Raw genomic sequence first — 60,948 nt, 5'->3', positions numbered from 1 at the left:
ATAAAATCCCATTAGGGGAAATAAATACTGTAGCAAAGTTTCCAGATTCCACTTTTAACTCTCCATAATACACATAGGAATCCATCTGTGAATGCTAAATTCATTTACACATTCAAATTGTATAACTGGTTGAACAGTTACCAGACTTGTGTGCTCAGGTGGGGGATTATTTTAACATCTATCTCAAATTGTGTGGATGCAGTGTAGGTGTTCCGCTGAGTTTATGACTAATACCCCTCAGGGGAGACCTATGAAAGAGGGAACATAATCTGTCAAGAACATACTTAATTTGATTAGTTTGAGCTTAAACATTTGAGCAGCCTTTGAACCTGACCTGAGATGGCTCCAGGAACTTTCTTTAAGACAAGCACCTCTGACTGCAGGTTCAGGATTGCAATCTCTTCCTTATTAAAGGAACATATTTTACCTAAACAGATATTATGCTGATCTGGAAAGTATTTTACAGGTATGCACTAAGACTGTATTTAGGTACTTAAATAAAACATACACTATTTTCAGACAGTACTGTCTATCTAGGGCCTGCTCCTGACTCAGGAGGTTACATAAGGCAGGGTTTGTTTGGTTTTCGGTTCCACTGCATTTTGTATTTCTGCTCACCACTGTCTTATCTAATTGTTCCTCTTGCTTTACACATCCACTGACTGTGGGCTTCTTCTAAGAGAGTGTAGACAGTCCATCTCGATGCAAAGAAGTACTAGTTGGTCTGTTGGGTTTCCAGTGCTTTTCTAAAGCTGCTTCTCCCCATATGTTCCTTCTTTCTGTTTTAAAGTTGTTTCTCCCCATATGCTGGACCTTGAGAGAAGAATGTACCTTTGGAAGTAACTAGCGCCCTTCAAATTCTTATCTAAAAGAATCCCACAGGAAACCTTGGAGGTCTTACAAGAACTTGGACTGTCTGTTATTTATCAGATAGTGTCCTTTACAAGGACACTAGTCTTTGGCTATCAAGCCCTCCTGGAGCCACTAACTGTTCTCTTCCCTTGTCCTTGCTTTTAACAGTAAAGGTAAACATTGACTTAAGTTTGCTTTGTGCCACCTATCTGTAATAAACAGGTTAACTATGAATGCTGAATAAATCTTAGCTCAGCATTAGTCCTGAAGCCCTGACATCAGCACCTGGTTATGTCAAGTTACAGGCTTCTCTAGCAACTGACAACAAACACTTAGGCTTTACTGGGTGTGCAAATTGCAAGAGCATCTTTCTCACAGTAACCAGTGGTCTGCCATAATTTCTCTGGTTTGTTAGTCAGAAACTTTAATGGGTGCACATCTTTCAACATTTTCTTAGTTTCAAAGTTCCCAGTTTTAAATTTCTCTCATGTGAAAAGGCCCATACATTACATATATGGCTTGTTCTTTTGACAAGCCAGAAACTGAAGTAACCTTTCTTGAGTAACAACACAGAGACATATTATAAAACTATCTTTTTAAGCATATTTCAATTGTGTCATTGCAATTATATGCACATAAAGCACTGCACAAACATCCAATGCTTGGGAAAATTAAAAGGTATAACTTGACAGATACAGCCTGTTCTAATGTTTGAGGAACAACTGGGTTTAGAAACTGTCTGGGAAGTACAATAATACAGTCTGGGTTTCTCTGTGGGTAGACTTTATTATTCCCCCCTGAGGAAACCTGGTAAGTGGTCAAAAAAGAAATAAATAAAAAATGTGAAAAATAACATTGCATAGAATCATGTGTGTAACTGGATATCATGTTAATCAGATAAATTAGTGAGAATGATGGTGACAGAGAATATTGTCCAGCAGAAATAGGAGGCAAAACATTCATTCCAATCTGGATTGATTCCCTGTCCCTTTTCTTGCTTCCCTGTCCCTGCCTCCTTTTGTTTACTCTTTGATTTTTGCTGTTTTTAAATTTTGTGATTCAGGGTAAATCACAGGACCATATCACAGATGCCCATAAAAACACATTCCCACAACTGAGAGCTGTGGCTAGTGCTAAATAACACTTAAAAATTATTAGGAGACTATTAGGTAGAAGAATTAAAAGCACCAGATTCTATTATTACATTTATTCAAAGAACTTCTGATAGTGTATTTTTGGGCCAAATCCTGCTCTGCACCTCAAAGAGGGCAAAAGCCTTTTCAGTCCATGATTATTCTGTACTACTTCCAACTTCCTGAAATACATCCTGTCCACAGCTGAAGAGTTCCTGATGAATCCATCTAGTTTTAATCTAAGAGTGCTTGAGTTTATGATGTGGTTGTCTGTACAAATGTGCAGACCTGCAAGGTTAAAGTTCAGTATTTTAAGCAGTATATCTTCACATGTGCTTGTCTTCAGCTTTCTTAAGCATATTATTTAAAACATTTTAAACAAAAATTATTACAACCACTGCACTCAGAACTAATTTTTCTACATTTTCACCTAGAATATCTCACACATGCTATTTTGTAATAAACAATCCACAACAACAGAGGATGAGATGTGTCTGCTCCAAAACTCCAGTTCTGAATACATCTGAACTTCAGCAAGTTCAAAGAGAAGCAAGTGCAATGAAACTCAGCCCATTTTAAAATGTGTTTTTTTTTTCCTGACTCCATGGGTTCCATTCATTTTCTTTGATACAAATTAGTTCTTACCTGGGGCATTTGCATTTATTTCTCTGAAAGACAATTTTAAATTGAAGCAGGGAGTGGGCGGAGCATCCTGCTAGCACAAGAATCAGACCTGGTGATTTAGAGAGAGATGGTGGTTCCTCTTTTCCTTGCTGGTTGAAGGGGCTCTCCTCATGTCACTGCTGCTCCTTCCTTCAGCTGGCGCCATGAGACTTCCTCTCCTTTTCCACACTTCTGCAATTGCCGACACCCTTCTGAGAGTACAGAGAGCTGCAGTTTCTGTCCTTGAAGGGAAGCATTTTTTCAGAACTTTGGCTGCAAAACACAGGAACCCAAAGAACTTGTGTATTCTCTGACCTTCTTGATAAATTTTTTTTTTTAGATCCTTAACATATGCTAATGCCTTGATAATTTCAATGTTTTTCTAGAGGAAAGGACATATTTGCTTTGTAAGGAAGCTGTAAGGAGCTTAGTAACCTCTATATAACAGATTCTTTTAACAGAATCTCTTTAATCAAGCATGCACAAAGTTTTCAGCAATAAGATACAAGGCACAGCATTTTTAGGCCTTGATCTAGTAAAAAGAAACTGAAGGCTGACAGGTTACTGCCATTTGGCAAGCCGAATGCTATCCAAGATACACAGAGTTCACTGGATGAAATTTCTCTATTTTTAAAAAGAAGTCAGCCTTGTTCAGTATTTCTGCAGTTATGAAGGCAGTGGCACAATCCTTTGGTAATGCCAAGAGAAGTCCTGCTGAGCCTGAGGCAGTGTGAATGAGATTCCCTCTGCTGCCACTCCTCCACTTCCAATAGCATCCTCCTGCACTCATCCCTGCCAGTAGCACCATAGTCCTGTGCCAGTGGCAGTCCCCAAGGTAGGAGACACCGCTAGCACTGCAGCTGCAAAGAGGAAGCTCTCCAGCCTGGGGCTTGAGCAGGTGGAAGAGAACCTACAGGGGCCAACATTCAAAGCAATCTTGTTAAGCAGCACACACCTGCCAGCAGTGGCATGCCCGGTGCATCTCCTCCATGCGTGATCCAACATGCCCAGTGTCAGACCTGGATTAGGAACTGAGATGTGGGCATGCATTCTCAAGCAATGATTCCCTCTGACCTCCTCCCCTCCCACGTGATGCAATCACTCGAGAGTCTTGCTGCTCCAGGCTTTTGACAGTTCAGAGGTCTGCAAAGTGTTGAGCTGGACTTGTTTAGTATTGCAGTTGAAATATATCTGGGACAACGGTTAAAAGGAGACCTGTCTGTCTGCAAGAGCTGGAGGATTTTAGAGGTATGGAGGGCTTCTATCCATCTCATACATAAATGGAATTTCTGAAATAATAATTGGGCTATCTCTTTTTCAGTCAGAGGCTTTTTGTTTTTTACTTGTCTTACTCCAAGACACTATTTTTTAAAACAATGTATTTGGTTCAGCAAGTGCACCTGGGAGTCTTCACCCATGTCCTCATAGCCCCTGTGCTCAACTGAGCCCTTTCACACCACACCAATGTCCTGTGCCAGGCACCATCTATGTCACAACGATCTATTAACTATCACTACACGAGGCAGACACTCAAGCAGGAATATTTCTGAATGGAAATTGCACTGTCCAAGCATGAACAATGTATGGAGATGGACCACTCAAACAGGACAGACTGGTGGTGTAAAACCTTTCCCTTTCCCCCTATTTAGTTGCAACCTTTATTATTTGTCTTTATAGTTCAGCAGGCAGAAGGGCTTTGACAGTCCTTTACAGAATGAGAAAAAAACCCAAAAAACCAAAACCTCACTCTTCCCAAATAATCTTTCATTGTCTTTAATCAAAATTTGCCTATGTGCAGAAGTGTAACAAGACTTATTTCCCACTTGGAGCCAACCTGAACATTAAGTGGAAGTCAGGTGTTGTAGAAACCATGTGATGGCCATGTACATAGGGTTGAAATACACTCAGTACTGTGCTGTGCACAGTCCTTCAGGGAGAAAGTCAGTACAAGGAATAAAGAATATATAGTATTACTATTGTTATCCTACACATGTATCTGATTCCACTGTCTTCCTTGTTGGCCCAGCAAGTGTTGACATTACAGCAGAGGCAGCTTACCCAGCTGGGGTCCTGGCTGCAGGACTAGCCATAGAGAAGATACTGTGAGAAGAACCAGGGTATGTGAAACTGCCTGAGCTCAATGGGAATAAGTTATATGCCTAAAACTGCCCCCAGAAAAACAATAAATTTTTTCACCTTTCTATTATAGAGGACTTCATAACTCAGCTTTGTGAATGTGACTGTTTCGGTTGAGGGCTTTGCATATCACAGGTGGCCCATGTTGGTTTCAGTGTATTTTTACAGGTGCCCAAAAGAGGATTTGTGAATTCTGACATATTGTCTCCCATATGTGAGACAATACTTAGTGTTACAGAAAAATATGACTTTTTGTGCCATGCATTCCAGTTCATGTGTAATCTCCCACAATCAATTTTACCTATCTTACCAACACGAAATTTGCATAGTTTTAAGAAACAAAAATATACAGGGAGCAGGGCAAGTCCTACTGACTTTTTAACTGTATGGCTGTGTAATATCTGCCTTTCTGTAAGCTGAGTTTAAAAGCTGGATCAGGTGTGCTGCAATCTCTTCTCCTACCCAGTCTGTTTAAAAGCAGGAATAAATGGTGTAAAGTGACTGACCAAAAAAGGCAGAGAACTGGATATGCAGCTTTAAAATTAGTTCAGGAGAATACAAGAGTCATTCTTTCCATTGTTATTTGAATGCACTCATTACTGCACAGTACAGTGTATTCTTTGGAAAAGGAGTGCATATGGGGGAACAAGATTGGACAGTGTTACAGTCTAAAGTTATTTGTTATTCACTCCGCAAGGTACAACTGAAAACATAATTCACTGCAGGGACTAACTGAAAGGCGCATATTGCCTGTGTGTGCATTGGCAAGCTGTCAAGGTGCTGCTGTGAACTCTTCCCTACCCTTGCTCCCTGGTCCTGAAGTGGGTACTAGACTGTCCTGAAAATCCTATACTGAACTGCAAAAGTCACACATGAAAAGACCACAAGGTTGTTTGATCCTTCCCCTTAGCAGTGCTAGATCCCATCTTTTATATTATTCAAGGCCTTTTAACTTTTTCCTTTATTTCTCTCCCTACACTACTGTTTGAAGATATTCAATCCTTCTATCCACATAGGACTTAATTCAAGCTTTATGGCTAAACCATGATCAGTGTAAACTATATTAGATTTCTATTATGGAAAACTGTCAGACTCAGAGGAATTCTCCACACAGTGGGGACCATAAGGAAAGGTTCAGATTTTACCTGGACCTTAAAACTTGTGATCTCTGTTCAAAACCAGATGAGTTTGCATCAAGGTTAAATGAAGAAAAAAACATTTCAGTTTAGCCTCCCCAGACAGAAAAGCCAATTTTTTTTCTGGAAAATAAAAATGATAGTTGGAGTATGTGTTGCTGGAGTATCAGTGTGGCCCTGTTGCTCACAATATCCTCAGCAAGGGCCTCCCATGGCAGCCAGCCTGCACAACTCTTCCTGTAAGCTCCATCCCACCCTTTCTTCCAGTGCCCAGCTTATGGCAATAGCAGTATCCTCACTGTGTCTTCCCAGTGAGGCACCACAGCATCTTCTCCCACTGTTCTGTACTAATGACAGGTATCAAAATCCCCTCTCTTCTTTACCTATGAAATCCCAGTAATGTCCTTCCCACACTGTTCTGTTAAGAGCTGTTAGATTTCCACACATTATCATGATATTCCAATTGTAATCTTCTCACATTTTCCAAGCAGTATGCCCTACAAGGAGTACACGTATAAAGAGAGGCAAAGGAATTTAATCTCTCTAAATGTCATACAAGGTATTTGTATACTCTGATAGCTGCAGAATAACTCATTTCCTGCTACTGAGAAGACATATTTGTTAGTTAATGTATAATTGTGTAACTAGAGCTTTTCTTAGAATTAGAAAGAAATTTGGGAGGCATGTCTTCAGTTGATACACGCAGGATTAATGATCTTGTCCAAAGTGCTTGTAAAAGACTAGTTTTGAGACAAGCCCAGAACAAAATAAGGCCTCCTTTATTAAGCAAGGCCACTGTATTTGCACTAACAGAAGTGAGCACAGCAGAAGAAAGATTTCTCCAACAGCTCATTTATTTATTTGGTTTAGACATTACTTATTTGTCATGTTTGAATGTCAATTATCTCTATGATATTATAATTATAATAGATATATAATATCTATCTATCTATCTATCTATCTATCTATCTATCTAATAGATATATAACAGAGATATTATATATCTCTATTAAGCTCTATGTCAATTATCTGTTCCTTTAGTCAAAATGGAATTTACATTGTCATTTGATTATAATAGACACACATTGAAAAAAACATAAAACATAGTTAATGTCAACTGGCAGGTTCTGGCCACTTCTGGCCAAAGTGAAGCCCTTTCACTTCTGTCTAGTGAAAGCAGCACAGTTTCTTCAACCCAGATATGGAAAATGATGTTTTTGGTGGGGCAGAGACAGATGTTGTGTGATCTGTCATAGACTTAGTACAATAATTTCAGCAAGGCAGTGCAAGCTTGTCCATGTGCTTGTGACACAGTGGCAGTAATGCAAGATTGTAAGCTCCAGACTACTTTTAGACTTATCTTGGAAAAGGGGGACTGAAGGGGTGGGGGAGCGTAGTTTCTGCAGGATACATTTCTGCACTCAGATACGGGCTGCGGAACTCAAATCTCTCTTAGGAAAATTAAGGGCTTCAGGCTTCTTGGTATATTGCCAGGGGAACCTTTACTTGGACAAAATGCTGCTGCTCCTCCTTCCCCTTTGAAAATTTCATCACAAAAGATGATGATGTAAATTGCTTTATAGGATCACAGACACACCTTTATTAATTCTGATTGTCACTGAATTGCAAAAGATTGGGGGTGCGAGTAGGGAGTAGTGAAGCAAGGGTAGAATATGAAGCAGACCTAAGAGCCAGGCTCCCCAGCCTGGAGTCTTTATTGTTACACGTGCCTACAGACAGTGAGAGCTCATGGCTGCTGAGCTGAATTAACATTTTGCAGACTGGTCCCATTATTTGCATACACTTCCTTGTTCCAAATAAATCTTGCAAAAAAACACATGCAGGGAAAGCACTGAATTTTCTGTCTTGACTGAAAAAATGCCACCTGCAGAGTTCACCCATCTGTTTATTGACTTGATCTTATAAAATAAGTGAATTAGCCCATTTAGTTTTTATTTCCTCCTCCTCCTTTTCCTCCCTTTTTTGCCTCTCTTTGGCAAAAGAAATAACTAATATTCAAAGGAAATGACTTGTGAAACCTCTAACAGGCTGCTAGCCATTAGTTTCTATAACCCATGCTGGCAATGCAGTATTGCCTGGGGATGTTCAGCCTCAGATGGTCCTCTTGAATGAACAAAAAAGCTTGGGATGTTCACCTCTGTTTGGACGCCCTTAGAGAGCACCACAGCCCTTTGTCTTGATGGGGTCTGTGTCTCCTCCACCATATTCTTCTTTCTCTCTTGCAAGCGCAATTTCTTCAGAGAATTTTGCAGATGCACAGGTTAGGAGCTGTCAATTCTTATACTCTGGGCCTTTCCTCAACTCTGCTTCTGGCCAGGCCTCCCCCACACCTCATTGTTGGCACCATTGTGAGTCTGACCTGAGTTACCAGGACTTCCCCATGAGCTCCCAAAGAAGAGCAGCAACATGGGTAATTTGAGTCTACTTCCATTCACTCACTGCTCCTTCACTTTCCCTGGACTCTGTTCCAGTTGTGAGACAGAATGATGAACAAAGCACTGCTGAGGTGCTACACAACAGGAGGAAAATATTCAGCATCTGACTTGCTTTTCCACCTCAGTTATGGGTTATCTTGCAATTGACTGTGACCATGCACACACACATCCCTACAAAGTCACTGAGAGTCAAGAGCATGGTCTTCACCATGAAACCTTGAAGTTAGGATTTGCAGGCAGCTTCTACGCTTAGAGCAATGACAACAGTCCTGGTCTTGACCAAAGCACCAGAGCAGGTGGACTTTTTTCTGATGCTCTAATCCAGTCACTTTTGTGCCAAGTTACCTCCCAAGAGTCATATCTGTGAGTCACCTGGATTTACCTGCTGAGTTTTGGCATGTGGGGGGCACCACTGGAAGGCAGTAACACTGAAATCCAAGTTCCTCCAAACTCTCTTAACACCATTCCTGATAATGGTCTAGGAGAGTATAAAGTGTAAGTTAAAAGCCACTAACAGCTTTGCAAGCCCTTCACTTGCAGAACAGCTGTGGGTGTTAGTACTTAGTCTTTGCTGTCTTCTTTCCCAATACCACATGGCAAAAGAGAGATCACAAAGAACCACACGACAGGCTAAGAGGCTGTGGAAGTTGACTATGCCAAGAACTCATCTTCTTCCAAAACTCCTTTAAACACATAAGGCATAGAGACCACATGGGCCATGACCCTTCTTTCATTCCAGGACACCAAGCACAAAAGCAACTCTTGTCCATAGGAAACAAAAATCTTAAAAATCCATACTCCTTTAACTGCAGGAGTAGTTACTACTTTAACTGTAGCCAACTCTATCTCTTTCTTTTCCTAGATAAGACTCAATCTAACCTCACAAGCTGTTGCTGCAGGAACAGGAGAACAGATGATAAAAAATATGATCCTTTTGAATGTTTTTTTTGGTGTATAACTGTCTTTGTTATCCACAAGGCTCTATTCACCCAAGTGGGAAAAAAAATAGCCACCAACCTTCCCTCTGCCAAAATTAATGTGCTGACTTTTTTTCCCTAAAGGGAAGAGTTAGGTGGGAACAGCTCTTCCAGGATGTTGACTAACAAAACGTAAGTGCTACGCACCGTGCATGGAAGAGAGCCCAGTTTGGATTTGGGAGCTGCCCAGTCACATACAAGGCCCTTCACTGCACAGCCTGGCACACAGATACACAATTCTGCAACCCAGCTGGGAGACAGGGGAGGCTAACAGCTCCCTGAATTCCCCCATATCATCCAGCACTGTCACATTCAGGCAGTAACACTGGGGAAGGTATGCGCTTCACGACACCAGATTGATAAAAGTTAAATTAAACTGGTTTGGGAAACAAGTCTCAGGACAATGTGCAAACATTCATCCATATTAGTACACACAAATAAAATTTAATTCCTTTTTAATGACACAAAAATAAGTCTTGACAGTGATGTTTTATGCAGCAAAATAACAAATTGTTGCATATTCACAGTATTTGTTACCATGGTGTTCAGCTATCCTTGAGAATATTATCTAGAAGAGTAATGTTCTCTGGGTATCATGGGGGTAAAAGCCAGTCCAGGACTGACATTGTACAAGTCAGTCTTTTTTTTGTAGAGCTCTATTCTGAAATGCTCAGATCACTGACATGAATGTCAGTATGGACTGCCATAAAGCTTCTGGCACTACCAGTGAGGTCATGGTGGAACAGAAAGAGAAGGCCAGAGTATTTCTTTTTAAACTGTTTTGAAGGAAAAATGTTTCATCATCCAGTGACTGGTATGGATGGCTGAGGAACAAGGCAGTCAAGGAAACAGATGCAGAAAAACTGTTGAAATACCTAGGCTTCTTCCTGATGAAGACATTTCTCTTGAGCACTACAGGTACCTCAGTGAAAAACAGATGATCCAAATGCATATTTTTCATTGAACATACTACAGCCATTCCATACAGGTATTGTACTCATCACCAGTTATTCATTAAGCAACATGACTAACATCTGTCATGTGGTGTTTGTTCAGTCATTATCTGTCCATGGGTGAAGAAGTCTGTTGCAGCGGTATGCAGGTTGCTTCTGTAAGGATTTTTACAATTTTTGTTATGATTTACTATGTGTTACTGTACATTCAGAGCATAAAATATGTTTTTGTAAATACTTAAGCCAAAAGGTATGAACAATCCCACGGATAATTTTTGCACTTTCCAAAAATACCTCATATAAAATTCAGCATCATCTGCAGACCATCCTTACTCTCTCTGTGTGCACTGGACTGCATGAAAGAAGCAAAACTGCTCACAATAGTCATGACCCCTCAGCTTAGTTAAACCATACATGGCTGGATGCCCAACACTTGAAGGCAATGCTGCATGGGTCTAAATTTCTAGAGTTTAAAAAAAAATGGAAGATGCATAGTTGACAGGCATTAGAACAGTCATCAACCAGCCAAAAACAGACTTCTAACTGAAAAATGGCAAAGGCTTGAAGAGAGGCCCATAGTTCATAGTCAGTAGAACATGCAGCCTTTGCCACTACATAACAGATTTCTTTTGCCCAAATGTCATTTACTTGCTCCATCTAAAACATTTTCTGAAATTTATTCATTCATTCCAGGCTGTCCTAGGAAACATCTGTACAGCAAATGTGTCTTAGACATAGCTTGGATGAAAGAGATTTCCTTTTGGACTGGACAGCCTGAAATAACGTCCTATGCAAATAATACAAATGATTGATACTTGTGGTATTGCTCACCACAGTGCTTTCCGCTGTTTCTCCCTTGATTTTTAATGAGATTTAAAAGCCTGTGAGTGAATAACCCCAGCCTTTTGATTAATTTAGCTAGCATGAAAAGCTGTGGGGCCTATGTGGCAGGTGCTGTGGGTTGACAATAGGGGTACTGTTTAATCCAAGGGAAACAAAGAGGAGAAAAGGGCCATGAATATGGGATCTTTTCTGAGGTCAGGTAAAGCTTTTTAGATCAGGAGGTACAAAGAGAGGCCAGCTACACAAAACATTCCTTATTACCACACCACTTGGCATGTGAAAGTATACCTTGTAATTTGTTCTGCAAAAGACTATGGAATCAAAGTGAAATATCTAAGTGCCTGAAGTTTGTTGATGCTCAGTGGATCACTTCTACTTGCAAGAATAGCTGGTTATGGTTCCTTGGGGAATAAACTATTCTTTTGGATGTTCCTCCTTACCAGGCGCACCTCTTTTAAACTCAGAGAAACACAAGGAGACAGTCTAACAACTGCAATAGCATTTCAACACAGGGAAAAATGGTATGTGATTTACAGATCTGTTTGTTTTTAAATACCAACTGACTCAGTCACTAGGAGTACTAATTATGCAATCGGTGATTGGAGTTTAGAGTGGAAAGTAGAAACGTTGAATCAAAATCACAAACTTCCTGTAAAATGCCTGAAAGCGTTTTTGCTCTTATCTGTGCTATATAACTGCAGTGCATTCAGGGTCATTCTTGTCATTCCTTGTACCTTTAAGACACTGTTTCAACATATAAATGGGCCTTTAGAGACTTAAAGACAGGTGGTGGAGAGTACAGTTTCAAAATTTAATCAAATACCTTCCAGTTACCAAGCACAGATGTTCAGGGTCAAGAACACACAAGTGTAGCATTGCTGTTATGTGTCAGCCTACTGCTGTTGCTGTTAAAATAACCTAATCACTTGCAGGTGACTGAAAAAAAGGTGCAAGAGTACCAAAAGGAAAATTATATCATAATTTGCCTACTGAAAGTTCTTCAATACTTTCAGTCACTTGCATTAAGTACTTATATACAATTTTTAACCTTACTTTTAAATCAGTAAGTGAGACAATGACAGATGCTCACATTATTAATGCGGCCAATGGCTTTTCAAGTTTTGTAAAGATCTTGGGCCAAGTGATAACACCTGGGAATAATTTTCATGTGCTAATTGTGCAACATGAAATTCTTCTCCTTTTAATTTAAAAAAAATTACAGCCTTTCAACTTCATGAAGCATTCCCCATTTTTGCTTTAATAAAAGAGAATAGCATAGTTTCTTTATGCATTTTAGAAATGTTTATTATGATGCTTTTTCCTTGCTATTTCCTCTAGTATATGTAATTTCTTTTAACTACTGAAGTTTGAAAATCCTTTTTTCTTTTTAGTGTTTTCTTTAAATAACTGGAAAATCCCATGCAAACACTGACCACTTAATGTGCTTGTGGATTTTGTGGTTTCTCCAGTCCTGCTTTTAGGCTGCGAGGAACCTCTTGCAAATGTATTTTTATTGAGTACTATATACATTAGTAGGAAGGACTGCTTAAGGACCATATGATTTCCTGGGGGCAATCTCACATGAGCATCCATTGGGCTTGATTCAAAGCTTTATATAGGTATCTCCGTATACCTTCTAACCAATGCATGTTCCTCTGCCTTATCTGTGGTCTCCTTTTTGTTTTCTTATACTCTCTTGTATATTTTGTACCTCTCTCTTTTGTCTTTTCCATTCTCCTCCATTCCCCCTCTTCCCATTTCAACTGTATCTGCATGGGCTTATCTTAGCCTCTTAGTCTGTGTACTCCAACTGAGTACCTGTACACCTCAAATCTCTTAGTGTTGATACCGCTGATATGAACTACTCTACTTCTTGAGTGTTTATTTCCTGTTGTGGGGGCTAGAGGAGGAAGAAAACAAGTTACCCCCACAAAAATAATGTTTATAAGATGAACCGTGTTCACACCAGAAGCACTTTTTCAGTGCGCATAACACATTTGCCCCATTTGCACACGGAGGGGCGAGGGCTTGTGCGTGGCTGCAACGCTGCTTCTGGAGGCTTCACAAACAGGGTGAGCTTCAAGATAGCTTCAGCGTGGAGGATGTTTTGAGCATCTTATGGAAAATTGGTGTCTCCCCCTCCCTCCGAAACACACAAACAGTGTACATAGAGATATTTATTGAAGGCATCAAAGGTATTTTGTTTCTTAAGATCTGTAATGCTCACGTGTGGAGGTCTCCGGGAACGAGTGACCTCTGCGGATGGACACCTTTTCTTCTCAGAGCTCCTGCTCACCTTCCCCCCACGCTTCCACGCATCCTGAAAAGCCACAGACCTCGTTTCACAACCTCCCGGCGTCTAAAATGAGGAATTCCCCTAAACCCTGCCGGCAAGAGTAAGAGTAAAACAAAGTAAAATACCACAAGTAAAATAAAATTGAGCGACGCTACCCCTTCTTACCCCGACTCTGGGGAAAACACGGAGAGGAAAGCACGGACAGCTTGCGGGAGCAGGGACCAGCCGCGCTCATGGGAAACAGGACGGGGCCCGGCTGCCTTCTCGGCCCCACACCCACTCCCGCGGGAAGAACGGAGGTCGCAGACCCGCTCCCCTTCCCCAAGACCGCCCCTCAGAGGAGGGCGATGTCGACGGCCGGACCCCATAATCGCCCTCCGGCTCCGAGGGGACCGCTCGTCCCAACCCAGGCCGCGGGGCGCCTCTCCACGGCGGCAGCGCCGCATGCGCGGGCAGGGGTGGATATGAGAGGAAGCGGGAGAGCACCAGATTCAAATCGCTGCTGTGGAGGGAGGGGAGAAAACTGGGGGAAGGAGACAGCCCGGGGGAGTGGTGCGGTGCGGAGGAGGGGGGAGGGGAGGGGAGGGGAAGGGAAGGGAAGGGAAGGGAAGGGAAGGGAAGGGAGGGGAGGGGAGGGGAGGGGAGGGGAGGGGAGGGGAGGGGAGGGGAGGGGAGGGGAGGGGAGGGGAGTTGACCGGACCGGACCGGACCGTGAAAGACGCTAAGGGAACGCGGCAGAAGCCGGGAGAGGAGCCACGGCGGACGGCCGGGATAGGCAGCGGTGCCAGGGGAAGGATAAGGGCGGCTTTGGGCACCGACGGCCGCAGAGCGGGGCACCCGCCCCGGCTCGCTCCCGCCGCGCTTCGCCCGCCCTCTTTGCCTACCGCGGGAACCATGGTGGACAGGGGCCCCTTGCTGACCTCGGCCATCATCTTCTATCTGTCCATTGGGGCGGCGATCTTCGAGGTGCTGGAGGAGCCCCACTGGCGTTCGGCTACCGACAACTATAAGCGGCAGAAGACGGAGCTGCTCAAGCAGTTCCCTTGCCTGGGCCAAGAGGGGCTGGACAGGATCCTGCAGGTACAGCAGGCGCCGGACGCCAGGGTTGGGGCCGGGGGGTGCCGGCGGCAGCAGCAGCAGGTGTTGACGGGCGCCCTGGAGCGGAAAACCCCGCGCCCGTGGGCGGGCGGGCTGAGGAACCATCCGGGATCCGGCACAACCCGACCGTGTCTGTGCCTTCACAAAGCCCGGTGGCGGAGAACTGTGCCTTGAGCGGCAGCGTTGGGAAACCTACGTTCCTAATCGTTCCTAACTACTTAATGATAGAGCCTTTAAATAGGTTTGCGTTGCCTTCTCTTTCTCTCTGAGTCTTAAAGGAGCTGGGGGTTGATTTCAGCTATCTGGCCCGGAGGTGCTGCCCGGGGAGTGCTCCCTCCCGCTGGTCACTCAACCGCTGAATGCGGCTCTTGTTTTAGCACCCCGGGTGATTCCTTCTGCCTCAATGGATGTTGTGTTAAGAGGAAGGGAAGGTGAACTCAAGTGTTTCGATCCTCTTATGTTTGGTCTGATTTTCTTCCCTCTTTTTTTTTAAATTTTTTTAATTTTTTTTTTTTTTATTTCTTCCTTTGCTAAATGCTGGAGAGGTGCCTGGGGGTCCCGGAGGTCAGTCGGGGTAACTGGGGGAAAGGGTTCACGGCTCTCACGGAGGGATGCTCCCAATTCTTGCGCTGTTACACTCTAGGAGACTGACTTTTTTCCAAGCCATAAGGAGTTGATAATCGTCCTATCTCGCTCATCTGACAGAATGCCTCTTCAAAACTAATTATTAATCGATAGCATGTATTAAATTCGAGAGCAATATAAACTTAGTGCCTTCTTATGGACGTGGAATCCGTTAAAATGTCGTTGCAAGCAATAGCGAACTATAAAACACAGTCTGCCCAGATATGTGGGGGTTCAGTGGTGACAATGAGCCATTTGGGACTTTCATTTTAGAAATGCTTATACTGGGTAGATTTTCTGTTCATTATGCTTTGGATTTTTTTAAAAAATTATTTTATTTTCAAATTCACTAAAAGTCTATTAAAATGCTCAAATACAGAAGAATGGCAAAGTGTCTTAGTAGTTTTCGTGGTGTAATCGAGACTGTTCAAGCTTAGAAGAGTATAGGTTCTTTATCCTAAAAGTTTGTGGTTTAAGTTCCCTTTCTTCAGTTGGTGGCTTCCTTATGTCTGCTTCAGATAGAAGAGCTTTTGGTGGCAGTGTCCTTACTGTTACCATCTTAATGCCCTGTTCAGTGTCCTTGTGGTATTTAGTGGAACAGGTGGATGGAGGCTTGAAACTATAAAGAGATGTTGGAAAATGAAAGTACATGCTATGTGTTTGGAATATGTTTTTGTTGTTCTGGAACCTTAATGAAATCTTACTCTGTTTTAATGTTCTCAAGAAAAAAACCTTGTTTGGATTGGGATGTGCCTGGCATGCTTAACTTGCTGCAGACATAATGCAGAGTATACATTCTGCCTCAATTTAGGATGAAAATTATGTTGGTATGAGGGAATCATTAGGGGGTTCTATGTTTGTTTGTTTTCTCCCATGATGCACATCACAGTGAATCCTGAGGTGGCAGAAAGTTAAAGTTTTCTTGTTTTGGGTTTTTTTTTCTTAAAACACAATATGACAGTTAAAAAATATGGAGGCCCTTCCCTCTTCTGTTATGGTGCGTGCCGCAACAAGATCCCGGAGAGCGAGCAGTGTTCTCTGTGCCCAGAGCACACTGTAGAAAATGCTGACAGTTTAAGACAAAGGCATGGGTTCTCGTTTGACAATTCAACAGCTGTTTTACTGAACACAGCCTCTAATAGGCGCAGGGACAAGAACAACAGGGTTTGGGCTAAGGGCACAGGGTTAAATGAAGGGCAGTAGGGGCGGATCTGATGGCCGAGGTCCAATAGGGAGAAGGGAAAGTGGTGCAGCGGAGTGGATAAGGGTTGGGGGAACCAAGGGGATAACAGGGGTGGAACAATGTGGAAAAACCGAGCCAATGAGGGTTAAGGGAAGGGAGAACATTCTAGGAAGGGTACATGAACGGTAAATGCGGGCTGAACAAGGGTGACATCAATCCACACACACTATCAGAATGCCAGCACCTAAACAGCACCAATATATGGCTGCAAAAGCCTGTGGGAACAAGGTTGCCCTAATCTAGAGGGGCATCTCTCCTCTCTTGCCTCTGCCCCTCCAGGGCTGAGGTATGACCACCCTGGTGGCAGATCCATGAGCCTCCACACCCTTCAATGCATTAGCCCCTGGTGATAGTCTCATACATGGTTTGAGGTTTCCCTCTGCACTTCCAGCTACTTTCCACATCTAGTCTTGCTGGTTTGATGATCCCACATAGATATTCTGTTGTCATCCTAAGATCAGGTTAGCTCAAATGTAAATGCCTTTATTTCACTCTTACTGGTAACTGCAAACTTTACTGCCTGCTTTCTTTTAGACTTATAGTTTTGTGCCTGTTCGTATTCTATGTAGGAAGTGATGGGAAAGAGGGGAGTGTGTCACATCTGACAGAGGACAATGGCAGGGTGAAATCAGTTAGCTGAAGCTAACTGTGATGGGGCAATCATGTAAGGACAACAGGATTCTGTTCTGAGTAAGCTGTAAAGTATACCAGAAACAGTCTTTGTAGCTGTCCTTTCTCAGCCACTCAATGCTGCTTCTTTTGGGTTCTGCCAAATCTTTAAAGCATTTAAAGCATCTCTTTCACAAATCCTTATCATCCTCTTGTCTTATTAAACCTCCAGATTTATTCTCTTGTAATAAATCCAGAACGTTGTTGATTTGAAAAATGGGCTTTTAACACTTCCCCACCCATCCTCATCCCCACTTCTGTCTTGTTCCTCTGAATCTCGTCCTTTAGCTTTCTCCATGGACTCCCTAAATTGGTTCTTGGGATTTTGCGTGGTTTAACTCATTTTTCTGCTGTTGTTTCTTTTTTTAAAAGGTGATTTCATCTTGAAGCCTTTATCTTTCACTCTGGTTTTGGTCCCTGCTGATGCTCATGTGACTTTACAGAGCCATGTTGAGCTTTGCCGTTACTTCTCTGTTCTGTTTAAGAACCCCATTTAAAACATACTGGATAAAGTTCTTCGCAAATATCACAAACTGTAGAATTTTAAATGGGTGTTGGTAAAGTGAAAGGATGCCAAGAAATGTTCAAGTTAAACTAACAGTGTTTCCAGAAGGAGCCTGAAAGGTGACAAGGACTGACTTATTCAGAGACTGGTCTCTCTGCTGACCTTGTTCCCCACCCAGGTTAGCTCGTGTGTTCCTTTAAGCCAAATGCTAGCTGTAAGTGCAATGGAAACTGTGTGGAATGACTACAAAGCTAGATCTGTAGCTTGAAAGACAAGTAGGTTATCAGCACAGATTCTCAGCTCACGTACAGACCAGTATCCCTGTACCAACAGTTCAACTGATTATGAAGTGGTCTGTATTTGGTCAAATACTGTCTAAAGTTTATTTTCCTAATAAAAATTTCACAATATATTACAGTAGAAATATACAACAATAAATGTTTATTGAAATCTGTTTAACAGACTTGTGGAAATTTACAAGCTGAGTATTGTAGGATATGCTAAAAAGAAAGCCTTTTCCCTTGACCCTGAGAAATGCTTAAAAATAAATTTGCTTAAAAGCAACTTTAAAGAGTCTCTCATATGAAGAATCCATTTGCATTTTGTACCATAGTACTTATCATAATTCTAAGGGCTAAAGAAAGTAGTTAAACACTTCTTGGAATAATGCTACATAGACCCTGATATTAAAGTTGATTCACCCTAGGCAGTGTATAGGCTGTTTTCTGCCTGTCCGTGTTCTTCTAGGTAGACCTGATTGCTCAAATATAAATGTGGCTGAGATGTCACATTATTCACATTATTTAAGCCTCCAAAGATCCTTAACCACAATTGTGTATTGGCTCAAGGAACTTGTGTAATCTCACATCTCTGTGTACAATTACTTTGGAAGAGAAATGTCTCATAACTCTTTGGAATATGTGCAGAAATTAACATTGTTAGTATTAATGTCACTATACCTTATTTATTATCATTGTAGAATCTTAAAAGTCATGCAACAGCTTTGTCTGTTGATACAAGTCTACGGCTTGTCTTTGCCATTTGTTTCAGTGGCATTTAAGTCCTGGGACTCTTTAGGAAGGGCAGCAAAGCAGGGATCCAGTGATAACACCTTTATCTATGCTTCGGTAGGAGGGAGTTTGGAAGACTGAACCAAATATGAGGTGACTCAGTCATTTCCCTCTTCTCCAGTTCCTTACTTTTACTCTTTATTGCTCCATCCTGGTTGTGAAACATCAGCTTAATGATAAAGGAGCTATTCATGCTAGGAGGTGCCCTCTTGACCCTCATGTCTATTCACATGAACAAAGGTTTGCCTACCCTGGGCGATGTCTTATTTACCGGAAAATACGATATGCTTCCCATTGATAAACATCAAGGCTAGTGAAAAGAAAGGGAATCATTTGCAGATGAGTGAAAATGGTTACTTTCAAAACAGCAGTAAAATGAACAGAGAAAATGCGGGCTGTGTTTAAGGAAAGCAGACAAACATACAGAGTGTGAGAACAAATAGTTCAAAAAAGAAGTATGAGAACAAAAAGGTTGACGTCTTTATTTGAAAAGCTATGATGGTTTGGCATTTAGGAAAAAAAAGTAGAAAAGTTTAAAACCACCACAAAAGCATACAAGAGTCTAAATGGGCTTGAGATATAACTTTAGAAACCTAAATGAAAGCCTTAATGCCCAGTGCTGTGAACAAACATTTTAGAAGACTTTTAAGGATAGCTGCTGGAATATACATGGCATGTGGTTTATGTTAAAGGAAGTAACAGTTCAGTGCTGTAACAGTAGTTTCTCCCCTATTTTTTAAAGTGTCTTCATTTTCACAAGTACCTATAGGTTCATTTCCAGGATTTTGTTTTGTGTTTGAAGATGGTGAAGCTTCCTTCTAGATTTGACTATTTTTGCAATTTATCTTAAATTGTGAAAATTTTAACATATCGTGGTTCTGAACATTGTTTCCCACATTGCTTTGCCTTCAAGCTGCTACCTGAAGGTTTAAATCTATGTGCAATACTTTTGAGAGATTCTGCAAACTAATTTCCTTAAAAACTTTAACTAGGTTTTCAATGCTTTGTTCATTTAACAGAGATGGTGGCTTTTGCTTAGGCTTTGTAGAGTGATTTGGTTTTCAGTGTAAAGTTAATAGAGGCATCTTTTTCATAGTATTTTCCTTTCTTTGTGTTCTTCACAAGATGCATAAATGATATTCTTGGGTTTGTTTGCTCTTTACCTTCCTGATTCCTTCCATTGAAGATATTGAAGGTGGGGTGGATAAATAGGGGACTGAATTAATTATCTGGAATGCCAGTTGACTTGTCTCTTTCAAGGCTAAGCCTTTTCCATAGGCTGAACAAAGTAAAGCATCTTTCAGACAAGGACAAGTGTCTTTCATTCTGACAATGAAACAAAGTTGTTAACTACTTCTAGTATCTTTCACATAAAAACTTGACAGTGTAAATTAAGGCTTATGCTTGTGAAATGGGTATTCCTAGATTTAATTTTTTTTTTATATCTTTATTATGCATCCTCTAAATTCAGCAGGTATTAACTGAGATGAAAATATAGGATCACTGTCCATGGCTGACTAAGATGCCTGAGAGTGTAATGGATATTGCCACTGCAGCATTAGAAAAGAATTGAAGACAGGCAGCACAGAATCATTTAGGTTGGAAAAGACTTGTGAGATCATAGAGTCCAACCTTTGACCAAACACCAACTTGTCAAGTGGACCCTGGCACTGAGTGCAATGTTCAGTTATTTCTTGAATGCCTCCAGGGATGGTGACTCCATCACCTTCCTGGACATTCCATTCCAATGCTTAACAACCCTTTCTGTAAAGAAATTCCTCCTGATATCCAGCTGCATTACCCCACAGCTTTTTTCTGTGTGTGTCTACTTAAAGCCAAATGTAAACAGGCATGCTTTTCTGTTGTGGGTTTTTTTTTTGGGGTTTTTTTTCCCTGTTTAACCATTAAATTGTTTGAACTTTCTTGTACCATAGTTAAACAAAGCTGATAGCGCATACACTGTCACTCTGATGGAGCAATAGCAATCGATCAGAAGCTATAATTTTTCTGCTATGGGCTTTTCCTTTTTCCTATTATGAACTCAATCCTTGAGTGTTCCTAGTATGCTGTTATTGTGTTACCTTAGAACAGAATGTTTGTGTTACCTTACATGTTACCTTCTGCTACTAGGTGTGTTTTTGGCAAGCTCTGCTCTAGAGACCATGGCATGCAAGTATTTTTGCAAGTTATCAACAACTTGTTCTATGCTTTGGTTCATACTGTTTATATGGTTTTTGCAAGATACCTTCTGTATCCAGTGAAGATACAGTGTAATGATGACTTCCTACTGATTTCCTTTATAAAAACAAATTGATGTTTTTGCTATTAATACTATTTAAACACAATTAATTGCTTTTCTTTTCTCTGAATGCTATTGGCTTTCAGAACAGTTATATTCTTTGCTGGTAGTGCAAATAGATGTCAACATAGTAATATACAATCCAGAAACAAGCTGGAAGTGACAGTAAATAATCCGATCAGCTGGGGAGCAAAGGAGAATGCTTTTGCACTTTGCTACTGTGAATCTGCTGATCACAGTACCTATGATTTGCAAAGTTTTTGTTTTGTCCTGGCACTTGTTTGATTCTACGGATTGAATACACATGAACGTGTAGTTAAATTTCTTCCTGGAGTAGGTTGGAGTACTAGTATGTCTGGGCTTTGTTTAGTCCAATCTGAGACTAAAGATCACAAACTGAGTCTGCTCTGTAGTATGTAAGACTGTGGTAATAGGGCAAGCGGAAGAGTTGCACACTTCAGTTAAATTAAAATCCCACTTGTGGTCAAACCTGAAGCACCTGTGGTGCTGCAGACCACCTCAGGAGTACCACACTTTGAGGCCAATTGAACTTTTAAAATAAGCATGCAATATGTATTCTGCATTTTTGCTAGCTCTGCCTGCTGAGGAGCTTTGTCTTCCTTTATTTTCTGTCTTGATTCTGTCAGGTCATCAGCACTGCTGGTTCTAGCATTACTGGATCATTTCTTTAAACACTTGAATTGTGGGCAGGAGAGATTGTTCCTGGGCATGCATTACCCTAGTCATAAGATTGTCAGATAATGGCAGCAAGTGAGTAATAGCTGATGGAACTTGAAAATAATTCTGCAAAGGGTTATGAAAGTCCCAAAGTAGAAAGCATAGTCGGATATGATACAGTATTTTTGGCAGCCTGGCTAAAATACCAAATTATCAGTGATGACTTTTCTGTGTGACCTCCAAATGCTCATATTGCTGCTCCTCTTTGCTACTTCCAGCCTACTCAAAAGTAGTAACAGAGCTTTGGAGGAAAGTTGCTCAAAAATCATGTTTGGTCCCTCACTAGAGAAACAGTGGTTTGTAAGTAAGTTAGTTCTGGCCTGTAATAGAAGTAATTGATGAGTCTCCTCCAGGCAGAAAAGAAATAAGGAAGGTGTTTGGAGCCAAGCAGCTGAACAAAGAGAAGGGATCTAATCATGTTCACTGTGATATCAACTTCTCCCTCAGCCTGTCTTGCATTAGTTTGGCTGGAATATTCAACCTACCACATGCTCAGCTCTTACAGTTGCTGTTAACCAGCTACAGACTGTAATGCAAATATGTTAAAATCAAGTTAAATAGTTGATCTATGATAGTCTATGATTGGCAGTTAAGGCTTCAGGCCTAAGTTGTGTATACGTGACTGCAGAATGACCAGAGGGCAATCAAAACTTGCCTTGTTGGCACAAGGGTTTTTGAAGGGCATTGGAGTTTGTGCTTCACTCTTTCTTATTTTTATCAGTGCACTCTAAAAATTTTTAACCTGTGTCACTATTAGTTTCCCTTTTAAAATACTACTTGTCCACTTCCAAATTTTTATGGAATTTTCAGGTAGAAGGCAAGGGAAGGGAAAGAGAGCAAAAAATTTTGAAGTTGCTTCTGTTTAGCAGGAAACCCAGTAGTCATCTTCATTGTGTCTCTATTTGTGTCTCTTTGTTACAGTAATACTAGATTTTCAGGTAGTGTCTTAACTGGATTTTGACTATATGATAACAGTGCTTTTTTGTGAAGTTGTTACATAGTCTCTGCAAGGTCCTAAAGTTGTCGGCTTGATTAATAAAATGAGAATAGATGTCTTTATCTTATATTTAGGGGAAGTAAAACATGAGTCAAACTTTGAGAGTGCCTTGGCTTTATTTGCATGTTTTAATAATACTTGTTCAGCTCTGCTACAATTAGACATTTGGTTACTTGGACGGATATCCTCACAGCTGGCTGGTTCTTGTCTCCTAGTGGAGAAACACCGTCATAAAGTAGTTTCATGCTAGACATTAGCTAGGTGCTTTCAGCTGAATTCTGTGAATCGAAAAACCATCTCACTTATTTGAGGTAACTGCAGCTTTTCTGTGGTTTTGTTGACTCCCTTAGCGTCTTGTGTGTGAGCCACTTTTAAGCTTGAGGGTTCTCTACTTAAAAATGTGCTTCCTCTGTCTCAGCTTCTGAGAAGGTAATAGATGCTGCTGAACAGTCACAGATGTCAGTTGCAGGAAATCCAGGCTAGGAAGGAAAAGAGTAACAGAAGGCAACAACTATGGTACTTCTGCCAGTTGATCCCTCTTGCCTTTAGTACTGAAGCAAGAATATGACAAAGTAGTTTGGCTTTCATGCATCCTCAGGGATGGGACAGTTGAGAAGTGATGGAGCACAGAGTCTGTTAATTACCTGGCACACATCAATGTGTACATTACCCTTTGCCTGCAATTTGTATTGTGTTATCTGTTCATGGTAACTGTATGTAAATGTAAGGGAAAATTTTGTTTTTGTAAATGGGAAATGTATGGGAAATTTTGTGAATCTGAAAATGTGCATGGTTTGGTAGTCTTAAAGTGGAAAGATTTTTCAGCTGACTAAGCTTACTTTTTCACTTAAAATTCTTTCTGCAGGATATATGCAATTTCTAGTTTACCAGTGGGGTTTGACTAGGAACTAGATGTGATACAGGACTGAAAAGATTATTGGAGAATTATTGAAGGTAGTATCTGTTCTGCTTTCTGTCAGTTAGTAGCTGGAAGAAAGCCCCTTATGTGTACCAATTAATATAGTGCTGAATGTATTAAAATAGCAGAAGACTGTGTTCCAGTGCATGTGTTGTGTGTGTGGTTTTTAATGTTATACAATTGCTGAAAAAAACCCCTGGGGTTTATATATATGCTGACACAACTGTATTTAAGAAATACTCTAATGCACAGCCAGCTCTTAGCAGCAAATTGATGTTATTGCCAGACTAATTCACTCACCCGGCAGAAGTAGAAAAGGCAAACCTAGCTATTACAGGTCTGAGAGTGTCTAGGTCAGACTGTTGCGTGGTCTGTTATCTCAGGTACTGATCACACTTACTTCTAGCCTGCCATAACTGTGCCAGCAGATCTCTGTATTTGAAAACATTTGTTCAGAGCAGCCTCCACTTTTTCCCTAGTCCTCCTCAAAGATTAGTCTTGAGTTGATCTAGTGTTGAAGAGATTTATGGTAAGTAACATAAAAATATTTTATTTTAGGTTAAGCCCTGGATTAAACTAAATACATAATAACAGAAATCTCAGAGCTAAGAGCCTTTCTGTGTCAGGTTTTTTGCCCTTGTTAGGCCCCTTAAGATAAACCCATCACCTTGCTGTTATTACAAAGCACTCTGTCCCTGTTGACATTGGAAGTATGCATTGCGTTGCCTCCTTGTCCTGCTGCCTAATAAAGGAATGATATAGGGAGATAGATTGGTGTGGCTGAGGTTATGTAAAGTTTTTGGTTGACCCTGGAAGGAAACTTGGTTGTTTGGCTTAACAAGGTGGTTTAGTGAAGGTACTCCCCTAAAGAGTTAATAGCCAACAGTGTCTTTTTCTTGTTCCTGTTCTGTAGTCCAAAAGTCTACCTGATTAAAAATGTTACAAGTAGTCCTCTGTTTCTACCCAAGTCTGATCACTTTCAGTGTGTTTATTTGATGCTGTTGGGACAAGTAAGACTTTTATTGTAGCATGTGTAAGCTCACTGAATTGTCAGTGAATTAAGTTGTTTTACATGGACCTGCCTTTTTTTTTTTAGTACCCGTTTCTCCTTAAGATAGGTTGTCAAATAGGAAATAAAGTGTGTGATGGTACTAGTATGCTTAGGCAGCAGCTTCTAGCATGTCTTCAGAGAAACAAGACCTTTAAAGTTGTACTGAAATTTGGGGATGAAAAACAAAAGTGCTTGTGAAACCAAAAGTCTATGACATTTTCCTTCTAGTGCCTAAGAAACTGAACAGTTTTTAGTGTTCCAAACAAGTAGCTTTCTGTAAATTTCTTAACCTGAAGCATATTTTAATGGGAGAGAATATAGTATGCAGTGTTACTTTATGCTCCAATTCACTCACTGAGCTGAAAATCTAATTTGACCTCTGTAAACAAAACTGTCAAGCTTGGATCACTTGTGTTTTGATTTGTCCTAATTAACTATTCTTATACACTGAGATTGTGATGGGCTGGGGGGGAGGGGGTGGCAGAAAGCTTCATTTTAAGCTCAGTTTCCTCTTCTACTTCTCCTGTGTAATGTCAACATTTGCTGTCCAACCACACTGCATCTAGTAAATTCATCTCAATAAACTGTGTTTTTATTGACAATAGGACTGTTTTGGTTTCATTTAAATCTAGTTAAATCAATTGCAACTGAACTGAAATGTATTATTTTGGAAACAGCCTGCTGCATGGGTTACCATCTGCTTATGCAATCAGTACCAGCTCTGTTGCAAAAGTCTCATGCAAACACTCTGGTTCTAACCATGCCTAACATAGGTCACCAGCTGGTGTGAAGACTTGATTAAACTCTTGACTCTTCTACTTCCACTTTCTTATCTCTGAAATGGGGACAACAGCATTTTCCAAAGCCCTTCTAAAGGGGAGTTGGCTACATTAGTCACCATGTACGTATTTAGATAGGAAGGAAGCCTAATCTGGTATTATAGATTATTCCAATGTCTCAATTTCAGCTGATGCAACATAAAAATTGTTGAAATACTATTTTTTTCTTTTCCTCATCCAAGGCAAAGTTTGTTATAAGCATATCTGAACAGAAGTCCACAAAATTAGCTATACTAATGAAAGCTATGACATAGTCTGGTAGGCTTTATTTCTGAATGATTGTGGGCCAATGAAAATTAGGGACACTTAGCATCTGCAGAACAGCTCCAGTTCCCATGCAGCAATAACTTTTAGCTAATTTGCCTTCAAAACATGTCTATATGGATATTAAGAAAGTGGAAAGGAAACATTTCTATTACTGCATTAATCAAAAGAGCAAGGGAATGCTGGTAAAGCACTGAATATGCTTTTCATCAAAATAGTTTATTGAATCTATAATTCACTATAAACTGGAATCTAGTCCTGAAATTAATAGGGGAAAATTCCATATAGACTGCTAAATTCTGTACTCATAATCTGTCAAAAAAGCCAGATGCCTCTTCAAAATGGTTGGTATTTACATCCATTGCACACAAATTGAAAGGAGAAATAAAATTAAGCAACATTAGTTTGCTCAAGCATAGGATCTGGAAGTATCACAAATAGGGAAGCTTCAGTATTCAATTCTGCCATGACAAAATAGTTCCAGTTAACTTATTTGCTGAATTAAGAGTTTCACTTATTATTTAACTGTGCAGAAAGTCACAAAAAGGAAATAACCTTGTTGGTCTCTTTCCATTAATATCCCTCACATTGTTTGCCCTATGAATTATGGCTTCTAGGAAAATTAACTGCCCATGCTATACATCATACACAAGAAAGTCTTAAACAGTGTATACTGTAAAAATATTGACATGCCTCTAAGAGGTTAATTTCCCTACAGATTAGGCCGTTTTTTCCAAAGGAAACAGTAACACCTATTTGTATGGCATAATAGAACTCCAGTTGTTGAAATTGTTTTTTTATGGACTCTTACCACCTAAATCTCAATGACTTTATGTTTCACTCTAAAATAGAAACTACTTCAAAACTTGGGGGGTTATTGCAGAATTAATTAATTCTCTCATCACAGTAGTTTACCCCTAGTCTTCTTTTTTACAGATCTGGGACAGGAAGTCCTTAATCAAGCATGTTGTTAGCTAGTCATTATGTCAAAGAGAAATTAGCAGCAGGACAGCAGTGGTTGGTAGTGAGGGAAAGCTTTATTCAACTGTAATGGTTCAGTGGTTCGAATTAGCCAAAATCCCTCAAAATTCTCCATGTAGCATCTTACAACTGTTCGGTTTCTGATCAGTGGTGTTAAGTTCACTTTCTCTTCAAGGCTTGATCACATGCTTGATTTCCTGGTATGGAAAGAGCAACAAATATTTCCAAAGAGCTAACTACTCTGTTTCTCTGTCAGTTCACATGAGCAATGCTGGCTTGGCCTCAATTCGCTTTAGTGAGGAAGTGTACTTAAGTCCAACCCTGTCTGGCATGAACATCCTTCTGTGATTTTATTCTTGAATTTTACTGCATGAAAAATGAAGCCTCAGATTTGGGACATTCTTTTCAATAAAGGTAGTTTGGGAAAGCAATGGAAATTTTGAGGATGGAGAAAGGCAAAACATAGAACTCATTGCAGACCGTGAAATCAATAAGCAATATGCAAATCATGTCGAGGCAGACTACAACAGATTTCCACAAACACTCATATGCACAATGTGAGGTCCTTTTAGAAAACACATATATGTGTTTTGACTGAAAATGTCTTATACTGCCTATTTTTAAAACACTGTTTTGTAAAATAGATGCTTGTGATGAAAAGCTGCAAAGACAAATTCAAGTCTTGCATTGCTTCTTAGAAAACAACAAAAAAAATTATATAATGGTTTGGAAGGAGCCTTAAAGATCATCCAGTTCCAACCCCCTTGCCATGGGCAGGGACACCTTTCACTAGACCATGTTGCTCAGATTGGTGTTCTGTTTCCATTGTCAGATGGAATATTTTCATGCAAAATTTGCTTAATCCAAAGAGGACAGTTCTTGTGTTATGTCTGTAGCTGTAGACGTAACAGCCATCTGTAAACCTTCAGTAGAATTGCACTTGGTACAAATAAGGACTACAAATTATCATTACAAAATCAGTTATCTTGACTTGTACTTCTTTTCAATGTGGACTTAAGGCTTTACAAAGTCAGTAGGGAAATGCATCTACTTTGTAGAACTGCTAGTATATTCAGTAAAGGAAATTTTATGTATTCTATATGGCTCAAACCTTACTTGAAGACCTTCTTGTTTGAAGTCTGTCAGGAGAAAAAATAATTCAAGCTTGTGTTGCAAAAGTATTAGTCTTCTATTTATCAGTAGAGTTCTTTCTTTCCGAATAATTTGGTTTGCTCTTCACCATTTATCTCTCAGGCACTCAGCATTGTGTCCGTCCTTGAGGAAGAGCTCCTACATGTCTTTGAATGGAGCCACAGATGGTAAAATGAGTAAACACTTCCTCCCAACATCTCTGAAGAACTCCTCCTCTCTTACTAAGACGATTTTACTAGAGGACAAAATTATGTCTGCAAGCTCACAAATTGTTTCCCCTGGACTGTGTCCTGAAGTTTCCAGACTCATAAATATTATATTTGTGCCACAATTAGAGTGATATGTTTTTCAGGTTCAGACATGTAAAAAGATGTTTCTTTACATCTCTTCTAAATTCATGATTTATTGCATTTATTGCATGGTATTGTACGATCTTCAGATAACAAGCTAAAACCAGATAACAAGCTAAAAACAGAATAGAACATATGTCTTCTAAATTTATATTTTAAAACTTTCCCCCCTTCTTGTCTCTGACTAATGAGAGCTATTTCTGGATAATAAATTGAGATTGTACTTGAAGAGCATGATTTCTGCTGTCTACTATGGGTTAATTAACATTGCTTTTCTGAAGGATCACTTAGTCTGATTAAATTTTAATTGAAAAACAAGAAAACAGATGAGCACTTAAAAGACTGAAATAAGGTGTGTTTCTGTGACAAATGTTCATTTTCCACCCTCATTCATTTTGCCAACTAGGAAGTATGTAGAGTAAGGGGACACAGAGACAAAAAGAGGTGCTTGTGCTTGTGCCTGCACTTCTGTCTTTAATGAGACTGCCTTTTGCATGTTAAATCAATTACTTTTCTCTCTTCACTGGGTTGTCACTGTCAGCAGTTATGGATTAATAAAGCCCAGTGCTTGGTCCCTGTTATGAATTTATCATTTTAGCATTGTTCCCACAGACACTCCGCACTTGTAAAAATGCAAATCAAAACCCAGGAGAAAAGATCCTGAAATGACCAGATTAAAATTTGTCATTCTGTTCCTTTTGAGACTCAGTCCACTGAGGAACTGTCTGCATTGTTTAATATGTGTGTAATTGGTGTTGTGTTAAAATAATGTTGCCAAAGAGAAAGGGTGGAAAAGTGCTATCTATCTATCTATCTATCTATCTATCTATCTATCTATCTATCATCAGTGCCTGGGCGAAGGTGTGGGAAAACTCCTACTTGGCAGAATAGTTAGAAAGCACGTCTGTTCTGCAAAGTCAGGACAGATTTTTAAGCCACTAGTCATAATAAAGGTAGGGAGCTGTGACAGTATTATCTCTTAGGTTTTATTTATAATGGCATTGTATCTAAACACAAATGCTTTTGAAAAACTTCACTCATATTTTTTTGGAAGGTCCTGGAAACTGTATGCAATGGTAAAATGTGGTGGGTTGACAGTGGCTGGAGGCCAGACACTCACCGCTATCACTCCCCTCCACAACTGGACAGGAGAGACAAACAGTGAAAAGTTTGTGAGGTGAGATAAGGACAGGAAAGGATCACTCACTGATTACCATCACAAGCGAAAGTTTAAACTTGGGGACATTAATTGAATTTATTACTAACAAAATCAGAGCAGGATGATGAAGAGTAAAATAAATCTTAAAAACACCTTCCCCTCACACGTCCCTCCTTCACAGGCTCTACCTCCTTCCACTCAGTGGCTCAGGGAGACAGGGAATGGAGGCTTACGGTCAGCTCATCACACATTGTTCCTGCCACTGCTCAGGGAGAGGAATTGTTCCCCTGCTCCACTATGGAGTCCATCCCACAGGAGACAGTTCTCCATGAACTTCTCCAACATGAGTCTGTCTTATGGGCAGCAATTCACTCTGAACTGCTGCAGTGTGGATCACTCTTCCATGAGGTTCAGTCCTTCTGACACAGCCTGCTCCAGTGTTGGTCCTACCAAGTCCTACCAGGAAACCTGTTCCAGAGTGAGCTCTCCACATGGATCTGCACATTCCTACCAGGACTCTGCTCCAGCACAGGCCTCCCACGGGGTCACAGCCTCTTCTCAGGCCTCCACCTTCTCTGGTGTAGTGCTCCTTCACAGGCTGCAGGTGGATCTCTGCATCCCCAAGGAACCTCCATGGGCTGCACCATGGGCTGCCAGGGGTATGTCAGCTCCAGAGCCTGGAGCACCTCCTGCCCCTCCCTCTGCACTGATCTTAGTATCTGCAGAGTTGTTCCTCTTACATTCTCACTCCTCTCTGCTCTGGCTGCAGTTACATCTGAGCAATAACTTTTTTTTTCCTTCTTAACTACATTATCATAGAGGTGTTACCACAATTTCTGATAGGCCCTGCCTTGACCAGTGGCGCATCTGTCTTGCAGCTGGCTGGCATTGGCTCTGCTGGACATGGAGGATTCTCACAGAATGTGAGCTGTGTAGCACCCCCAACTACCAAAGCATAGCCATACAAACACAATAGATTCACTAACCCATAGCAAGGATGCTGTTGTTTAAATACTCTGTGTATTTACAGGTGATTCTGAGATTGGGTAGTGTGAATTTTAAGAACAACTAATGTGATAGAACTTCAGATACATATAGGAATTCACTGGTGTATCCAACAAACTTTTGCAGAGAGATTTGGAGCTCATGTTGAGCAGTTCTAGTTTGCTTTAGAGTATGCCAATGTTCTTCCTCAGTTCTGAGCACCTAAATAAACCTTATAGAAGCTTCCTCAGAATTATACTAAAGAGTGAATATTCTCAAGTGTAAAGCTATGTGTATAGGAAGAAGATGTGAATGTTTTCTAATCCCTCTTCAAACTCAGTTGTGCCCTTTGAAGAACATACACAGGGCTTCTTTACCATGCAGTGATACAATTATTTAGTCAAGAATATTTTTTCTCTGGTAAAGACCATTTCTGTATTTCTCTGCGTTTGGTACTTTCTTGTCTTTGGTATTCTTACTGGACAGCCTGTTCTGTGCTGGTTAATCAGTAAATCAAAGGGGATGTTGAGTCCTAATCCACAGTTTTCTTCATAGCATGTATTTAATTACTTTAACTGGAATCTGCTTTCAAAATCCAGTAAAGGACAAGGTATTGCACTCTGTGCTTTCTCCATCTAAGTGGAGATAATCAAATATTGCAATAAAACTAGCAAGACTGCTTTAAAAGAAAAGAAGTGCCAGCTGTATTGGAGTCTTGAAACAGTTTTCCCACTTAAAAATAAATCAATAATGAATTGTGACAAAATGACTTAAATAAGAAATCAAGAACGAGACATGTAAAGAAACCTTATAGGTGTTCTGTGTTCTAAACTAACAGCCAAAAATGATGTCTTTTTGCTGTCTGTTGTATGCAGAGTAAAAACCAGGCATGTATTTACATGCATTCTTTAAATATCAGGCTTAGATGTAGGGACAGCTTTGTATGGAGTGGCATGTGCTAGAGGCTCAGTTAGGTAAGAAGAATTCTGCTTAGGTGAAGGCACAAGTTCCTGACAGACCTAAGTAAAGCATAATGAAGGGAAAGCAATAGAGTGTCTTGGCTGTGTAATTCATTTATGCATTGAGAAGCAGTGCTGCATGAACAGAATTAAATACTTAAGAAGTTGGCTGGGTAAATGAAGAATCGACAAGATTAACTAAACTTTTTCTGCAGAACAAGTTCAATCTTGTTATATAACCTTTTGGTTATTTTGGATAAAATGTGTTATATACAATACATTTGAAGTCTACATATACCTTTCTGTTTTGTATGTTGTAAGATACTGGTGGATCATTTAAAGTCACTTGTAGTAAATTTAAATAACTTTTATAATTGCCTCATTGAAAACACAAACAAACAAGAACAACTGACATGTTGAAGCAGTTAAAAAACCGCAAACTTCTGAGTTCTTCTTTCTTTGAAGACTGTGGAAAAGTGAGAAGATAATATTCTACCACTGTATTGATAGAACTGTTAAAATATCATCTCATTCTGGATTAAATCTTGCTATTGTTGGAAAAAAACTCCTTCCTTGAAGTCTGTTTCTTGCCAGGATATTTTTCCTCTACTAGGAATTTTCAAGACTTTGTCCTTTGATAAGAGAACTGTATTTTAATACTAAACCGTTGATTGAAAAAGGCAAAATATGTATGTACTTGCAGTGTATTTATAAAGTCATTGATTATGACAGCAAGGGGAAAACTTATCCCCTGCTATTTATAGTTGATCTACATAGGGATGTAAACCTGGGGAATAACACTTGCTTTCCAGGGTTTGCTTTTATTTTTTCTTCTATTTCAATTAATAGATAAGGAGGAAGGAATACTCGTATTCGATCTCTCTAGTTTTTTGCATAATCTTCATGTATTTTTTGGTTATGTGTGTTATTTACATCTGTCAACATCAAGCATGAAGCTTGTGGAGTTTCTGTTCTTCTAAAAGTGAAAGTTAACATTATTCCCTCAATGACTACTTCCTATTTTTTGCTTCAGTTTCAGCTTTGACCTTGTGGAAGGTGACTACCATCCACACCGCATTTTCCTGTTGGAAACAAGCTGTTTCTGCCCTGGGTTTTGTTTATTAAAACAAACTATACAAGTTCCAGGATTACCAAGAGTCTTGCAGAACCTAGTTTAATATAGACCATCTGGGGATTCACTTCACTCTTTTATGCTTAGTAGATCCAGAATCAGGCTTGGTAGTCAACTGATGTCCTCTACACTTAAAGTGGTATTTATTAATTCTCACCATCCTTCTATAATGCAGGTGCTGCTGACTCATATCCTGCACCTCTTGCCCCAACCACCTTCCAGCTCAACTCTCTGCATAGGTCAGTAAAGGACAGTGAAATTTTCACAGGCTGTCAAGACACAAGGATGTTACCAGTCTGACTGAGACAATGTGGTTCATCTGTCTTATTTTTCTTTCTCAAAAAAGGTCGCAAACCATTCCTCACAGAAGAGAAGTAGAAAATCCAGGACTCAGCTAAAAGACTTCTTTTTACATCTGGCATGGTTCTTGCCTTGATACACATGAAATTCGTACTGCAAACACAGATAAAACTGAGAGGGAAATGAGAGGTCAGCTATCCTAAGTCCTGCTGGTTCATGTAATCCTACAGAGACTGTGCAGGATTCTGTCCTGTGCAGGAGACTGTCCATTTCCCTGATGGACAGGATCTTCTATTCAGTTGAGGCATTATCGGGGATGCAGAGTGAAAGCCAGTCACCTTCAATATCTACCTTGTTTGTTTGTTGTTTTTTCCTTCTCCAGTGACTATAACTCAGAATAATAGATTATGGTGTTTAGAATTACATTAGATATGTATTTTTTTTTTAAACAACTAAACACATGAAACAGAGAAATTAAGAATTAAGCATAAAGAAATGCCTGACCAGGAGAGAGGGGGAACTGACAAGGGCAAGAAAGGAGCAAGACTGCAAGATAAGATAAAGAGCTAGAATACACAAATGAGATGCAAAGACAAAGGCACCACAGGATAAAGAGATTCTTTGGACCTCTAAGCTGGAAAGAAAGGTATCAAAGTCCAAAAAGTGGTCAAAGGACTAAAAAGAGCATGTACAAGAAGACAAGGTGAAAATTCAAGGAGAAAATTGCTGACCTCATCCCAGAGACCCCTAGACAACCACTAAACTGACCAAAAAAAAGAGCAGTGTGCAGCTGCAAAGGGGTGTGGAGCTAATTTTAATATGAAGCAAGGACAATCGATAGTTAAGAAATGAATATGTATTAGGTGTATTGTGTAACCCTAGTTTGTAAAGGATAAAAAGAGAAAGCCAAAGCTTAAAGGTGTGCATGCTTTTCGGAGGAGATATCCCCCATGCACCTCATGCCCTGAATAAATTCATACCTACTCTTATAACTACTGTGCGAGTTATAGAGTTCTTTTTCTATCCACATACCACACACAAACTTACTCAGTAGTTGAGCTATGACAGCTGTAAGCCAGGATTAATGTGTTCTAGTTTTACTGTGAACCTACAACTTGATCTAGCTATAAAGTACTTAGAAAATTCAGACTCTGCCCATGAAATGGGTTCTGCTGCTTTTAATGTGCAAGCGGACATAAAAGTGCAATATGCCAACAGGACAGGAAACTTCTGACCATGTCCACTCTGCTGCCTGTCTACATAATGAGTCTGAGGAAGCTGTCCTGTCAGTCTGGCTATGGCCACCCACAGGCATTTTTCCTTCAAAAGGGTTACTGGCTGAGAGGTTTTATTTCTCTTTACTTATATAGACAATATTATCCAGGTCAGCAGAGCTTTGTAATGTATATCTGACCTGGGAGTCTTAACATGTGACTCAGGTTTTTTACAATTGGAAAGATATTCGTTAACAATTAAATATGTTTTTATTGCATTTTAAAATAAACAGCTGGCTGCTACTGTAACTTTATAGCTGCAGCCAGAAAACCTAAATCACTGTAAAACCCACGTGGAACACATAAAAGGGTTTGCAATTTGCATGGCATGCATTTTAACTGTTTATGTATTTTTAAAGTCACTACGAGCTCTTGTTCATGTTTGTTTTTGTACGTTTTTGTTCATACAACTGCTTGTATTACTTCACCTATCTGTTTAGCTGTGCTGCTACTGGATTTGGTTAAAATGGAAATTGGTTAAAGATGAACAGCAGTATACTGTGCATCTGAGAGTTTAAAATTTATTACCCTGGATAATTTTATTGTGATTGGCTAAATTGTCAGTACTATACATACCTATGATTAGATAACTAGTGCACTTTTCTGGTGTCTTCAAGTTGTATAAAAGATTCAGATATCAATGTGAAAAAAAGACTGCTGTTAAAGCTTACATTCCTTGTGGGAAAATCTCTAAAGTACTTGGTAGATTCGAAATCCAGTGGTTTTCAGCAAACTAAATCTTTATGGCCTTGATAAAAGAGCTTGAGAAAGAAGTGAAATTACTGCTATGCTCTTTTGGAGTCTGAAGTGAGGACAAAGCCTAGGAGTCCTCAAAGGATGTGGCAGTTATAGCTTTAATGGATCCAGCTTTTGGATTTAGTAGCAAGCTGTGATTGTCCCTTACACTGTGATACTGTTTAGTGTAGAATGAAAGACATTTGGTCTAATTTTAGGCTTAATAGTTCAATTACATCTTCTTTCTTGTGGAAAAACAGCATTTCAAAAGACAATTGTTCACACCACTGGGAGAACCTTAATGCTGCTGTTAGATCTGTATGTCAGATCCCCAGGGAATGCTTCGAATAACATGGGAGGCTTTAGCCTCTTCAAAGAGACCTGGCTCTGAGCAATAACTGGCTGTTCTTCCTGTATGTAATAGGGTGCCTGTGGGGCAGGATCTGTTGCTCTACTTTATATATAGCCAGTTTGTTGTCTTCAGTCCCGTGTATTTGTCAATCTGGCCACAAGTACCTCAGAAGTCCTTTTTTCTTCCTATTGCTATTGTCATTAGACCCAATTGTTCCTTATTATAGTATCTTAAGATTTTCTTTCACTCCTTAATTCTTAGAATAAAATAAGTAATGGTGTGTGACCTATATGGGCCAAGACTTCAACTTGCTATTTTTAAATTTGTTTTGAGAACTTTCCAGCCCTACTCTTACTCATATAGGGAGGATTTAAGTGGCAGGTGCCTGAAACATCTGAGAAAAATTCCTCTTCTTGGTCCAAGATAGAGGAGATTTAACAACTATTTCCTGTGATACCTGGTGAATTCAGAGTTCCCCTGGTCATCAGGGGGTTAATAAAAATGTCACCAAAGCCAGTAAACACAAGGCTGTATTGGAGCAGTGATGGGGTTTGTGGGGAAGTGGGAAGGTACCTCACAAATGGAGCATGTTGTCTGCTTGATTACTTTCAAATAACTTCCCTTTTTCTACTTGTGTTATTGGCACCAGAAGAGGTAGTAGTTTTAAGGCTGTTTAACTTTCAACAATAACACCAGATTCTCTAAAACTTCTTCCCCTTTTTCGTTTGCCAAGAAGCAGAACTGGAGTTGTAGGGAATGAGGGAGAAGAGGGGTTTTGATTCTGTAAGGCAAAAGACATTTGACTGAAAATACAGTTTTCCCTTTATCGGTATGAACTGTCCTGAGGTGACACCTAAGGTGATATATAAATTATGAGTTAGTTATTTTCAGCTTTTGCATTTGGACATACTTGAAAAGGCATTCTTAAATTACATCTTTCAAGATACTAAGAACACTTGCACCATCTACCCTCTTCTTTCTTTTCTTCCTTGCCTCCTGTTTTACAGTCCAAGGACTTTTTGGAGGAAGTTTTCTGTAGTTTAAGAAATCAAGCACAGCCAAATTGGGGCATTCTGTATCCTAGCATATGAAAACAAAGGTGTCTTTGACATTGGAGCCTAACAGATTTGCCAAGCAAAAAAACCACAACCATGTTTGCTATTCAGTTGTACATCACTGTCCACTCACTTTTTTTTTTTGGTCTTTTTTTTTTTGCTGTTGTTTGTTTGTTTCAAGCCATAATCTTTAATTTTTCAGTACAGGCTAGAGTTATGCTGCTTGGAAATCAGCTACATATTTCCCACAGCACCAAACCATCTAAGCATGTTTCGTGACCATCCTTGTTCCTGCAGCTGGGATGCATATAGTGCATTCAGACTTATTGCAGGCATAAAGTAACTTAAAAGACTGGACTGTAGATCATAGATGATTGTGTGCCAATAGCTGTGTGCAAATAGGGACAGGAAGAGGGTGTCAGCTGTGTCTGGAGAATTATCTGTGGTTCACTATAGCAAGGTTTCATATAACTGGTAGAGCTGGCCATCTTCCCCAAAATGTTAGCTGCCTGGCTGTGAAGGGCAGCTGTGTGCCATTCAATCCAGCAGCTTATTCCCCTCAGATCTGGGCCCTCTTTAGACCTCCAGACCTCAAATCCTGGCAGGTCTTGATATAATTGTATGTACCAGGAAACTGAGCTCATGAGGTCAGGCCAAGGTGGATTAATGCAATGAGATAATGACCTGTCACAATGGGAGCGGATAGTTCACTGGGTCTCTTGGAGATAGATCACTTGCTCTGTGAGGAAACAACAACTAAAAAAATCCAAGTCTGCTTATGGAATGAAAAATGCCTGGAAGACTGGTGCTTAGTGTAACATTTAGGCAGTGGAAGAAGTCAAGGCATCTTTTCAAGAATAGCAGATAACAGATTGTGTTTTCCAGGTGGTTTGGATGTCCTTTGGGACTTTCAGAAAGTTTGTCTGCAGACCATGGCAGAAATGAGTGATTGTACTTTGATTGGTTTCTTCTCAGATGAGCTCTTGTGATTTTATTTTTATTTTTTTTTGAAAGTGGAGTGGTATTGTGTGTTTTACTTGTCTGCTCTCAACCTGCCTGTTTTAGGACTGCTTCTCATTTGTATACCACTTTCTCATGATAAATGAGTACCTTGGTGAGAACTCTCTCCTTTTCTATCCAGAGCCTGTAGGGTGTAGAAAGATACTGCATCTAATTTTACACATACTTTAAGTTTACCAGGAGAAAAAAAATCTAGTTCTTTACCTTCATTCACTTCCAATGTGCCTCCTTTTATCTTTTGAAACGGCCTGTGTGTTGAAAGTGCATTTTTAATTAAATTGTTTACATCTTGTATGTGTACAATACATTCACTTTGAGGGCATTTTTATTACAATAGGGGGGTAGTGATATGTGATAAGTCTCAAGAATAATTAAAGCCTGTGTTAACTTGTGTATGTTATCAGTAGTAATTGAACTTTGTGTTGAATCTCTACTGGGTCCAAAATCAGATCTTAATCGAGTAGAAAGGAAGGAAGGGGTGATGGGGGAAGGAAGAGTTGGTTGTAGATACCTTTATAAGTTCTTGACAGTTTAAGATAAACATCACCTGTCATATTTATTTCTAAAAAATAAATATGTTTTTTAAAAAAATAATAAAATAATTTATTATTATTATTATTATTATTATTATTATTATTATTATTATTATTATTATTATTATTATTATTATAATTTTTAAAAAGGTATATGGCTTCCAGTTTTTAGATATTTAGCTGCAGACAGCTTTTATGTTCAACACTTATTGAGGGAGAAATGCAGACAGTGGGTAACATTATAAATCAACATTTGGAGATACCTGCACCTTTTATGCATATGGATGTAGCCTCAGTTTTGTTCAGTGTTTACACTGAAGAGAAAAAAGCTGAGTAACTTGGTAAGGCTTTAACTGCATCATAATGCGTCCGAGCAAAGAGTTAAATAACCAGAGATTTCCCAGAGAGAATATGGTATATCTATTTTTTTTTTTCCTTTAACTTTGGGGAGGTAGAAATGCACTCCAGAATCAGCAAGATGCATGGTTTTAATCTGAAACTTTCACTTTCTGCACTAAATAATAATTAGTGCTTGGCATTCATCATGGCATACCAGATTCCAGCATGGGAGAAGAAAAGGGCCTGATTCAAGGACAGCGATTGGATTCCTGTTGCATGAAATGTTGTGAAAAAAATGTTAATTTCTCTGTCTTTGAAAAGTTTTACCCTTTGCTTGTACATGGTCTGACTTTGGTAGAGACAGCAATTGAATTAACATGAAGCACATGAGCTTTGACAAGGATTCTATGACATTCATACCCAAGTCAAGCTGAGGAATGTAATAGTGTTTTGAAATGGATAGTAGTTCTGAAGATGTCCCTAATATTAAACCAAATTTGAGATCTGCACTGTAGTTTAAATGCTAGTTCAGTCTGCAGGAGTGTTACTTGCTCTCTGGAAGAGTTCCATTTGGTTTAAAGTTGTCAAGTAAAAGTTTATCTAATTAAAAGTCCCTATTGAAATGTGAGAGCACCTGCATTAATTTTTCTTATGTGAAGTAAATTTTTAGTATTTTCTAAAATTATTGTTAGTGAATATACTAGGCCAGCCTTCACAAAAAACTCTGAGATTATTTTGAAAGTATGAGCTAAGGGGGAAAACCTGAGAGGGACAGATAAATTGCTGTTTTAGGCTGCCAGGATTTTACAAGGTTGATTGTTACTTTTTCCTTACAGATTGTGTCAGATGCTGCTGGACAGGGGGTTGCCATCACTGGAAACAATACTTTCAACAATTGGAATTGGCCTAATGCTGTGATCTTTGCTGCTACTGTGATCACTACAATCGGTAAATATTTACTATGTCAACCTTCCTAGCTGTAGTTTTCCTCAGGCTCTAGTGTGCTTGTACTCACCCATTTCTGTGTCAAGGTAGCCACTGAATAAAGTCGCCATGCCTGGAGCTGCCTGAAATATGTGTTCAGATTCATAGAGGAAAAAAACGAGGGTTTTGGTACTTTCTCCATGTGTGTACTGAAGAGAAATTTGTTCCTTTCCAATAAGTAATGGATTAAAGGTGCTGTTGGGGTTGGCTGGTGTTATTCCAGTTCCACTGATTCATGCACTTAAATTTCCAATCATAAAATTCCAAAAGAAAAGCATAACAAAGCATTCCATTAAACTAATACCTAAAGTAAGAGTATATGAGGTTTTTGTATTGCTGTCTTTTTACACACATGCGTCCTCTTGAGGTACTACTAAATTATCAGTGTTACTGGCTTGCAGAACTAGCTAGACGTTTTATCTACCTCTTAAAAGGTGAAGCAGAGCTATGGTTGCTTTTTAAATATTACTACTGATTTGTGTTTGTAAGACCTTCTGCACTCTAAGACTTCTTCCTCCTGTGATATATATTTTTTCAGAACTCAGCATCATTTACCTTCTGCTTTTACAGAAAAATCTTTGCTACATGGTGTTTTTACACACTTGTTGAACCTACAATTAAAAAAAAAAAATGGAATGGAAAATAACCAGAGAGGATTGGATGTCGAAGTCCTACTGTAAAACCATATGCAGTATTGTAGGTTTCCTTATTATTTAAAATTTCCAATACCCAGCTTATATTATAGCTTTCATGTTGAAGTAAATAGCACACCTAAATAAGAAAACTCTGTCAGAAGTTCAGAAAATAGGCTGCTGATTTTAGAGCCTGAATCTGTATGTCCTGCTCGGTTCTGTGCCCAGCAGAATGAACTAAATTAATTTGAAATGTTTTGCACATAGTTGCCTTGCACTTAACTCACAAGCTCTTTCGCTGCAAAGGTCACAAGTGTAATGTGTATTGTGGATCTTTCACCTGGGAGCTAGCTTCAGGATGAATTTTGAGTTTCATTCCATAAAATTGAATCAGTCAAGTTTTAACAGTGCTGCTTAAGATTGGAACATCATATTAGAAGTTTTGAGATGAGCTTTATTTTGTGTTTACCCCATCTTGTCCAGAAAAAAGATGCACAAAATCTAGGGAATGCTGAAGTGCGGGTTTTTTGCAAGTTTGCTAGAGTAACGTTGGAAGGCATCCAGAATCAGAAGATAAGCAGCTGCAGTAAACTAAATTCCTTTTAGATGGTGAAGTAAGGAATGCCCAACACAGTAGGAGCTCACACAGAATTGTTTTGTGCACAGATAGAATTGCCTTAAATTCTCTTCAACAAGAGCAGAAGGAGGACATACTTATCTCTTTCAGGTTACGGAAATGTTTCCCCAAAGACACATGCTGGGCGTCTCTTCTGTATATTTTATGGGCTTTTTGGAGTACCTCTCTGCTTGACATGGATCAGTGCTCTGGGGAAGTTTTTTGGAGGACGTGCCAAGAGGCTGGGCCAATTTCTGACAAAAAGAGGAGTAAGCCTGGTAAGCCCTTACTTGTTTACCCATGAACCGTGTGGTTTTGATGCATGAATTAAGCTTACACTTCTTAACTTGCTTGCATATCTCATAGTAAATGAACACTTGCACAAATACAAATTTTCCCAAAAGGTGTTGCATTGAAACAACTGAAAGAGGGATGGGGTCTGATGTGTTAGTTCTGCAAGAAGTTTAGCAAAATCAGATCTCATAAAAACCTTTGGTACTACTTCTCACATTAAAGACCTTTAGGACAAATGTACATGAGGCTCCATTTCACTCAAGATGTTTCATTAAAGCTCCTCAGTACAGAAATGAAAATACGCTATCCTGCTTGACTCTCACCTGCCTATGTGCTACTATGAATATTTCCTACTCTGCAGTGAACCTACTGCAAAATTGTGACAGCTATAGCTGGTCTATAAGCTGCACAGATAATTTGGCTTAACAGATACCAGCTCGACCAGCCTATCTCATTAGGAGAAACAAGTCCCTGGACAAGCACAGATGCACCCATATAATTGGCCAGTAAGCTGGGTGGAGTTGAGACCCTTGACCAATCATGTCTGTAAGCGTGGGAAATTTGAAAGCCCTATAAAAGGAGCTACCCTACAATAAACTCAGACTGTTACTACATGAACCCATTGTGTGCATGTCACTTCTCCTGTCTCCAGGAGGAGTAACAACATCAGCGTAAGACAATATAATATTTTGTTGTGAGTTACTGACTTGTGGTTTTTGGTTTGTGACATTTTGTTGTTTTTTTGGTAATGGTTTGTTTGGGTTTCTTTCTCTCTCTGTCTCCCTTCCCCACTGCAAGTGAATTCTCAGTTCTAACTCTGCACAGAGATGGGAAGCAATGCAGAGTCATAGTGCCTGCACTGGGGCCACTGGGGCTGCTTTACATCCTGGTTTCAAAAACAGAGCAAGAACTTTTTTGGTTCTGCACCTGAGAAGAAAGTACAGAAAATAATAGTGAAATACATGTGTGTGTGAGCAGGTTTGTACAAAGGTTGTGTGGATGGCAAAGGGAAGGAGTCAGAAATAGGAGAGAGGCATCTTAAAACACTTCTGATCTTCTGTATTCAAATGAGTAAAAGAAAAGTTAGAGGTACTGGTGGCTTTTTAGACTAGAGTGCGATGTCTATATCCCATGCCAATCTATAAAATACCAGGGACACCTTAAACTTTTCCAAGAGCATGAAGGAAAACTATGAGGAAATAATCTTTTTTTAGCAAATAGTTGTAAGAATAGGGAGTTCTGCCTAAAGGGAAATAAAAAAAAAAAAAAAAATTGTGTTTACTTCAGTCACTTTCAGTGAATTTTAATTATGGATATTTCAAAACTGAAATATCTGGTGCTGCCAGATAATTATTGGTGCTATGAGCAGGAAAAAATAATTTTGAGATATTTCCCTAACTTTTTCTAATTTTTTTTTTTCCTACAGAGGAAAGCCCAAATTACATGCACAGCTATTTTCATTGTTTGGGGTGTCTTGGTCCATCTGGTTATTCCTCCCTTTGTCTTCATGATGACTGAAGGATGGAATTACATTGAAGGCCTCTATTTCTCATTCATCACCATCACCACCATAGGATTTGGAGATTTTGTTGCTGGTCAGTAATTATATTTTATGTATTATTTCATTACATGCATAGTGTGGCAATTCTGCTTCCAAACTCTTAATTTGAAAAGATGTTTTCTAAGCTTTTCCTTGCAGGATAGAACATTCTGTTAAGGCTGGATACTGATCCAATGGACTAGATCTGGCTCTTCAGTGTTGGTGTAGATGCCTAAGGCCTTTATTGGGTTAATTTTGCAGCCAAGTTCTAGAGTTTTTAAGTCCTTTTTGTGCCCCAGGTCTGTATTTCAGGCAAGGAGCTACGCTGCCCACCATGGTAGTTCTGCACCTTTGAATGGGATCCAGTACACTAAGCAGGATGTGTAGGCATTGGGCAATGCTTTCTACACCTGCCTATAACTAGCCAACACGGAATGTTGAGCATATTCCTCTCTCCCTCCTAAACCTCTTCTTTCTTTAAAATCCACTGCTTTGTTCAGCACTTTGGTCCTTGTAAGTGGAACTCTGAATCTTTTTTTCAAGGAAGGTACCTATATATATATGTACTTCAGTGGCAAGAAGACTTGTAATTTTCAAATGGGAAAGTGTTCACTTTTATATCTTATATGGAGAGGATAAATATGCTTCATTTTTATTTGTTAGTCCAGTGATCAGAATATGTGTGGCCAAGAACTGGAAGATGTGGGATCAACTTTTTCTTTCATTTCCCCACTCGCTACCTCTCTGACCTGTGTTCAAATAACAATGCTCTTTTATTGAGGAAGAGAGCAATTCTCAGAGTCATAACTTAAAAGGTTTATCAGCAGTGAGTCTTCTTTCAGTAATGTTTTTGTTTTTAATTTCCTGTAGGTGTAAATCCAGATGCAAACTATCATGCGCTTTACAGATATTTTGTGGAGTTATGGATCTATTTGGGACTAGCTTGGCTCTCACTCTTTGTTAACTGGAAGGTCAGTATGTTTGTGGAAGTCCACAAGGCAATCAAGAAACGGAGGAAAAAAAGAAAAGAATCATTTGACAACCATCCTCGGTCTAAAAAACCCCTTCAAATGGGTACCTCAAAGGATGTCAACATTTTCAGCTTTCTTTCAAAGAAGGAAGAGACTTACAATGACCTTATAAAGCAAATTGGGAAGAAGGCCCTGAAGACAAGCAATGACAAAATGATTATAGTGGAAAATGCCAAACAAATGAATGCCAGTATAGATGTTCAGGTGACTTACACAAAGACAGAGTCATTTGAGTATGATGAGGCTTCCCTGGACATGCAAAATCGTCACGTACTGAGACCCCTCCATGATAAACATATCGGAGACAGGCCTCTGGAAGGAACCATGTTTGTGAACCAGCTGGACAGGATTAGTGAAGAAGAAGGTGAAGTGTGGGATTCCAGAGACTATCGACCCTTAATATTTGAGAATGCAAATATAATGTTTGTAAATGAAGATGATGATGAAGAGGAAGATATCTCAGATGATGAGGAAACATCAAAATCCTCTATGGATGATAATCTTGCAGAGGAATCTGAAACTGCAAAAAAACTGGTAAAATTTCCATCCTCTGATGAATCTACCTTTACCAATAATGAGCTAGAACTTTCTGTGCCTTATGAACAACTGATGAATGAATATAATACAGTAAGCAATGTGAAGGCTACCACGTGAAGCATTCTGGACAGTGGTTTTCTGAAAGTGGTCAATGCATATTGAACATAGAGCAAGGTGAAAAGTATGTTTGCAGCTTCTCCTATCTCTTTGAAAACAAAAGCAAGTCCCAAACTAAGAAACTCCAGTCTCCTTTTCCCGTCCTAAGTTGGCGTCTGAGCCCATCAGCTTTGCTTTTCTGAAAGACTTGTAAAATAACAGTTGAATTTGGGTCCTTCTTTAGATTTTGTGGTTATTGAACAAAATAGAAAAGACTAATTAATACACTGGATCTGCTCTGAGTTCATGCATTTCATTAAGGAAGTAGTTTGGGAGTGTAACTATACTGATGCAGGACTGTTTTGAACATCAAATGTGTTTGGTTGCTCCATTAGCCTTTCACTTCTGATTTGAATCCTGTTTTTATCACAAATGAAATCAAGGGGATTGTCCTTTGTTAAGTTTTTACTGCCAAAAATATGGCTCTAATACACTTTTCTTAATGAGAAACTTTGAATGGAATGCCAGGACACGCAGCTGAGGTGTTTTGGTAGACGGAGAAGGAAGCTTCTGGAACAACTCTGTAGAATATGTCAATGCTTGATAAATGATAGTGAGTCCTAATTTCTTAAATAAAATATTAAAATTAGGAGTTCCAAAGGAATGGATCAAGAATGAGCCCTCTAACAAGGAAAAATCAGCTGGGATGAAGCTCATCAGTTGGGCTGCTAAGCTTTCACATCAGCCCCAGAGCTGTCAAAGAGTAACATGACTGGAAAATTTATTGATCAAAGCGTGTATGAGCACAAGCAGGATGCAATGAACTCTTTTTTGTGCTGAAAGTGTCCTTCCACTGTCCATTTCCTAAAGGAAGTACTTGAATGAACCTTATACAGTATCTGTGTACAGGTGAAGTTTTATTGACACTGTTCCTAGGAAAAAATCACCTTGGGAAACACAGATATTCTCCAAATGCCCTAATGCCTCTCAGAATGGACTTGTAGCACCGCTGCTGATCTGGGCAGTGTGTTAGTCAGTATTGTTGTTTGATGTTCCTCCCTGCCTTGGTATTTCAGACATGACTTGAATGGGAGATGATTTTTGAAACAGTTGATTACACCTGGTATATTATTTTTTTGTTTTTAGAGTTTGACCTGTGCACATATACAATGGTTATTCTATCCCACTTGATAGAAGGTTGGGCAATATCAAACCTTGGGCAAACTGAGATGTGATCAAGTGACTTCAGGCCATAAGGCACTTTTTTTAGAAGGCACTTTGGCTCTAAGTTTCTAAAAGTATTATCCTTTGACTTGGAGATGGGGTACTCACTAGAAGGAAACATGTCTGTTCATAACATGTATGTCCAAATTCTTTTGGCTACAAAGAAATTTTACCATGGTTTTATTTTTCTTTCTTTTTCTATATCTATGCATTAACCCTGACACCTCTTTCAAATGAGATTTTATGCTGACAAAAGGTACTGACTTCTGTTTTATCCAATATACTTGGAACAGTTTTATCCAGTATACTTGGAACAGAAAATAGCCAAGACCTTTAAATCTTAACATGTCAGGTTCTGCTGATCCATTTGGTTTTAGAATATTTAAGCCATTCTGGTATGTCCGAAAGTTTCAAAGCTTCAGTGAACAGTTAAAAGTTGTCTGAGTCTCGTTTTCAGTGTAATGCTGGCAGACTCAGTAGTTCTGTAACGTGACCTTATGCAACCTTGCAATGCTAATCTTAAATTAATGGCTATTTCTGATAACTACAAATATTGGCTGCAGCTTTAGTTGCTGGCCTGTTCCACAGAAGGAGGATATATGGGAAGCTGGCACTCTGGTTGGATAGCCTTTAGATAGGAAGTTTTGAAGTTATCTACTGTGAAACAAAAGACTGTCTACTATTCTGGTTTTTTTCCTAGAATTTTCTACATATATGACATTTTATCAAATAGAATGTGAACACAATGGCCAAATCATTGCCAACTCATGTCCACTTCTGTTATACTAAACTTCTGTGGAGTTAACCGAATTTGATTTGTATTTAATCTGCAATTTATGGTAGTATTATTTGAAAATAAATTCTCATTTGTAATCAAATTCTATTATATTTACAATATTTGGAGCGGGGTGGCTGGATGATTTTGACTTGTATCTGACAGGAAAGAGGTAGAAGCCGTATCAAGGTGATTCTTATTTACTTCTAGTAAGATACCTTTATCCCCACTCTTCTAAAATTATTCCAAGCCCTTCAAGTTTTTGTATCTGAAGGTTTGTGGTTGACAGCTGTACTTCATAACTGTTAGAAATGTTAGGCAGGATTATGTGTGTATGTGCAGGATTCGTGTGTAGTCAGTTTAGCCTTCTCTTTTTAAAAAAATATTTTTTGTTTAAAAAATTCCACACTAACTTAAAAGAAAATGAGAAAGCACTCCATATAGGTTGTGTTGTCCTCCAACTTGTCTTCCATTATTGATGCAAAGATCAAAGTTTTAGTAACAGTTAGAAATCAACAGGACAATGAGGAGAGAAAAGATTTTCAGCAAGTGCATGAAATGGAAAAGCATAGTCCAATCTTCATTTAAAAAACAAGAAAAAAAGAAAAAAAATCTCTTTAATAGTGAAATAATACAACCCAGACACTTGGCTGGGCTGCTTTGATTGGGAGGGAATGTTGCACACTGGAACCCAGACTCTATTCTGTGTAGCAAAATGCACTTATACACCAGAGCTGAGAATAGATGAGATCTGTTTCATATTATCAAGCTAGATGTGGCTCTCTGGCCTTTCCCAGTGTAGTCAGAGTATATAGTCATAGACCATAAGTCTGCATAATAAGTATCATGGGATTCAAAGTAATAGTTTGAATTTATTAAAACAAAATACAATATTCCCAGTTTTTCAGGGAAACATTATCACACCTCACAAAACTGTTCTCAAGATATCCCACGATGTGCCTTAATGTAATCTTAACACTTGTAAAAAATTCCTCTTTACACAGGGGCCAACAGAATTGGTCTCGTTAAGCTCTACGTGTTTCAGAGTTTTGGAGGGGTTTAGTTGGTGCATAGCTTTCATAGTGGCTCTCTCCAAAAAGCTGAACCATTCCCAGGGTTTTTAAAATTATGGTGTCATCTCAGAAGTGCCAAAGTGCTAAACAAGACAGCTTTTTGCCTGCCTGTCTTCCATGTCTTGAGAAAAGAAGCTGCCTGGGGGATCTAAACTAATGTCTTTCTGCCTTCAGATTTACGTGTAGTGACTTAGAGGGCTGGATTTTGTTCTGTTCAGCTTCAAAAGTGTCTCCGAGTGAATTCCCCAGTGCTGTCTAGTTATGTCTTGTAGTTATTTCAATTATTTGGTCAATCTGGAAACATATTCTTTGGAGGCCAGTTGATTTCATTTGGGTAACTAATAATGTTATCAGTTTTCTTAAAGCAGTGGAATTGGTTTTATAGGCGAGATGGATCTCTTCCTGGAAAGAGAGGAAAGGGGAATTTTAAATAAGGAAAAAAAGCTTAAAAGCATGTATAAGGAAGGGATGGAATAGCAGTGAGAACTCTTCTTTCTAGTTATTGTCTAGAAGTAGATTTTATTTCCAGTCACATGTAAAGGATGAGTTCACTTACTAATTTTGCCAAGATGAGCCAGTACTTTCAATTTTATTATTTTTTCAAAAATTAAATCCTGAAATGTGACCCTGGAAGTCTGTTCCTACAAAAGACCTTTTAAGTGCTATAAGACTATGTGACCCCATTCTTCATGACATCGCTGTGATGATTCTTGGGTTTGTGTCATGCTATTGAAGCGTATTTTTACCATGAGGGCATCACTTTCAGGTACCTGTCATCAGGTATATCAGGCAGCCTGATACATCTAATATACTGGTATGAAGTCACTGAGGAAATACAAAATTAGAGTGTTAAATTTTTCTGAACTAATGATTCGTGAATCTGTTGCTGGCAATGGATATCACAAAGCATGCAGAATTAAAACCAGACTGATAACAGATCCATGGTGACACAGTTGTATATGCGAAAATTTTATTTTTCCTCCAGTTGATCTGGGAGGTTGTAGACACAGACAAAGAAAGTAAAAAGCAATATGTCTGTTGACTAAATAAAAGAACTTTGTAGATGCGTAATTTTTGTGCCTCGTGGGATTTGTTCCATTTGTTCCATTTGTGATTTTTAAAAATTAGCTTATCTTTGATACGGCTTTTGATGTTTGTGCAGTTCTGACTCTTTATCACTCCATAATATGCCTGTCTGTTCTTTATTGCTGATTGTCACTGGAATCCCACTGTATGTAAATATTTGCTAAGTCTTTGTAAAATGTAATTTATTTTAATATTTTGCAATAAAAAAATACAATTTATTCTCTCTGTCATGAAAAGAATGGCAATCAATATTTCTTTTTACAACTACCTCCACTTGTAATGCACCTTACAGATAAGAATGGTCCAAAGAGCTGGAAGGTAAACAGCCCAAAAAAGCAAGTTGTTATATGCAAGCATATGCCTTAACTTGTATGGGGTATTGATGACTTCAGTTCAAAGGCATCTGGTCTTCAATTAGATACAGCATAGCAATGTATTATTCAATGTAGATTTTGGACAGCTGTTGAAAAATAAACTGAAGTTTATTTTAAGGGCTGTGTTTTATCAGTGGGCTTCTTTTAAAGAAGATGCACAGAGATGGGAAGTGTTAGAATTAATCAGTACTGTGATAAAATAAAATGGACATTTGTGACTGGTATCTGAATCTCATGCCAGACCTATTAAAATATCTGAGTAGCTGTTTATGAATTTTTGCAATATTTCTATTAGCATTGCTCACTTTTACAGGCTAGAAGTATGTACAGTCTTTCAACTGCAGCAGTTTCCTTGGCAACACACCGGAAAATAGCTAACTACCTGCTTTAATGGGCAGCAAAATGTGACTTGGTGATACGCATGATAGAGATGGAGCTGTCTGAAGAAACTGGGACAACCTCAGCCTTAGGAGGAAAAGACTGAACCTTGGTTTTTAGGCAACTGAGAGGAATTGATGAGGAACAAGCTAGGAAAGTGAAGAGAAGAATGGGCATGGGAGTGAAGGGTGGATGCTGTCAGATTTGAGTGAGGGTAGCCAATCTCTGCTTTTCCTCCAGCCACAGAACAGAAGCAGTGAAGGAGGAAGTGCCTGACTGGTGACTGGTGCCATAAAGAGCCAAAGAGGGAGCTGGCAGCTCCTCATGGAGCTGAAGGCAGGACATAGCATGGAGTCTGGTAAGCACCCAGTAATATTTGTACCAGCTCCCAACAGGCTGGAGACAATTGTTCACCTTCTGCCCTTGGAATTTTAGTAGCATCAATAATTATCTATAGAGGGGAGGGTATCAAGAAGTAGGAAAACAGGACAAACCTGTATCTCTTACATGCGTGTTCTTACAGTCCATGCCTGGCTGCAGGTTTTCGGAACACAACAGCTTAATAGATAAAATCACAGACCAGCCTGACATTTAAAAAGCCTGAAATGTTTTCACTGAATGTATATCATAGGCCTTTACAGTGCCTGGTGCAACATGGTGCCAGCAGCCTGCAGCTTGTGGGCACAGAGAACTCAAACCTTTAATTCTGAGAGATGAAGAGTAAGAAAGCAAGATGAGTTGTGGTTTAGGACCATTTTAAACAGAGAAATTCTACTCCATTCAGGGTCATTTCCTGTAGCTGGACCCAGGTCCTGAAGAACCCATAAAATACCTCTCTTATGCAAGGAGGTGGTGGAGCTCTGTTACCTATAGTTTAAAGAGAAAGGGTTTTCTTTTTAAATTTGTGACTTATGCCTGTCAGCAAGGGTTGGCTGGTTTTTGGTTTGGTTGATTGATTTTTACTTACTTTTTTAAACATATTTTTAGCCTCAGCTTGCCCTTGGTAAGATAACTTAATATTGTGATATATAAGAATGTAAGGTTATGTGGAGTATAACATTCCTTAGATTTTTACTTCTTTTTGTTTCTTGGAGAATTCCCTTGACATGCACCCAGACCGAGCCCCCTCCACATATCCTGCCTGGCTTTACTGGCTGACTGTGCGCTGTGGCTTCATCCCTGAAGAAAAAGGGGGAAATGATGAGTGTATGGCAGAAAACAGAGCACTGACCAGTCACCTATTTTGCTGAGAGCAAAGCTATGGCAATGCCCCTCCTGGCAGACCTTTAGCTCTCCGTTCAAACTTGTTCATCACTAGGTCTTGTGCAGCCTGGTGTACTTGAAGGGGTTGGTGAGGGATACTCACTGTCTTTTTGGCAAATACCTGCTTTTGCTATGCAGCTGATGCAACCTCTGCTGACTCATGGCATGGGCAAAGACTTAGGGAAAAAGGGGTGCTATTCTTTCCTGCCTTGATTTTATGCCCAGCTCCCAAGGAAACAGACTCATAAGGGGTTGGGGTTTTGGGAGGTTGATGTTTTGTGGACAATAGGTGTCCAAACAGGTGTTGTGCATCTTGGGGTGAACAAAGTATCAGCCACTGGTTATCTTGGACTACACAGCCAGCCTAGCACAGGGAGTTGTACTATGACTGACAGGAACATAGAGGTCCAAAACAGAACACCCACAAATACTCATCTAACTGCCCAAGGGAATTTGTTAATTTCACACCAGCAGGGCTTCTCTGGAAAGGGAGAGTTAATATGGACTGGGATGCTGGAGGCATTATCCTGCACAGAAGCTCCCTGAAAGCCAGGTATCATGTTGTAGTTGGGAGGGTTTCCTCTGATAGCCAAGATTCCAAGTACAGCCCATAGCCAGGACTCCTGGTTAATAAAGAAATTAGTAGATATATGGAAAATATATGAACATGTGAGAAATATTATTATTTAAATGTTCTGAAAATATTTTTGGATTTTATAAGTTAAACTGAAACAGCTGTGAATTCAAAGAGTTTTGGTTTTCTGTTTAGAATATTTTTATGGGATGCCAGAATTTCTCTCCCTCTTATCACTCCTTGCTGCTCATAGGAAAGAACAGAAGAATGATAACTCAGTCTTCATATTTTGATAGTTACATTGTTTCCTACATGGAGAAAGCTGTGGAAAATATTCCCTGTCCCCTCTTCTGTCCTCACTGAGGTGATGCTGCAAATAACAAAAGAAGCAGAAAAAACCCTAAAAATATGAATTCTGAAAAATTGAAAATCTCTGAAACTGAATTTCTCCTTTGTGAGGGGGTTAAAACACAAAATATTTTAAGTACAAGTCAGTATTTTTCCTGTAGACATTCTTTGAAATTTCCCATGCTGACTTTTAATACCATTATTTCAGCTACTCTCCTAAGTATGCTAAACAAAAGCACTCATGTTTTCAAATTAGATCTATGCATTATTAATTCAGGTAAAATGTAAATACTTTGACACACTTTTAATCTTATTTGATATAAAAGTATAGTGTGGCACCATAATATGCCTGTAATTGTAAGGACAATTAATGCTCTCAGTATGAATGGCCAAGAGCAAAAAATTCCTATTTAAGGCCTGTTAATAGCTTTGCAGTGTTCTGTGGACTTTTGGCTTTGGACACTTGTTGATCACATTTCTGTTTATCTAGTTAAGCTTTTGGGTGTATAAGGAAATATTATAATTCCTAATTTCACTAAAATCAGAGACAAAAAATCCTCTTCTGTGCTGATTTGTGGGTTGGGCGCTATCCATACTGATCAGAATTAACTGTGCAGAGGAGTACTTGTTCCTACATACTCCTGGTTGCTGGGCAGACCTGCAAAATATGTGCATACCAATGTGAAATGAATCTGTGTTCACATTGAAATAGAAGTCACAAGCTTTTAGAGCTGAAGTATAAGTGTTTATTCATAAAGCTTTGTTGTCCTTCTTTGGCAACCTTCATATTTGTGACTTACTGGTTGTTGGGAGCTAGCAGAAAGTGAGGGAACAAATTAATACTTCAGGTGCAGACAATCTCTATTGATATAGTCTATTCCTCTTGTCCTGGGACTTTTGCCAACTCATCTCTGGCACAGCTGGAAAGGAAGGAAAAATAGTAAGCTAATTGGCCTGCTTTTTAATTGCTTATTAGAATGAGAAATTAATACAAAAGCAGGAGTAAGAAACACACCTTGGACACCTAGTGGTGGGACACTGCACTCTGGCTGTTTTTGTGGCTTCTAGTCTTTAATAAATGATAGAAAACAGATGGCTTAAAAGTGAGAAAGGCTTGCAAGGATGGCTTTTTTTGATACAGTGAGGAAGACTCGAGTTTTAAGGATTTTTTCTGTGCTGCTTTTCTTCAGAAAGTGAAATTCACTGATGTAAATTGTGAGACTAGACTGAGATATGTGATAGAGATCAGATGAAGACAAGAAGGTAAAGCAAATACCTGTTTTTAAAATGTAACCTTCAAGTTATCTGTAGTTTTGTGGTGTAAGTTCTCAATCCTTCACAGCTGCTCAAATCGAGAAAGCCTGACATTTAGCCCCAACTCTGGTAATCCAAGCATGTCAGTCAGGCAAAGTTAAAGGGATGGGATGTTGAATTAAGGAAATTTTTTTAGGGCGAGAGATAAAATTTGTATCAAGTACAAAGGAAGAAATCAGAACTACAGTAGCTGAGGAATCTGTTAATTGTGGGGAGATTTATTCTAAAACACTAAGAAATGAGTTTTCTAGCAAATAATTTCAAGCAGGTTTCTCAAGATGTTGTCTGGCTGAGTGATATTGATGTCTCTGGGAGAGTTTAATTCTATGATGTTTGTCAGTAGAATCAAAGTATAATCTTATGGAGGCATAACAGCTGAAAGCTGCAAAATCTGCAGGAAAGAACTGGCAGTTTTTAAAACGTGTAGTCTTGAGACAGGCTTCTTTCAAAGAATGCAAGGAAAATAAAAAAATAAAAAGGTGGAGATGGATTGTAGCTCTAACTGGCTCTTATTTAAAAGTTTCTGCCCCCAGATATTACTGTGCCTTCAAGTGCCATGTGGTTTTGGAAATGTATGGGATAAACTGGCACAGAGAGGGAGGAAGAGACTTTGGGGTTGTCAGAGTACATGTACTGTAAAATGACCATTCTTGAAAACAATATCAACAAGTCTCAGTGTGGGGAGAACTGTGACTGGTTTCAAACACACTTTCTAGTCAGACCTATGAAGGAATGACCCAACTAATTTTTCAAGGAAGGATACCACTTCCAACCCTTTGGTCTATATCTTTGGTTCCCATAGCTTGTCTTCTTGCTTATATGTCTTAATTTCCCCTTCCCTCAGCTGTGTTGCATCTGCCCCATGTCCCCTAGGAACATCATGGCTGCCTGCAGGCAGGACACAGCAGCCTCTTGGCATTTGAAGCTGGTAGCCAGAAGATAGACTTGGCTTCTCCACTCAAACAGTGTCAGTCTGAACAGCTTCAGCTACAGGAGGCAGACACTGAACAACTAAGGCACCCAGCTGATCAGTCATGGCTTCCTTCAGTGAAAAAGTCAAGCTTTTGCACACTTTCAGCCATGCTATTTTTATCTGCTGGGGATTAAGATTTGTCTGGATGTAGTTCAGTAAAGAGCATGGGTAGAACTTCACTAGGGGGCAATGAAGTGGACTGGGCAAGCCTACTGAAATACAGAGATTTGTTAGTGAGGCTCCAGTTTAAAATAGATTTTGAAAGAGGCTATGCCTATTTTGAATTTTAGTTGCACCTCTTCTAGCTCCATGTTCCTCCTCCTCTTCTTCCCATTCCATTTCCCATTTACCAGCACTCCTACGCTCCTCCACCCCACTTCATAACCATAGTGGTCCCTACTGGTGCAGCTGTTGCCCTGAAAACTCAGCTTCTGAGCTTGCTGACATAGTTTTCTAAGACTTTCCCAGGACAGTAACTATAAGCAGAGAGATACGTATACATTCCTTCTGTTACACATCTTGTGATGGACATCTCTCATGGCCAGTGGAGTGGGAAAGTCTTATCCTGACCATCCAATCCCTGGCCATGGTCAGAAACCTATAAATCCTGGGAGGAAAAATAAACTTTCTCTTCCTTTCACCACACCTCGAGCTGTGTCCGTGTGATCTATTTAACACCAGCGGCAACATGCAGCTTCTGAACTGGGATGATAAAGCTTAGTCTTTCTAGTCTGGAACTTTTCAGAAGGCTTCTAAACCTTTGGAAGTTGTTGTTGTGTGATCACATCTCTTGGCATGACTACATTTGTCTTTCTAGATGTGACTTAAAATCATGTTAACAATGCACCAAGTAAGTAGCAAAACTATCACGTTTTTAAATAAACCTTTGGCTCCTAATCAACAATTCACCAGAAGAAAAGAAATTGAATAGAACAAAATATGTTTGATTATTTACAAAAGGCATAATGGCCTGGAGACTGAAAACAGAGTGGGATTGAAAACCAGATGGCAACCAATATAATCTAGACAGCTTATGTATCAAATCTTTAGGGTACAGAAAACTCCCACAGTGGAATATTTTTAAGCAGTAGAGAAATTCATATGTGCTACTTTCCCAGTTACAGTAATTCCAAATCAATGCCAAAGCTGTGACTTTAAAAATACCATAGATCAATGTCAGGAACCATTTATGTATAATACTTGACTGTAAGTGGCCTTAAAATGCCAGTGAGAGGGGAGGAGTGGGAATGGGGTCTCTGTGCAAAAGCCCCCACCACAAGATTTGCCACTTGTTTTATAAAGGAATCTATGGAAAGCTGATAATGCACGAGCACACAAGCTCATAGGATGGATGCTGGTGATACCATGTGCCATAGTTGAATTCTAGGGTGTTGTGGTGCCAGGGAGTGTAAAGGGACTATTTCAGACAGGAACAATCAGCTAATTACAGGCACAGAAAAACAGACTATGAACAGCAGCTGCCAGTGGCCCCAGTCAGAATTATTGGAGATATTTGTATAGTTTGCATTGCTCTTGGTTAGTTAGTCTCAACCTGAGGTAGAGGAATCTTCAAGTATCAGGGATATCTAGCAGCACCAAAGTTATTGTACACAAAAATGAACCCTAGGAATGAGAAACAGGACTAGATAGAAACAGTCACCATCTAGAACTTCAAAAAGGAGGAGGAAAATGGAGCAACCTTCACTCCAGAGCACCTGCACACAGCAGTACTCTCTACATGAGGGGGAATAAGAAACTATACGTCAACTGTGAAAAAGATTCTTCTATATCCCCATGTCCTGCTAAAGTGACCTTTGCTTGGGTTTATGTTTATGCTGGGCTAATTTTTGGAGTGGGAAGGATAAGAACATGAGTTTGGGTAGATTCAACTGTTTTAGAACACTGTCTCTTGTATTTCTTGTTGCAGCTGAAGGTCCTGAAGTATCCCTGTGCACTGGGACTCTGGTATGGGACTTGTTCCCTTAACAGAAGTCCACAGGCAAGGAGGGCAGGGCATGTGCCACCATATGCCACCTGCTGAGAAAGGACTTTGAAGAAACAAAAATTGTCATCATCTCACAAGAAAGAGTTATTTCCTCTCTCCCACTGAATCACCACAGTGAACCTCGAGGGATAAAAAGAGATAAACGTATATCTTTATACTAAGGTCTCCATTATATGACACTTAAACAAAGAATGATGTCCGTATGCTTCATGAGAAATGTACAACCCTCTCTTGTTGAAAAGACTCTCCAGGATTGTAGCTGACAATTCTTGGAGAGATAAACTTGTTCCTTGTTGTTACAGACCATGAGATGTCTCATGTCTTGTTGCTGCTCTACATTCACCTGTCTTCTCACAAGGGAGACAGTGGTGCAGGATCAGACCAGAACCTTAGGTGGGTCTCCTTCACAGAATCCCTCATGCAAGGTTCATTTGCTCTTACCCATTTTCAATGCTATTAAAGCCTTGGAAAGCCATGGAGTGTGAGCAGATCTCTTTCCTCACTAATGTGTGACTCTTTGCAGTGAGCAAACCCATATGACACTGTGCTGACAACAAGTAGTTGTCTGGTTGCAGCTTTGGCAAGATATACTGTTGCTGTTTCCACCACCTCCCTCAGCAGATTCTTTTTTCAGGTAGCCTAGTAATTTTTCTTAGGCGTAACATGCAGCTCTCTGAAGTTTAATTGTCATCATTTTATGTTCCCATTAGCAAGTAGAAATAATTGGTTCCTGTTCTCATCTTCATTTTAATTTTTCACTGTCCTGGGTACAGAGGTCTCTGGGCAACAAAATAGGAAGAAACTAAAAACAGAATTAATGAGAAAGAAATCAACATGCACCAGTATAGAGGCTACATCAGAAAATTATTAAAATCCTGTCCTCCCACCTCAGGAAAGTAATTTCAAACACTTTAAAGAAAATCAAAATCAAATAAAATGTATAGAACAGCATCAGAATTACTGCTGTATGAAAGGATCTGGGAGGTGTCAAAGATCCCTCACCAAACACATCAGATGGCTTCCAAAGCCTTAATTCCTGGGATGTATGACCAAAATTTGAATGTGTGAGAGATGAGGAGTATTACACTCCCTAAGATGGAGGTTAATATGGACTCTTTCATGGGATCACATCATCAGATTTCAAGGATGCTGTTGGTAAACTGAGAGCATTCTGTATTACAGCAACAAGAAAATGTTTTAAGAAAGAATAATATTTGAGAAAGTCATTAGAAAAGGCTGAAAATGTGTTTATTCAGATTAAAAAAGAAACAAGAGAGCTAGTACATGTAAGTTTTCTGATGGGTAAGACTGCTTAGCAGTCTCACTCGCTAAGACTTGCTAAGCAGAGGCTAAACTGTTCTTTTGTAGGCCTTGGAGAAAATAATAAATCTGTCAACATTGCAGTAAACATGACGGAGCTTAGTACTACAGCAACATGATTTCCACTTGTAAGAGCAATAAACTCCTAGATGGACATGGACTTTAAATTCTTAGAGAATTTGCGAATGGCTTAGTCAAATATCTAAACTGTCAGGGATAGTCTTGCTACATGTATGGACACCCAGTATAAAAGGGCATATCCAGTTATCTCTTAAAGTATCTTTCAGCTGTAGTTTGTGTCTGTTCTAAGTTTGTCTATGTTTCTGTAGTTTGTGTCCATTCTAAAAGGTCTGATCTGTTTTTATCACTCTCTAAATTATTGCTCTTATATATTATGGTTACTCAGACTAATGAGACTCTACTATAAATCAGATACAATATTTCATATGCATTGTAGAAATAAAATATTCTCTTCTACTTAACTGGCTGCCCCAACATGGTTAGAATATACTAACATAAAAGAGAACAAAAACATGTAAATAATAAAAAGACAAGGAGACTTCATATCCTTTCTATTTCCTGCACTACCTTAGTTGTCAAGGCCACTGGAAAATGGTGCTGTGTGGGATCTTCTAGGTCATTGTCTGGCTCTCCTTTCCAGTGTCAAGTGTTTGGATATAATAGTGTTGACGCAAAGATTGCTGTCTGTGCCACTGTATTCAATCTGCTTTTCCACTTGAAAGAAGGAATGATTTTTTTTTTCTTTTCAAGCAGTTTCTCCTTGAACAGTATGTCCTTGTTGCCCACCTTTTCCTCCCACTCCTTAGTCATCTTCCACTGCTTTTCAGCCACGTGTATGGATTTATGTGGCTCAGATGAAGTGGTTGTACTGTACATCAGTTGTCATGCATGTAAAGTTACAAAAGCAATCTCTTGATTATAGTCGTCTGGATTTTAAATCTGGTGGCCTTTCACTGCTGTGCAACAAGTTCATTTACCTCACTGCTTGATAGAAGGGGTGGGAAAAGAGGTAAGAAATTCTATGCAAAGCTTTGCCTTCCAGAGTAGCACAGATGCTTTGCACAGTCACAGCTAAAAAGCACCAGCTGGTATCTCAGAGGAACATCACTCCTTTTGTGGGTGAGAGAACTGGCAGAACTTCTGGCTATTGGGAAGTCTTATGAAAATAGCTCTTTCAGTAAAAAAGCAAGAAGCTTATTTACAATTCACTTCCATTTTTTTTTTTTCTTTTTTCTTTTTTCCCTTTGAAAGGTTTTACATCAGCTCCTGAGACAGACTTGGACAAATCTACAAAATGTTATGCTATTTCTATTTCTGGAGCAGAGGAATTAACAAGCTTCTCAGATACCTATGATTTACTTGTGAAGGGAAGCATATTATAATGAATTATAAATCAACTGGACATAGAACTTGAAATTGCAGTGAAAAGAGAAAACAAAGCTTTACTAAGGTATACTAGAGACTATCTGAAGTACTTACTGACATAAATGTTCTATTCAGCTCAGAGAAAGTATCTAAATAAGAGCTGCCTTTCTTATTCTTAATTTATTGTGTTGTTTGGATTACAAAACATTTAAAGATTATGCTATAGCTAATTCCGTTCCATCAGAATAGAGCCAGAAAACTTCCTTACCCTTGTATCTAAAGTTTTCTGGCAAAGAAAAGAGAAGTGAGGTCCCATATGATATTAGTGGAAGACCCTTCTATGTAGTTCGTGTTAAGCAGCAGTTCAAGAAAACAGTGGGAAAGCTGATGAAGAAGTGCGGGTTGGACCAGTGTAACAGAACAGCCTCTGTTCACAACAGATACAGCAGCCAGGCCTGTCCCTTTCCAACGCACGGACAGGACCAACAGCGCCTCAAGCAGGCAGGAGCACACCTGTCCCACTGAGGACAGACAGACTCCTGTGCCTGAGTCCTGCAAGGCTCCTGTCACAGCGTGGGCTCACTACCATGATCCACAGCACTTGTCTGTGTCACAATATGAGAGAAGCAGCTAAGAGAGAGGTCCTGGGCCACTCTTTTCCCCATACATCTTTGCCTTTGATCTTAGCTCATGCAATTTTTCTGCTCTGCTGGGCAATCTGTGCAATCTTTAGGCTCACATCAAGCCTAAAGCCGTCCTTGCCCTCTACTGGCACCCAGCATAAATATAGGAAGGCATCAGGCAACAGCTCCATCTCTTCAGCTAGACAAAATCCCTGGGCAGGAGCAGAGGGTACACAGACTTCCTGCAGTCCCTCATGGGGTGGGGAGCAAACCTATGCAAACACTCTATGAGCAGCTTCCTACAGCATCTGTAGCAGTAGCATCCTGGTGAGACAGGGCACAGCAACCCTTTCTGCTCATTCTGTCCTGATATTTGCAAGGGGAAAATCTGTCACTTATTAAAGTGGAATCTGATTTCAGGTTATTTATGAGCAAACCAGTCTAGAAGACAAGAAGCAGTTCTGCCAATTGCTGTTCACAGTGTTTCTTTTCTTCATTTCCAAGTACATTCCAGTTGGTTTGTAAGCTTGGGGAACATGAGCAAGAGTGGTCTAAGAAAATTGCTTGAATGGGTGTGCAAGGAGGCTGGTAATGATAGGTGACACTTTTAACTCTGAAGGATCACACAGTGCTTGAACATACTTGAAATATTGCACTGAATCTGACTGGAAAGCCAGTGTTGGGGTACGATGCAGTGGCCACACCGACAGTATGTAGAAATCTGAGACTAAGTAGAAAAAGCATTTTATTCACTTTAAGATATGTGGCATTTTAGCTTGGCAACAGATTGCTGGATAAATGGAGTCAGCACACTAACACCACTGAAAATGTAGACCACAGTTTTAGTGTTCAGGCTGACATATTCATAGAACCACAGAATCATAGAATGGTTGGGGTTGAAAGGGTCCTTAAAGATTTATTTAGTTCCAACCCACCCTGCCATGGGCAGGGACAACTTCCCCTAGACCAGGTTGCTCAATGCTTCCCCTAACCTGGCCTTGGACACTATCAGGGACAAGGCACTCACAACACAGTCCTGTCTTGCAAGGTTTGGATGGCTCTTTTGTATTAACCCCAGCTGTAAAATTCAATAGATTTGATTACTGATAAAATACATTATGAAAAGACTCACAGACTAGCGACAGCCATCTAACTACTGCAAACTACTTTATATTAACTTGTTAAATTAGCTACTGTTGGTCATTATAATTTTCTAAAATTCTAAGTATTGAAAATAAATACGAAACTATATGCAAGTAATAATTTTCAGAAAATAATTGTTCTCTTCCCGTAATTCTTTTGTCCATAATAACAAATAGCAATGTATACCTGCAGCAATGGCACAAATAAAAAGAAAGCAACAATTCTTTTATTGGAGAAGAAATGTTCAAATGGCAACTGTAATTCAAAACTTGTGATTCCATTTGTTCTTTTTAACTGTATATGTTAAGATCAAATTTATCAAAATAACTTATTTATATAAACTTTGATCTTGGCTTAGAACAGCAATTGGAAAACCTAGGTTATTCTCTGAGACAGTATCAATGTGCACTGTACTGCGGATGTATGTGCATGCCATCTGCCAAAATCAGATATTTTGCCTTGCCCAAAACCATATAGCAGTGCTGTTGGGGTTCTAGTCTCCTTAGTCACTCACAGTTTCTCTTCTAGTATGTTTTTTTGTATGCCATTTTGACCAGTCTCCAGCCTCCGTGTTTAAGATGGTATTCCCCTCTACCTCTTTAAATCTGCTTCTGTTTTTTGAAACCTCAGAAGCTCAAAACCAACTAAACATCTCTCAACACCTCAAAGTTATTAAGGTCTTCAAGAGGAGCTTTCTGCTTTGGTCTTTGTCTGAAGAAGCTGCCATTGGTATATGCCAGGTGGTATATCACCCCTGAGCCATAGAGAAAGGGCCTCAGCATTGCTGTTGAATCCTACTTCAGCACTAAATCAACTTGATTTTTCCTCTGCTCCACCTGGTTAGGAATTCTTTGTCCTGCTCACTACTTACTGCCATACAAGCATTTACCTTGAAACTATCTGATCTATCAACATCTGAATTTACAGTAACAAACCCTTCCCATGATCTTGCCAATCAAATTTATGTCTGAGACAGATGTGACCAGGATTTCACCGGATTCTCTCAGCATGTAAGGCAAATATTTTGCATTCCACATACTCCTTTGAAACTTCATAAGTCTTTGCAGTAACAGATACTGTTCTTTGGAACATATTTTGGCAGAGCAGCATGTTTAACTTGGCATTCCAGTCATCATTAGCATGTGGCATTGTCCTTGGATGCTCTGGTGGCTCACAGAAAGCTCATATACCTCACAAAACAATTAAGACCTTGGTATTTCTTCTATTACTTTCAAAATCTGTTTCTTTTCTGTCATTGCTTTTCTTGTAGATT

General features: G+C 39.5%; 1 protein-coding gene and 1 long non-coding RNA gene across 2 annotated transcripts; one reads left to right on the top strand and one right to left on the bottom strand.

Moving 5' to 3' along the window:
* Positions 1–9,791: 9,791 nt before the first annotated feature.
* Positions 9,792–14,454, bottom strand: LOC111927532 (uncharacterized). Its single transcript, XR_002863602.2, has 2 exons — positions 14,366–14,454; positions 9,792–13,533 (listed from the first exon to the last, which is right to left on the bottom strand). It is a non-coding gene; the product is annotated as an uncharacterized LOC111927532 (long non-coding RNA).
* Positions 14,008–48,210, top strand: KCNK5 (potassium two pore domain channel subfamily K member 5). Its single transcript, XM_023924398.2, has 5 exons — positions 14,008–14,525; positions 38,923–39,034; positions 40,430–40,596; positions 42,039–42,207; positions 43,023–48,210. Exons 1-5 carry the CDS (start codon positions 14,340–14,342, stop codon positions 43,835–43,837), a joined length of 1,449 nt encoding a protein of 482 aa, XP_023780166.1. The 5' UTR covers positions 14,008–14,339; the 3' UTR covers positions 43,838–48,210.
* Positions 48,211–60,948: the final 12,738 nt, after the last annotated feature.

This window comes from Cyanistes caeruleus, chromosome 2 (assembly GCF_971803275.1).
Source record: "Cyanistes caeruleus chromosome 2, bCyaCae1.hap1.1, whole genome shotgun sequence".
In the NCBI taxonomy this organism is placed as follows: Eukaryota; Metazoa; Chordata; class Aves; order Passeriformes; family Paridae; genus Cyanistes; species Cyanistes caeruleus.
Note: the sequence above shows the minus strand (reverse complement) of the source record. Positions and strands in the feature narration are given on the sequence as shown.

What these genes read in the sequence shown, in the direction of transcription:
- KCNK5 (XM_023924398.2), top strand. Translation starts at nt 14,340, where the DNA reads ATGGTGGACAGGGGCCCCTTGCTGACCTCGGCCATCATCTTCTATCTG. An exon ending in TACTGTGATCACTACAATCG is followed by an intron (nt 39,035 to 40,429) that starts GTAAATATTTAC and finishes TATCTCTTTCAG; the next exon opens with GTTACGGAAATGTTTCCCCA. An exon ending in CAAAAAGAGGAGTAAGCCTG is followed by an intron (nt 40,597 to 42,038) that starts GTAAGCCCTTAC and finishes TTTTTCCTACAG; the next exon opens with AGGAAAGCCCAAATTACATG.